General features: G+C 34.6%; 9 protein-coding genes and 2 pseudogenes across 11 annotated transcripts in view; 4 read left to right on the top strand and 7 right to left on the bottom strand.

Annotated features, from left to right (window-relative positions):
• Positions 1-54: 54 nt before the first annotated feature.
• On the bottom strand, positions 55-2,127 carry LOC7495241 (probable pectinesterase/pectinesterase inhibitor 7). The gene is made up of 2 exons (XM_002320296.4): positions 1,071-2,127; positions 55-946 (listed from the first exon to the last, which is right to left on the bottom strand). Exons 1-2 carry the CDS (start codon positions 2,059-2,061, stop codon positions 255-257), a joined length of 1,683 nt encoding a protein of 560 aa, XP_002320332.3. The 5' UTR covers positions 2,062-2,127; the 3' UTR covers positions 55-254.
• Positions 2,128-13,500: 11,373 nt separating this feature from the next.
• Positions 13,501-16,321, top strand: LOC7491288 (endoglucanase 17). The gene is made up of 8 exons (XM_002320962.3): positions 13,501-13,948; positions 14,047-14,253; positions 14,392-14,592; positions 14,689-14,781; positions 14,886-15,047; positions 15,141-15,252; positions 15,352-15,515; positions 15,594-16,321. The coding sequence occupies exons 1-8, from the start codon at positions 13,688-13,690 to the stop codon at positions 15,924-15,926; spliced, it is 1,533 nt and encodes a 510-aa protein (XP_002320998.2). The 5' UTR covers positions 13,501-13,687; the 3' UTR covers positions 15,927-16,321.
• A 2,805-nt stretch (positions 16,322-19,126) lies between these two features.
• LOC18105284 (sucrose synthase 2-like) lies at positions 19,127-20,932 on the bottom strand (annotated as a pseudogene).
• Positions 20,933-26,165: 5,233 nt separating this feature from the next.
• On the top strand, positions 26,166-34,247 carry LOC7491287 (putative GTP diphosphokinase RSH1, chloroplastic). Its single transcript, XM_024585440.2, has 24 exons — positions 26,166-26,567; positions 26,766-26,962; positions 27,804-27,983; positions 28,087-28,152; positions 28,243-28,335; positions 28,413-28,544; positions 28,656-28,757; positions 28,847-28,924; positions 28,998-29,069; positions 29,679-29,786; positions 29,881-29,978; positions 30,514-30,574; positions 30,679-30,741; positions 30,837-30,893; positions 30,985-31,086; positions 31,381-31,539; positions 31,668-31,799; positions 31,908-31,994; positions 32,106-32,177; positions 32,540-32,626; positions 32,715-33,156; positions 33,433-33,494; positions 33,592-33,660; positions 33,794-34,247. Exons 1-24 carry the CDS (start codon positions 26,543-26,545, stop codon positions 33,893-33,895), a joined length of 2,646 nt encoding a protein of 881 aa, XP_024441208.2. The 5' UTR covers positions 26,166-26,542; the 3' UTR covers positions 33,896-34,247.
• A 6,555-nt stretch (positions 34,248-40,802) lies between these two features.
• LOC7491286 (uncharacterized) lies at positions 40,803-42,100 on the bottom strand. Of its 2 annotated transcripts, none has more exons than XM_024585441.2 (3): positions 41,850-42,100; positions 41,687-41,771; positions 40,803-41,519 (listed from the first exon to the last, which is right to left on the bottom strand). In XM_024585441.2, exons 1-3 carry the CDS (start codon positions 42,098-42,100, stop codon positions 40,803-40,805), a joined length of 1,053 nt encoding a protein of 350 aa, XP_024441209.2. The 2 variants fall into 2 exon arrangements, with proteins under 2 accessions (XP_024441209.2, XP_052302776.1); XM_052446816.1 differs by having other exon boundaries at positions 41,711-41,771.
• A 2,183-nt stretch (positions 42,101-44,283) lies between these two features.
• On the bottom strand, positions 44,284-45,713 carry LOC7491285 (proline-rich protein 3). Of its 2 annotated transcripts, XM_052446783.1 has the most exons (3): positions 45,272-45,713; positions 44,911-45,172; positions 44,284-44,769 (listed from the first exon to the last, which is right to left on the bottom strand). In XM_052446783.1, the coding sequence occupies exons 1-3, from the start codon at positions 45,689-45,691 to the stop codon at positions 44,450-44,452; spliced, it is 1,002 nt and encodes a 333-aa protein (XP_052302743.1). In that variant the 5' UTR covers positions 45,692-45,713; the 3' UTR covers positions 44,284-44,449. The 2 variants fall into 2 exon arrangements, with proteins under 2 accessions (XP_052302743.1, XP_002320330.4); XM_002320294.4 differs by having other exon boundaries at positions 44,911-45,713.
• Positions 45,714-51,941: 6,228 nt separating this feature from the next.
• LOC127904282 (extensin-like) lies at positions 51,942-52,800 on the bottom strand. The gene is made up of 2 exons (XM_052447026.1): positions 52,035-52,800; positions 51,942-51,958 (listed from the first exon to the last, which is right to left on the bottom strand). The coding sequence occupies exons 1-2, from the start codon at positions 52,798-52,800 to the stop codon at positions 51,942-51,944; spliced, it is 783 nt and encodes a 260-aa protein (XP_052302986.1).
• Positions 52,801-54,284: 1,484 nt separating this feature from the next.
• On the top strand, positions 54,285-54,725 carry LOC112324126 (60S ribosomal protein L23-like; annotated as a pseudogene).
• Positions 54,726-57,024: 2,299 nt separating this feature from the next.
• On the bottom strand, positions 57,025-58,645 carry LOC18105282 (proline-rich protein 3). Its single transcript, XM_052446782.1, has 3 exons — positions 58,070-58,645; positions 57,769-58,030; positions 57,025-57,626 (listed from the first exon to the last, which is right to left on the bottom strand). The coding sequence occupies exons 1-3, from the start codon at positions 58,610-58,612 to the stop codon at positions 57,307-57,309; spliced, it is 1,125 nt and encodes a 374-aa protein (XP_052302742.1). The 5' UTR covers positions 58,613-58,645; the 3' UTR covers positions 57,025-57,306.
• A 3,751-nt stretch (positions 58,646-62,396) lies between these two features.
• On the bottom strand, positions 62,397-63,952 carry LOC18105281 (extensin). Its single transcript, XM_006375386.3, has 2 exons — positions 63,121-63,952; positions 62,397-62,978 (listed from the first exon to the last, which is right to left on the bottom strand). The coding sequence occupies exons 1-2, from the start codon at positions 63,917-63,919 to the stop codon at positions 62,659-62,661; spliced, it is 1,119 nt and encodes a 372-aa protein (XP_006375448.1). The 5' UTR covers positions 63,920-63,952; the 3' UTR covers positions 62,397-62,658.
• Positions 63,953-69,555: 5,603 nt separating this feature from the next.
• LOC7495238 (ethylene-responsive transcription factor ERF071) overlaps positions 69,556-69,795 on the top strand; it is a 1,409-nt gene continuing 1,169 nt past the window's right edge. Inside the window, exon 1 of the mRNA XM_002320960.4 lies at positions 69,556-69,795. This exon is cut by the window's right edge and continues 158 nt beyond it. Coding sequence (XP_002320996.2) covers positions 69,779-69,795 — 17 coding nt within the window. The 5' untranslated portion in view covers positions 69,556-69,778.

Genomic DNA, 69,795 nt, shown 5'->3' with positions numbered 1-69,795 from the left:
AGATACCTCCTTAATTACAAACTTAATCAAACAAGTTGCCAGCTGACAGCTCTCTTAATCTCTCAATTAGAACAATATTTTAACTAAAAAGAATTTGCTACATTATTTTTAATGAATCCATAAAACAATTACATTGACAGCTGCCAATACCATTCTTTCGCTTTCCAGGATATTGTCTTGCCTTATTACAGACTGAATAAACAGTTGCGAAACAAAAAAATGAAAGAACAAGCACCAATTTATATGGAAGTTGCTCATATCAGGCCACTAGAGAAGGGAACGGCTGTTTGAGGTAGCCAATCATTCCCCAGCAAGAAGCTAGACACGGTGAAATTAACAGCATCAGTAGCGTTAATAACGTGGAAACCAGGCCATGTTACCCTGTTTGTAGTGGCAGAACCCGGTCCGGTGTTGTTGTATTCTGCATAATATGATGTGTTTAGTGCGAAATCTCCACTCCATATTTGCCAACCAGCAGGATTTATCAGTCCATCCATGAAACTTTGCATATAAACAGTTCTTGAATACTGCTTCCATGGCCTCCCAAGATATGTTTGTACCGTTGCATTGCTTGAAGCCAAATCGTCAGCAGCTTTAATATTACAATTATGTATAGATGTGCCAGTATTTTGGTTCGGATCTGTTCTACCTTGGGCAGTGATGGCATTGAATTGACCACTCATAGGCAGCCGTGGATACAAGTTACAGTTTTGTAAAACAACAGCAGCATTGCCAAATATAAAATCAACAGTACCATAGATATCACACTCCCTGTAGAATTGTCTCAGAGAATGGGTGTATAAGGTATCCTGGTACCCTTCAAAACTGCAACCATAAAATGCAGACAAATCAGCTCCACTTCGAACAGCTACAGCCTGATGCTTGACTGCCCCAGCTGTGTTACGGAATGTGATGTTCACTGCAACAAAGTTGGGTGCCACCACAGCTGCAACAAGGATCACGAATTTGATTAATTAGCTAGATTAAGCCCATATAATTATTTGGTCATGAAATATTATAAAATTAGCTAGGATGTAGTCTAATACCACGTTGAAGGTTCAAGTTCTTACCAAATGTAGCAGAATTGAAAGTAGTCCACCCATCAACAACACTACGATTCCCAGTAATCACCGTTTGATTTATACCATCTCCAACCATCATCAAATATTTCTTGTTCTTTGCAATAGACACATACTCTTCATAAATGCCTGCAGTGACATAAATCATGAAGTAGCCATTACTGCCGTCGGTATTATTTGGAGCTGCAGCGACAGCATCATTGATGGTTGTGAAATTTCCTTGTCCGTCCTGACTCACCGTCACTATATCACTGACCTCTATATCGTTATTCACTGTCTGGAGAAGTTTTCTTGTGCTCACTGACTCGTAAATTGCACGGGTCCTGGCAGACATTTTCATTGGCAATCGTCCATGTCTGAATGCAAACTGCTTGCTTTTAGGCTGCCATGTGCTCCCTCTCTTCTTTTTAGGAACCCAACCTTCGGTGAAAAAAGCTAGAGAAACACTATAAAGTTTTGTGTCATTAGACAAAGGGACTGAGAGATCGTTACTTACACTCGAAGCAGAAGATGTGGCCTGTAGGCCATCTAAACAGGTTTGCTGGTTCGTTAAAATGGCACTTAGCAAAGTTTGCACATTATCAGCTTGCAAAGAAGGCAAGGTTTTACTAGTAGCATTGACAGTTTGAAAGGAGCTCAACAAAAACTCCATGTTTAGATTAGCTAGAAACTGACAATCCTCAAGAGCCCGAATTGCAGCGACGGACAAAGTGGAGCGGCGTGAGAGATATCCATTAACTAGGTTCAAAAATTTACGGGATTGTGATAGGGACTTTCGGACGCAAAGTCGGGCAGAGTCATAGACATTGGTAGATTGGACAGGGAGAACAGATTTGCAAAAGGAAGGGTCTGGGGTGTCCTTGCAAAGGGTTCCAGGGCTGACAGGATCACTACTTGGTACATCTGCTAAAGATGGAGAGGCAAGGAAGGGAAGAAAAACAACAGCCAACGCTACCAGAGAGATGAGCTTAGAAGGCATCATTTTTTGGACCAAGGAGAGTTACAACTAGCTAGCTAAGTTTGAGGAATTTGTGTAAATAGGAAAGCTTTATTTATAGAGGATTGCAAATTAAGTGGCTTATGATTCAAATATTATAACATGATGATTGTTAGCAGTAATATTTATGAAATCAACTTGCACGACTTTCTGAAAAAACGCGTTGGTCTCCTGTCACGTCTCAGGCATGTAAACAGAAAATCCAAGTTGTTATCTATGCAGGTTAGTATACGAGTATATATATATATATATATATTCTGATTGAACGTAGTCTATTCATAATTCTCCTTGCAATTCGGTGCTTGTCATTCTTCAACGGATGTCAACTAGTCGGCTACCTGCCGCTGGTAAGTCTATCTCACTTTCTTCGTTTAATCAATTTGATATAATTTTTCTTAGCTGGTGGGAGACATTAAACTCTAACTATAATCTTGTTTAAAGTAAGTAACAAGTTACCAGTAGAATGGGCGCCCAAGACATACTGGCAAGAACTCAAAAGTCTAAGCAATATCATTCCAGGGAGGGTAGCAACTACAAAAGAAAAAAAAAAAAAGAGGTGGTAAAATGTCAAAGAATTGATCTCTCATGAAGTCAAAATCATTGGTTTGGTTCGTTTCATGGTTGTGAGAATAAAGCTGCCTGCCTTGCATAGGGTAAGCGACTAGATGCAGCAGCAGTTTGATTTGAGAAAAAATGAAGTCCCATAAAGTCTATAATAATCTTGAGTAATAAAAGTGAAATAGAAGTCACATCTAGACGAAACAGATGTGGGCATTAGCCAATTACGAGACTAGCTAGTAACAAGCTGTTTATTTTTGTGGTAGAATACATATTTATAAAATTTTGAAAATTTTCAGATTGTTTTGACCAGATGTTGTTGAAAATAAATTTTAAAAAATAAAAAATATTATTTTTATATATTTTTAAGTAAAAAACACTTTAAAAAAAACTATATTTTTAATACCAAACACAACCATAATAAAAGTTAAAAATAAAATAAAAGGTGAGCGATGACTTTCAAGTTAAATAGAAACAACTTTAAATATGAGAAAACATATCGTTTCTTTTCGTCAAAATTCACACAAACCTAATACACATATCCAATTTATTCTAACTTGTCCAGTCAACGGTGGAGCCAGACAGGGTTGGTTAAAAGCATAGATTTAAGACTCGATTTGCCAGATTCATCACGGCCATTGGACGTAACGAAACCTGACAATTCCTTTGAACCCCACATCCGTAAATAAATACGAGGATGATGAGGATTGGTTAGTTGTTTGACGAATGGAGAGTATAGAGATGTCTGTTTATTTTTTTGTTTTTAAAGTATTTTAAAAAAATTATTTTTTTTCATTTAAATTAATTAATTTTTATATTTTTAGATTACGGATATTAAAAATAAATTTTTAGAAATAAAAAATATTATTTTATATATTTTTAAATAAAAATATTTTAAAAAATAATTAGTTAACAAAAACAGTAAAGGATCGGAACTTGTCTTTAACTGTTTCATTACATCAGCATGTATGTCAGCCGTGGGTGAATATCAAAGAAGAATTCTCATCTTAGGACAAACGAAGAACTTCTAAAGGAATCAGACAACATCTTTTTTTAGCTTTAATTAGTAGGTGTCTTGGAAAAAAACCTCAAATAATCTTTTTTTTTTTTTTTATGGAAGATGATTACCCTGGTTCCATGAGCGTTGATCGGAAATGTCTCTGGTATTTGAAGAATATCCATTACTTGATATTTTATGGACTTAAATTGATAATCACTTTAAAATTAATTGGTATGTTTCGTGTGATTTAAAAAAATAAAAACAATATATACTTGGAACTCTTCATGGTATAAGTCATTAATTGTGTTGATTGAGCCGTGTGATAGAGGTTGATGAGCCTGAATTCAAGCTCTTAATTATACTAATATTATTATTAAAGACATACATATCACTTCCCTAATATTATTAATTTTTATAATTAAACTATATATTTATTATATTGGATGCATGTATGATTGGTAACTATCATACGTATAAAAATGAATAGAAAAATATATATGTTTATGAGATAGATCCATGATCCAATAGTCTAGGCTTTTGGATTGGAAATAGTGTTCATCCTTGTGCATAAAGCCCTCGTACGCGCAGACTCAAAGTAAAAGCAAAGACTCATGCGCATGCATCTCCTCAAACACGAACAATCCTCTCACAAATTGATTTCAGAGCTGAATATTATGGTTAGGCTCCTGTTTCCCATGACTGATCAGCAAATAAGCTAAGCTCTAAACCTTGGATGAATACGATAATAAGCATGAAAAAACATCCACATCAAATAGCTATTTCTGAAGTACCGCTTGCTGTGTATAAGATAAACTCATGATCACTTCATAAACAAGTTAGGTTTTTTTAAATTAGAGGAATTAGTGCTCATAAATATATATAAATTTCTGTACACAAACATGGATTAGATCCATGCAATCTCATTTAATGCAGCTACACAAATTGGGTATTTCCTAAGGCTAATCTGGATTATTTTCCTTAAAAAAAAAAAAGTATTTGACTGACGGGAAAACCGTGCAAACGCGTGAAGGTTTCTTCATTTAACTACTCTTGTGTGCGCAAGTACTGTGTGTGTGTATATATATATATCGGCTATGGCTAAACCTTACTCAACAAATTCCCGCAGAAATCTAGACTGTCATATATATATATATATATATATATAACAAGTTGGTTTGATGTAAAACCTTGGGAATTGAATCACCAACATGTGCTCCAAAAGAAATGAAGCTTCGCTAAACAATTTGTCAACTCTCAAACGCCTCAACTTGTCGTTAAACTACATGGCTGGTGGGGAACATTTATTCATAATAATGCTTCCAGCGATCGAGCAAGAACATTTCCATATCAGGAACGGTGATCGAAGAAGAGAAAGATTTGATGATAATGAGATTTTTATTAAATGAATTTCAAGAATGGTTAGGAATATCTTCGTTATTCTATATTGAAACTAGAAAAAGAAGAATAGAGTTTCTAAGTGTTAGAGAATAATATAAGTCATATCCTGTGATCTCATCTAACAGCTTAAGCTATTGGGTTGAGATGATTCTTCAACATGGTATCAGAGTCTTGATGACCAAGCGGTCACGAGTTCGAATCTTACCATCTATATTTATTTGATAAAAATTAAGCACAAAGTAATGTAGACTTTTGCAAGTTTCAAACTTAAAAGGTTTTCACTTGAGCATGTGTATTAAAGAATAATATAAATCCTGAAACCTGAAACCTCATCTAACAATTTAAACTATTGAGTTGAGATAATTCTTTAACACTCAATTACTTATATCGATCATGCTAGGACATACTTTATAAAAAAAACAGTTAAATCCAAACACTTGAATGATTGGTTGAGAACACGGTAATATGGCGTGATATTATTGACTTGGAAAAGTAGCTTTTGAAATATATATGCTGCCTAATCAAATTAGGAATGTCAAAGATCGAGTTGTAGGTGACTCCTCGATCGACGCTTGAATTCAAATATAATGTTTGGCCATTACATTTACTTAGTTGATATGGATGCATGGAGTTTTGAAATAGAGCCCGACAGGCTGGCGATGTTCCACTACATGGTTCCAAGTCATTTCCCCGTTAGTTTAAGCTTATAAAACCACCGACTTCGATGACTTGTGGAAAACATAATTTTTCTTTTTCCAGATATAAAAGTTGCAAGATGAAACAAGGCACAAGAGCCCATAGCCGCCCGATGCTGGAGTGAGTTCGGAAAATACGACTATATGTAGCAGTTAGGTCCTTTTCATGATTCTAATACCTGTGGCCAAAAATCCCCAAGAATTATCTTGAGGTTGAGCAGAATCAAAACAGTAATTCAGGAATTTGAGATTATTTTCATGGAGATTACGTATATCCGATGCCATCCTTTCTGAAAAAAATTATGAATAAAAAGAAAACCAGAAAGCTAGCTAATTGCTTCATCAGGGTACCTGTTTAAACGATTAAACCATATTGTAATTACATTAAACGCTTAAAGATTCAATTAAAACTTATCTAATAATTGTAGTACGTACAATGCTTATTTACTAGTAGGTGCTTATAACTTTTGAAAGTGTAGTTGCGATTGTTTTTTTAAGTGTTTTTCACTCAGAAATATATAAAAATAATAATTTTTTATTTTTAAAAAATTATTTTTGATATCAGCGTATCAAAATGATCTAAAAACACAAAAAACATATTAATTTGAAGTAAAGAAAAAAATTAAAAAATTTTAAATGTTTTCTAAAGCGCTTTTGAAACACAAAAATAAACAGGGCCTAAAGTGTAACTTGAGATTTTCTACTCCTAGTAAACCGTTCATCAGGCGATCTAGCATATAAATCTACCTAATTTTATCATAAAAACTCTATTTTGCATATAAATTATAATTTGTATTACATTAAAAAATATTAGTGTTTAATAAAAGTACTGAAGGAGATGGAAATTTAATGATGATGTCCCAAAAAATCAAAGTAACTTAAGAACAAGACTTACATGTTGAATAATTAGTTAATCTCTTCATTCTAGCAATCTGATTTATTCTCTCTAGTCAAAGTAGCTGGTGCTTGGTAAGTTAAGGCAACCAGTACCTGTAAAAGGTTTTTTTTTTTTGTCGATTTAGGACTCTCCAATACTTAAGTAAGTATTTTTTTTATATATAGAAAAGACAATGATATTTTAGAAATAGACTCTGAAAATAAATATGTAACAAAGAATGAAGATTGTGAATCAGGAGTTTGAAGGATTCATGGTTTATTTATAACTCATAAGTTTATATATATATATATATATATATATATATATATATATATATATATATATATATATAGAGAGAGAGAGAGAGAGAGAGAGAGGAGAAAGAGGAGAAACTAAAGTGTAATTTTGCCCTAATAGTTTTATTAAGGCAAAATATCCTTAACATATATTAATGAGATAGAAATATGGTAAGTCATTGGAAGATTTTTATATATTATCTCTTACATAACATTAATGTTGATGAAAATATAGTGGGTCCTTATAGAACTTTTATATACTATTCTTTACATAATGTTAATGTCAATTAAAGTATGGTAGACTCTTAAAGAATTTTTATATACCTAAAGATACAGGGAGAATATGATCTAAAATGTAGCGAAACCCATGAGAGTTGAGCTCTTCTTTTAAGTTGAGCCCATGAACTATTCTCCTGTACCAGAACTTATGGTATTGAGTTATTCCCTAAGGTTTGGTCATAAGAATTGGTATCATGAAGATTGGGCTCTTTTCAAGATTAGATCCATTGAAGTTGAGCTTAAATTTGAAGTTTTTGGGTTTTTAAGGAGTTTTTTAAGCTTGTTAAAGCTTTGTTAGTCATTAGCAAACTATCATATACTAATTCTAATCAATATCACATTTATTTACATTTTTTTTTCTTATTCCAAACTCGAAAAATAGAGAAATATATTATTAATAAGAGTAAATTTAATTTTCCCTCCTAAAGTTTCATATCCTAGCTTCGCCACCGGATGCACTTGCCCTTTGAAAGGCTTTCCCAAGTTTAAGCTTCCTGAGGTTCGTGTGTGTGTGAATGCAAGTATTCAATATATACACGGTTAAGGCCCCTTGACCTCTTTTGGCAAAGAGCAACACAACAATAATCGCTCGGAAGCAATGAATACATAGCTCCGTTCAAATATTCTATGGTGGTTTCGATTAGCTTATGTGGTCCATGCAGGCATCAATCTCGGCTCCCTTCCCACCCAGCACCTCATAAGAGGAATTTAAAACTCCTTGAACAACTTTAGCCTTAATGTTCATGTATCACGCGTTGCTTCTGTACGTAAATTGAAAATGGTTGGATTGTTAGAATTATAAGTAACAAATAGCTAAATATTTAGCTCAATTCCGATATGATATTTAGCTCAAATCGAGCCAAGGGAAAGGGATATCTGTGTTTTGCCCGAGTGTTACGAAAATGTGGAGATTTGTCAAGCTACAAGAGATGCAAATCAGGCTGCAGATTGGCTAGCTAGACTCTCCATTTGCCCAATTAACCCCCCAGAGCGCTTAATCGTATTGTTGTCTGGGATCACCCAGTTCAATGACGATGGGTGAAGCATTCAAAATACTGCTACGAAGAGCTACTATTGATGTCAAATACCCTTCGTTTCCCAGGTCCTGGAAGGTTTCAGTTCGTTTCATTTTGCCCTTTGCTCTCTTTGAATACCGCTTCGCAGCAGGGTTTCCTCGATGAAAACAATTGATCATAGAATAAAAGAAAGACAATTAGTTTCGGCTCTTGGCTTTGACTCCCTGTCAGATCAAAATCAGGGCTCCTCTTTTCTTTTGCTCCAGCACTTCCAGGCCCAAACGCAATAAACTCCCTTTTCAAGCTGTCCATGTTAAGCCCAGAAACAGAGAGGACCCTTTACTCCACCCCCTTAAAACACTCTCCTCTAACCCTTTTCCCTTCCAATCTGAGATTAACGTTCTTTCTTTCAACATTTGACAACTCGTATCCTTCCAGAGGAAGAATAAAACCTTTGCTCATTGTCTTACCTATTTCAATCCTTGTCTTAATTCTGCTCTCCTCAAAAACACCTGCTGCATTTCCCCCAATATGGTTGTCATCCAAATATCGAGAGCTCTTGCAGGCTTCTGTCAATACTGTTAGATATTAAATTAATGTGATTTATTAAGAGTTTTGTCTTTTTAAAATATAACAATTTTATTTTCAATTTTTTTAAAAAATGAACGGTAATAAACTATATATATATATATATATATATATATATATATATATATATATATATATAGACAATTTCAAATGTATTAAAAAGAGAGAAAGACTCTTGGCCTTATAAAAAGCTCTTTCATTATTTTTCTCTTGTCAAAAACATGTAAATTATTGCTTCCTCGTCTTGCTCTCTTATCTATTTCTTAGAGAACATTGTTTACAAACTCTAATTCTAATTCGTTGTTTTACTTTTGTCAGTGTTCTCCAATGGAAGTAATTGAATAGATTTGAGAAATTATATTGTAATTCAACTACAAGCAATAAAAGATATATAATAAATCATTTTAAAAACAAATAATTCATCCTTATTTTAATCTATATTTTCAAGTTCATTTATTGTAACTAAACTTGCAAGTTGAATTACACACACACACACGTAACATAAGGTAAGATAAGGTGTTAACAGAATTTTCATGATAAATACAACCAAATTTGATTTAATTAACAAACACTTAAAAAATATAAAAAAAACAATGTTTCCACAAATATAAATTGTTGTTTCAATTCATAATGTTTTTTTTTTTTATCATTTTTTATTGGGTCACCATTTTTTGTCTTTTAGTTTTATATTTTAATTTTATGTTGATTGAAATTTGAGGTTAATGATTTGTTTTAAATTTTTTTATGTGGTTATCAATTTGTTTTTATAAAAAATCTAGTATCAAGTTGGTGTTTAATTTCATAAAAAATATTTAATTTTTTATTTACAAGAGATTGAAAACGAGAGGATGGAAATTGAAAAAAAAAGAAGTAATTCTTTTGGTTTTTTTTTAAGTGTGGTTTAGTGGTTAATTAAAAATTAACATTACTTTGATATTATTTTTTCTTGACGAAACATTTAAGATTTAAAATTTTACGTAAGGTTTTAGATTCTGCGATTTAAGGTCAATCATTCATTAAACTTTTTTTTTTTAAAAAAAAAATAGTTATTTGTAATACTAAGGTGTTCAGATTTGAATCCCATAACGGAATGTTGGTGACAGCTCATTCTACATGTTTTTTTTATATATATACATAAAAGAAAAAAACACGTATCATGGAAGCATCCAACTGTCCAAATCATTTCCTCCTTCACAAGTATAGAAAATTGAAAGGTATGATAAATAATTGATTGTACTGGAATTTCATTTCAGCTATTGTCGAACTTATGATCACCGTAGTCAATAAGATTCCAATCATCCACGGAGATGCGAGGAAGTAAGTCCATTGTGTCGAAAATATTATCATATTTTTAGATATATTGATATAAAAATAAAATTAAAAAAATAAATAAATATTACTTTAAAATTAAAAATTAAAAATGAAGGCTATTATGATCCACCTGTTGCAGGATTGGACCACCATGTTCCCAGTTCTAACCCTATTTTCAGGTTCTCAGCCAATAAGAAAAATGGTGTCAGCTTTTTGAAAGCCCAATCTTCTCTTTTTTACAGAGAAACACTGCATGCTTTTGCATGTGAGAAGATGGCAGAGAAGCACATGAGGGCATGATAAGTTAATCCAAATGTCGAGCCATATTAGTCAAATCTGGGCCATCGCCTTGTCAGTTGAAGTTCCCATCCCTGACGTGCAGATTTTCATTTTCTTCAATCTCCTCTGTCCAAACAAGCATCGATTTTAATGTTCTTGAATAATCTATATTAAAAATAAATTTTAATCCATTTCCAAATAAAAATTACTTAAAAAATAATAAAGTATCTATTTCAATAATTCATAGCACCACGTGTCTCCCTGGCCATCTTTTTCTCGGTTTGTTTTTTCATTAATTCTCTTGAAGCTTTGTATGCATCCTTCACAAATCTCTTCCTTTTTATCCAACATGTCTTGGGCCCTTTACATGTTCACTCGACATCAAGAAAGGGTTGTGGAGCACACAGCCTCAACAATGGTGCTGGACCGCATATGCAACACACATCATCCAATCATTGAAAAGAATCGCTGGAAAAGAAGATGTCATCACAATTAAGCTTAGCACTCCTGGTACTGTAGCTGTACTAATTTAACTAACTCCCATGTTTTCTTGTCTACTTTTGTGCTCATTAGTGTGATTAAATGAAGGAGACACGACTGAACTAACTTAATGTAAGTGTCCGTTCTTGGGAGCATAAACTAACAATTCTCAACAACAGTTTAATTATTGGATTATCAAAAACGGTTGATCAAAACAAATTGTATTAAGAACAAAATTAATGGAAGTAGTTTTCTTGTTGTTGCAGATGAACTGTTTGAATTTGGAATTTTTTAACAGAAGGAAAAATACTAATTTCAGCTATCAGTTAGGTTATAATTTATTAAAAGCAATATAGATAATTCGCTAACAATCTTAGGATATCATATATATTCAGTTCTACTGAACACATGAAAATAAGATTTGCAAAATGAAATGCAGTAAACAGAGAGTTCCTTCTTTTTATTTACACCAGACAATATATACCAATCCATGGTACCAAATTCAAGGAATTTAAAACATTAAAAAAAAACAGTGATAAAAAAATTCAGAATAGGCAACTGAGATGGTACTGAAACTATATTCAGCTTCTTCCTTTTTTTTTTTTTTGCATTATAAAAAATAAATTTTAAATCCAAATCCTAAGGTCTAAGGACAATGTGATGATTTATTGATTGGTGGGTGAGGCTTGTATCTATACTTAATATTTCCAAGCTTAACAGAATATCAGGGTCAAATGACATGGATCTAACTCGTTTCCAAGATCAATGCCTTTGACTGGGCTACGAGCCGAACCCATGTGGGCATAGATCTAACGAGCTGCTAGATCCAGCATCTTTGAGCTTAGATGCGTGCTGAGCTCAACAAGGTGCGGGTCTGGAGAGCTTCCAGGGCCAACATCATTGAGCTTGGCACTGTGCTAAGCTCAAGTGCTAGACTCAATGTTCTTAGGCTTAGCTGCGAGCTGAGCCTAATTGGACATAGGTTTAATGAGTTACCAGACCCGTTATCCTCAAGCTTGGTCGTATTAAGCCCTATTTGGTATGAGTCTAATGACCTTCCCGACCCATTGAACCAGGGCTTAACTACGTGCCAAGCACAATTGAAAATGAGACTAGTGTGCTACCAGACCCTACGTCTCTGGGCTCGATTACATACCAAGCCCAAGTAGACAATGGTTTGGTTCGTTGTCATGCCCATTGACCGTGGGCTTGGCATTGTGCCAAACACAAAGAGCTAAAGGTCTGGGGATACTTGTTTTTCTACACCTATATGTGTATAAAAAATCTTCTAATGACCTATCATGTTTTTATCTCATTAATGTTATGTAAGATATATTTATCCCTTATTAATTCTATTAGGAGAAAATGACTCTTCAACTCTTCCACTCCAACAAAACAATGAAGTTCAGGAGCTATAAATACCCCATGAACCACCTAGATAAAAAGTTTGTAACTTTTATTTTATATATACTAATACTTTTCAATCCCAGAATATTTATCATACTAAAATAAGAATAAATACTCTTATTTTGGAATTTATTATTCATTCTCTTATTATTACAATCCAAAAAGCTACTGACTTTGTCATCTAAGAGTCCCTATACTCTACTGAAAAGGACTGTTTTGCAGGTATTAGGTTTTCTACCATCACTCATCATACTCATCATGAACATATGATTATCTATTGTCAAAAAAATAAATAAAATAAAATAAAACTCCATTTCTAAATATACTGGATTTTGAATCCTCATCACCTGAATGCATTATTACATCATTATGCTTGTAAACAGATATATGCACAACAAATCAGGATGGGTTGTCCCATATCACTTAAAAGCAACTGCATTGGCTGTTGTAAGTACATTATATATGCCTTCTTATGGTTCGACATCTTAGCAAACACTTGTTACCTCTAAATACTTTTCTTATGCCAAAATAATGCAGATTGTTGAAAATTTGAAATGGAGTAGTAATTATTTTTCACCTCAAGCATCGAATAAATCTCCAATTACGAGATGAAAGCATGGCCGCTCAAGATAAGTCCATTTCACGAATTTAACTGATAGCCCAGTAGGTAGGCATCGTGTTCAAGGCATAGCCCGCGTGATCCCCTATCGCATCCCTCTCAAAGGACCAAAGAAGTAACTCTGAACTAGTTCCCAGCCTAAGATTTTCACGTGACTGTCATTGTTTTGCGATTAATGGCCGTAGATGTCCATATCTTTAGGGTAAGGGGAACCTTGAATTGACATCACATAGCTTCAAGCTAGGGGAAGCTTGGTACAAGGATCGTAAGATTCACATTGTCATGGAAGGTTACGCAATATTATTATATTTGATTTGAAATGGATTCTCTAATTCTAAGAAATATGAGAGGTTTTGTGGTAGTTGTATACTTGAGAATTTTACGGTATGTAAGATTTATAAAAATCCAGTTTCATCCCTCAAAGGAATATTATTTTTTCCTTGCAAAAGGGGAATTGCATTCCCACCGGTGTGCCATGTTCTTGGAGAGACTACATTCCCTAGTATATATAAAAAAAAAATTCCCATTATCAAACGGCTCCTAATGTCAAACTGAAAAATGCACGAAGCACGAACATCCCAATTTCCATTATTAAACAAGTTTTTTTAAAAAAGAAGGATCAACCGAGGCCTCGAAGTTGTTGAAGGACATGGGCTTAATTATTATGGTAACCACTTACCAAGCAGGAGGGTAAATGGTAATACAAAGGAGCAGCTTTTTCTTTATAAGTATAGAGAAAGGAAGGCCTCTGCTCTTCACTGCGGCTTGCTGGTTGGTTAGCTGGCTGGTATAGGTTGGGCTGACCAAAATGGCTTTCTCTGTTTCCTCTTTCACACTTCTAGTCCTCTTCTCTTGTTTCGCTACTTTTCTTGTATGCCATGGCTTTCCTGTCCATCACAACAACCCATTTCACCACCGCCGCCACCCTCGCTTTGCCAGTCACAACTACAGAGATGCCCTGACGAAATCAATCCTCTTCTTTGAAGGCCAAAGGTCAGGCAAGCTCCCTTCTAGCCAGAGGATCACATGGAGGAGAGACTCTGGCCTAACAGATGGCTCAGCCATGCATGTATGTGTACCAAGATGACTCCTTTTCTCCTCAGCTTTCATTTTTTCTTCAAATTTCTTCGAGTCTCGCTCATTTTTGTTGTCGAAATGACAATGCAGGTGGATTTGGTGGGAGGGTACTATGATGCAGGAGACAATGTGAAGTTTGGGTTCCCTATGGCTTTCACTACTACCATGCTTTCATGGAGTGTATTAGAGTTTGGTGGGTTGATGAAAGGTGAGCTGCAGAACGCTAGAGAAGCCATTCGTTGGGCAACTGATTACCTCCTCAAAGCTACAGCCCATCCAGACACCATCTATGTTCAGGTTTGCAGTCTTGAATTTCTCTGCATTCTTCAGTTCTATGCACATTGTTGGGAGATACCATGAATAGGCATGTGCACACTTGATTAGTGAAAAATAGCAGCAGAAATCAAAATGAGATGTTTGCGGTTTGATTTTCAGGTTGGTGATGCTAATAAGGACCATGCTTGTTGGGAGAGACCAGAAGATATGGATACTCCAAGGAGTGTTTACAAGGTAGACAAGAATTCCCCTGGTTCTGAAGTTGCTGCTGAAACTGCGGCTGCTCTTGCAGCTGCTTCTTTGGTGTTTAGAAGGTGTGACCCCACTTATGCCAAGCTTTTGGTCAGAAGAGCTATCAGGGTAAATATCTCCAATTAGAGCTAAATTGTTAAAATCTCAGTAAAAAAAAAAGTTGATTGTTCACGAAATTTGGATATAACTTGTTGTCTTGTCTAGGTGTTCCAATTTGCAGATAAGTACCGAGGAGCCTACAGCAATGGGTTGAAGAAATATGTTTGCCCTTTCTATTGCTCCTACTCTGGATATGAGGTGAAGTTCGTGCTTTTGAGTCCTTCATTACAACTTACAAGTCCTATTCTTTTAAAGAGGGGTTCATAAAACTTATTCTCCTCCTGGGTATCCAAAAATGGCAGGATGAGCTGTTGTGGGGTGCTGCTTGGCTGCATAAGGCGACCAAGAACCCAACTTATCTCAATTACATTCAAGTTAATGGGCAGACTCTTGGAGCTGCACAATTTGACAATACCTTTGGTTGGGATAACAAGCATGTTGGAGCAAGGATTCTTCTTTCCAAGGTTCCTATTCTTGCTTCCAGTTCTTTGTTTGTCAAATATTGTATTTATGATCATCAATCAATTAAAATGATCGACATTGTCCTTGAATCTCAGGCATTTCTTGTTCAAAAAGTGCAATCCCTCCATGACTACAAAGATCATGCAGATAATTTTATCTGCTCTCTCATACAAGGGGCCCCTTTCTCTTCAGCCCAATATACTCCAGGTCAAGTCCCCACTGTCCTGTCTCTAATTCCCATCTCCCCAATCGCGGTGCCATTTTCCTAAACGGCTAGTTTTGGTTTTTTCCTTGCTTCATAAATAGGTGGTCTGCTGTTCAAAATGAATGACAGCAACATGCAGTATGTGACTTCCACTTCATTCTTGCTCTTATCGTATGCCAAGTACTTAACCTATGCTCGCAAGATTGTAAACTGTGGTGTGACCGCTGTCACTCCGAAGAGGCTAAGAAATATTGCAAAGAAACAGGTACATGAAATAAAATCATCCTCAAAGGTATCTTGATCTCTTATTAAGGTGCTTATTTATCTATAAAATTGTCATTAGGTGGACTATCTGCTAGGAGACAACCCATTGAAAATGTCCTACATGGTGGGGTATGGTCCAAGGTATCCACAGAGGATTCACCACAGGGGCTCATCTCTACCGTCGATGGCTGCACACCCAGCAAAGATCCAATGCTCCTCGGGTTTCAGTGTAATGAATTCTCAATCCCCCAACCCGAACATTCTTGTGGGTGCAATAGTCGGAGGGCCAGACGAACACGATAGGTTCCCAGATGAAAGATCAGACTATGAGCAATCCGAGCCTGCTACTTACATGAACGCGCCCCTAGTAGGGGCACTGGCTTATCTTGCTCACTCATTTGGCCAGCTCTAAGCCCTAGCAGCATCTCCAACTTGATAGGCTAGGTGACTCTGTTTCTCGTTTTTAGCGGGTTGTTTTTATGCGTCCTAAAATACATCTCTAGATGTGCAAGTGGTTAAAGGGGTCAAGAGACCCAAGGCTCGAGCCCCAAACCTTGAAGCACATTGGTCAACAAGCATGGATTACCTTGTATTGTTTAGTTTATTAATACTTGTCACTATAGCAGCTTCAACCTATGGTGCGAGTGCCATTGCCGTGCCCACAGCGGCGTTTGTGTATGTAAAGGCCGAATATGATGGCCCTAATAGGATAGCCGTTGGGCTTCTTTTTTTTTAGTTATGCGAGTCCGTTTTGGAACTTGCATTGTGTCCACTAGTGTTTAACTTGCGAGAACCTTACTACTATAACTCTCCCTGTCTCCTAGTCTCCTGAGCTTCTTTTTTTTTTGTCCATGGCTCAAGACTTTAGCCAAAGAATAAACTGGATTAAAGTGGGGGAAAAAATGAGATGACGAAGGGGTTGTAGTTGGACCACTAACAAACAGTATTAAAAATGTTATCGGATGGGATGTCTTGTCCTTGAAACTAACAATAACACGCAAAAAAGCTTGAGAGGAAAACCAAAGAAATTACGATTTTTTTCTTTTGAAAAATTAAGTTGAAATAAATATTTAGAGAATAATATAGTTTGAATATAAACGTATTTTAGAATATTATTTTTATACATAATTCTTATTTGAAATAGCAATTACATCTTATAATATGTTTTTCTACACACCACCATGTTTTGATGTTTCAAAACATCTTTTGTTTTCAAATTAATTAATATAAATAAAAATCAACTATAATTTTTACCAAGATTCAATGGTTAAAAAAAAAAAATACATAAATATATTATATTTTCAACATGCTTGATATCATTATAAAGATCTCGATAAGATGATTTTAAGATGTAATTAAAATCGTCTCATTGAGATCTTTTCAATAGTACAAGGTATGTTAAAAATATAACTATGATGTGTTCTTATTGATTCATTTTTTTTAATTATTAAATTTTAAATCTTATTTAGTGACCCTTAAATCTTTATAAAATTTATTTTTTTATAAATATTAATTAAATAAAAAAACGTGATTTATGTAAAAGCTGTTATTACTAATAGCGGTAATGTTCGACTTCTATTTATTTATCGGCGGTTGCACTGAGACGATGCTATTTTTTTAACATGCGTCTGTGGATGATGTTCCAATGAATAACCTTTGCAGTCGATGTGACCCTTGAGAGGAAAAGAGAGCAAGCAAGAAAGTTTGCAGGGGCACGTGGTAGTGTTCGGGGGCAGGGCTTCTTGTGGTCAAAAACACTTTGTAAGTGTTGCAGACTTGTCAGATGGGTGTCAGGAGTATCTATGCCATGCCATAAGAGACTTGTTAACGTTTATTTCTCCTTATAGGCCTATGGCCATGGGGCAGTCCTTGATCTGGTTACGATGTAGTCGGACCACCACATCCTCATCGCCTGTGCGGGAGAAGGAATTTAAGGGACCAGAACACATTCTTCCGCTCTTCAAGGACGTTCAAGATTACTGCTGTTCTTAGCTTCTTTGAGGCGACTAAATAAGCCGTGATTTCTCGATGCCAGATTCTTGTAAATTCACCACAAGACCATAGAGTTGGCCATGTAAAGTAGGGCGCCAACCAGAAGAGTAAACAGCCCACCTCATCTACTCTTTCCAGCTGAGCCAAATCATCTCAGTGGTAATCTTGGAGACCCTAACGGCTTGCAAGCACGAGGGCAGTCAAAATGTTTTAGAAGCTACCTTAGATCCACAAGGCAGACCTATTAGAACATGAATCCATCAACATACTATACATTACATTGTATTAGCCGTTTGACACGTGATCTGTCGGGTATTTTTTTTTAATTTTTTTTTAAAATTATATAAGCATGCTTTTTCAACATGTTTTTTATATAAAATAATTTAAAAAGTAAATTAAAAAGCTTATACATATGTGATTAAATAAATAGAGAATCATGTGCATTAATAAATAAAAAAATCATAAATAATAAATAAAAATCGAGAAACAAATATAGATCAAGATATTTGACCTTACAACGTAGGTCTTTAATCTGATTATTTTAATGATTTTGTTTACTAAAATAAATTTTTTATTTAATCAAACAATAAAAAAATTAAACATGCATGAAATGAAATTGATCGAATAAAATAAAATAAAAAATAATATTATGTAATATTACAAATATTATCTAATTTTTTACTTAATGTTTCTTTTACATTTTAAAAAAATCAGTTTAACCCACGGCATAGCACGTGGCAATGTACTGGTCTACTAACCAAAAGTAATCGATACATTTGTTGTTTCAGACAAGACATAACACTTGTATCTCCCAAGTGGGGTTAGTGAATCCTTATCCAAAGATAAGTTAACATGTCAATCCTATTCGTTGTCCATTTAACAACAGATAAAACTGCAAAAATTGGGCCTTCATACCGAATAGTTGCTGGCAAATGGTACATTGGGCTTATTACATTTTAATTCGAGAGACCCAGGTGATCTAGCAGTGCCTCCTTCAAGGAAGTTCGAGCGATGTAGAGGAATTGCTGGAAAGCATACCTCCTAGCACTGGCCAGAGTGCAAGGAACTCTCCGAGAATCAATTTGTTCACAACAGCTTGGATAGACTAGTTTTCTTGAGGCATTAACTAACATAAGATAGCTGCATATATCTTTGTACGCGATAGAACTTTGTAGATGCCATCCACACGGACCGTTATTAACGGGTAACAGTGCTACGTCTGGTTCATGGGCTTCGCAGGTCTTCGAGAAACAATAGCTGAATGTTGGTCCTCGATCGACAGATGTACAGTTTCACCTGAGACGGAAAGGGAGCGTGGACATGATATTCTAAATGTTTGAGATGGCACTTGAATAGAACATAGAACTAACCATTCCAGAATTCCATACATAGCGATCAAACCTAACAGAATGTTGTCAATAACATCTGGTCGTCACTTTGAAAACAAGTAGATATCAATGTCGGATTAATATGAATTTTGGGAACTTTAAACTATCCAAGATTGCATTTGGAGAGCCAGAGCCACAGCTATGTGACCATGTTTCTTCTGAAATGATCACAGTAAACTAGCCAGATTGCCAATTACGCTATCTTGATAATTATTTAAAAATGGTCAAGCACTCACCGAATCACGAATTTGAGAATTTAGAACATCTCGAGATATCTTCAAGTCTGAGCCTCTCAAGTTTGGAAACATGCTTCCAAGAACTATATGCCCCAGCCTAAGTCATTAGCCTTTCAGAGTAAATCTTCCATGTATATCTACAGTATCAGGAGATCTAAGTGAGCCTCAGAAAGCGCAATATAAATGGTTTCATGACATTTACAGATTGAGATACCAGCCTTTCATAAATCCGTTGAAGCCCAGCATCAGATATTTTTTTTTCCAGTAGCTTGGATCCTCCTTGCACTTTTCAAAGAACAATGCCATAAGTGCAACAGCCTGGTCAGGATAATATGGAATCCTGATAGACCATGCCCAATAATCTCTGCAGGACCACCGTGGCAACCGCAAATGTTAGCCTCCACTACAGTGAGTCCAAAGGCTTCATAAAAAGCAGGCTAAAATAGAGACAGCAGGGGAAGGGGGTTGTGAAGTTAATTATGGTTCTGTGAAAATCTTTAACATGGTGAGAAACCAAAGGAGCACCTTATACCTGCACAAAGGCTCCCTTGGTGTCTGCTATGTAGCGATAGAGCTCACCATTGCGTGCTCCATTCGTTTGGGCTGTTATCCAGTGAAATTGTCCATCCAAGTTGTATTTCTTCATAAGTGCATGCATCCTCTCAATCTCCTGAATTTGTTCCCTGTCTTTGGACTTCTTAACATCAATATAATCAGCTACTATGTCAAGGTTTACCTGCTCCCTCAGTTTAGTATTCTTACCACAGCACTCTACCGACCCTGTCATAGTGTCATGTTCTTGCCTCGGTCCAGCCTTGCCATGGAAAAAATTACGGGCTTTGACCAATCGGTCAGTGTACCACTGCAGTAATATAAATGAACAATCAGTTTCATAAACATGCGACCCTAATCTTGATCTCCATATTCTAAATTTCCAGTTATATCCTTGAATATTGATCTCGTTGGGAAACACAGGAAAATACTCATATCCACTTATCAGTCTGCTCAGGATCATGTAACATCTTTTCTATCGAACCGTGTACGGTTGCGAGTCTTTCCTGCTTGTCAGGGCATGGGAGGTATATGGCCATATCAGCCCCCAGGAGAGACAATATTGAACTTTGGATAAAATACATCAATGACATGAACAACCCGATATAGCCCTGGAAGGGTGAAAGCAGCGTGGCTCATATTAACCAACAATCGTCTTCCTGAAGGAACAAGAATACAAGTGAAGTGGTTGTTGAACAATGAATGTTGGATAGATCCCTCATTTGAAATTCACCAACAACACATGTACATATCTTATCCCAGATTCTTAGTTCTTCCCTCCAACTATCATTGGGTTTTCCGTGGCTAAATAATGGAAGCATTGGTCTAAATGATCCTCCTAGGCTCCTATACTGGATTCTGCACAAAGTATATTCTAAAAATGCACGGTCTTCCACATGAACTGTTCAGTTCAGATAAAGAACAGATGGGCTTTTCCCTCTAGGAAGCCTTCAAACACTCACCGACAGAAGTACCCCCCTATAGAATAAAGATAGATACGGATATATATTTGCAGTATCACATAGAGTGGCAACCGAAAGCAAAGCGGATCAATGCATATCTCTTATATTTTCCAGCTTGAGCGAGCATTGCAATTTATATCATCTAGGGAAGGGACCTCCGACCAAGGAAACCTCAGACAGAAATGCATTTCAGCCTAATTTTTAGTCAATGCCACCAATACCTGATGTTTCTACCATGCCAAACCAAGGGCGCCAGGCTCTTTTCCTAAGTCCTAATTCACAACACATTTTCTATTTGTAAGCTTTTCATAAGAACCACCAACTGCTCCAACTATTGACTTTAGAGCTAAGGAAACCTATAAGGTCAAGATAACAGAAGATCTTGATTCTGAAAAGTTATCTGTGATAGAATAATAACTGTGTTATAGAAGGTGTATATTTTTATGACTAAAGGGCGTTGAAATGTGTCCCATGCCTTGTCATAATGCCAAAGAAATTCAAGGGGTTGAATTTTATCAAGTATAGTTGCATATAATATCTGGCACACAATATCTTGTTACGTGCCTATGGGTCTATTGTAGCAAAATGACAGAGGTAATCCATGATGAAAAAATTCTGATTCACTTCTTTTATAATAGCTTAAGCGGTGTATCATTGAGTTGATATATTTGTCTAGGTAATACCAAGATTTGAAGGTGTTTATTGCAGTAAAATAGCAAGAGGTAGTCCATAATAATAAAGTTTTGATTCAACTAATTCAAATAACATGAATAAAAGAAATGCAATGACAATTAATAAATAGAAAAAAATGACAACATAAAAAGGTTAAAAAAATCCGACTCGAGCCTATCTGGGTTAACTTGCTAAATCTACGATCTAGTCATGATACTGAGGTAACCTAATCGAAAGCAAACTGGATAAAATTATAAAGCTCAATTATTAAACACCTTAATGTTGAAGGACAAAACTAAAAAAAAAAACTAATTAAAAAAAAGCAAGAAAAAAATATTTGATTCAACCCGGGTTACCCGTTAACCCCACGATCATAAACACAAGATTGAGATAACCTTATATAAAGGAGATTGAAAAAAAATGAAAAGCAATTCTCGATAAATCAAATATTGATGAAAGGAATTGAAAAAAAAATGATTTTAAAAAAGGACCTAAACAAAAGACCAAAGTTAGCCCGTGTTAACCTTCGAAACTCGAGACCCTGATCATGAGCTCAAGATTAACATCATAGAAGGCAAACCCAAAATATAACTAAGCAAAATTTCAAATCATCAAAATACTAAGTGGTGAAATTGAAAAACAAAAATGCAATAAAAAAAATTCAAAACAAAAGAAATAACAATAAAAGAATGAGGACTAAATTTGATATAAAAATAATTTGAAATCAAATATTGAGGAATGAAATTAAAAACAAGATTCAATTAGGAAAATGATTACAAATAAACAAACAATAATAAAAAGAATAAGGATCAAATTTGATATAAAAATTAAATGAAACGAGATGATGAGTGGCATAATTAAAGAAAAGATAAATAGAAAATGATAAACAAACAAAACAATAAGCAATAAAAAAAACAAGGACAAAATTAAAAACAAAAAATAAATTAAACGACAACTTTATATTTTGGCAAGGGGAGGAGAGAAAAAGGATGAGAGGAAAAGAAAAAAGTCTATCGGAACCCAACCATCATGTTGTCGTCGGCACACACATCACCAATGAAAAAAAAATGGTGATGCACTTCCAATGTTGCCCCAGAAGGCTACGTTTCGTGGTGCCCACACGTTGCATGTGCCAACAATATTTTTTAATAATATTTATATTATTCAAAAGACCAAATTGCCCCTTGTCAACTTGTTAATTAAAAAAAAACTAATATGAAAAGATGAAAAAAACCCATATTTGTAAGTTTAACAATTTTTACATGTAAGAGTAATATAGTTTTTATACCATGCTTTTAAAATGTATAAAAAAACCAAATTGCCCTGTGTAAAATTTTGAAATATTTTGCTTGTGATGACAATATAGTCATTATACTATGCATTTAAGAAGAAAAAAAAACAAATTGTCTCCAATTAATATTGTAATATCAAATGAACTTTTTTGAAAATATCATTCTGTCCCTAACAGCAAGACCATTAAATTTTTCGTTAAATGGGAAAGACTTCATGTTTTATTTTTTCCTGATCTCTTAACTTTTTCTCTCTCTTCAGTTTGATATTTCCACATTTCATTTATTTAGTATTTGACTTGATAGTTTATTTTGGTTGTCTAACTATGAAGTTCCCGTAATGTCGAGGGAAAATTCTCGCTCTCGGTTAATCCTCGACTTGGCAAAACTATGTTAATATAAAAAAATTAAGGCTTTAAGTGGCCAAAATTGAACCTAAAATAAATATGGTGGGCTAGGGTAGATGAGTAGGAAACTTTATGGCGCATGTGATGCATGCAACAACATATGGAAGCAATCCGTCACATTTTAACAACACGTGCGACTTGCTACGATGTCAAAACACCGACTTTCTTGGTGGCATTGGAAGCATTACAGTGGAAGCTATCAGGTGGTGCAACGCGTGTCTAATTTGGTGGCCTGTGGAGACACTTTTTTCTTTTGTTTCTTTCTTCTCCTCTCCATGTTCTTTCTACTCTCCTCGTGATTTGCGTTGATATGCCAAAAAGATAAAGATGTCATGCCATTTTATTTGTGTTTCAAATTTGGTCGTAATTCTCTTGATTGATATTTTTTGCTTTAAGTCATTTTTTTTAAAAAATTAATCTCATCCTTTGATATTAAGTTGGTTTAGAATTGAGTTTCATGATTTTTTAATGAAGTTATCCCGATCTCATTACCTGAAACATATATTTGAAAGGTTAATTTAGATTGCCATTAGTCTCTTTTCTTATATCCTTTTTTAATAATGCTTTTCTTTTTTCAATTCAATTTTTAAACACTGGATTTATTGGACATTGAGCTTCATGATTTTCTTTGCTTTTTTTTTTATGAGGTTATCTCGGTATCATGACCTACGTCGCAGGTTTAATGGGTTAGCCTAGGTTGACCAGGTCTTTTTTGGATTTTTTTATAAAGATTGTATATTTTTCAATTTCTTTAATATTAAGTTAGTTTGATAATTGAACTTCATAATTTTTTCTATTTTACCTTCTATTAGGTTATTCCTTTCACATCATTTGGCTCGCAGGGGTGGGCAGACTTACCTGAGTTTGTTGTTGTTTTTTTTGTTAATTGAATTTTTTTTTGTCACTCTACATTTGGATTGTTGTGAATTGAGCATCATAATATTTTTGAATGTGCTTTCTATGAGATTTTCACAGCCATAGGACCCGAGTCGCGGGTTTGGCATGCTAACTTGAATTGACTCATGTGGGTTTTTTGTTTTGTTTTTTTATTTCACTTTCTTCGTTCAACGTTAGGTTGGTTAGGAATTGATATTTGTAAATTATTTTCAAATTTACTGTTATTACTTTTTTTTTGTTATATAATTAAATGAAATCAACTTATTGAAACTAGTCAATTCTATGACACGAGTAGCGTAGTTTTCCTCATTCTTTAAAACATGCTGACATCGCTTGAATATCTTTTTTGTATGTAAACAAAAATCAGCCATCCCTGCACCGTAATGCTTTCCACTTATCTAGCAAGTGTGTTTGGGAACGCGGTGCAAACCGCGTTCCCTTAAATTTTAAAATTTGTTTTTGGTTAAAATAATTTTTTTTATATTTTTAGATTGTTTTGATATGCTGATGTCAAAAATAATTTTTTAAAAATAAAAAAATTTTATTTTAATGTATTTCTAAGTGAAAAGCACTTTTAACTACTACCGCTGCTACAATCTCAAACATATAAATATACATCAACTATCATTGTTGGAATTCTGCTTGCAAAAACTCATTCTAATATTCGATTAGACTGCTTAATTATTGGACAAACACTTTGTTTGATATGATTTATAAAAATGATAATTCAATCTTAATTTTTTCATATATATAATTTACACTTCCTTGAGTCAATGGGGATGGCAAGAAGTTGATGGCGGTTTGATACACATAGTTCTGATCAAGAACCATTGGCGCAGGATGTAACATGCCAAACGGATAAAAAGCCATTCAGATTTGACTTGCACAAAGAAAATAGATATTCCATTATCAACAGGCACAGAAAATATTAGTAGATGCTCTCTGGAGACAATGGTATATTCTCAGTATAATAGCCAAAAGAAGAGGAAGAGAAGTTGGTTAGCTGCGTAAGAATCTTCTAATTTTATCCTTCGATTCTCCGAATGCAGTCAATTAAGGACTTTATTTTGTTGAATTCGCTAATTGTTCCGTAGAAACATAATCTAAACACACTAGGCACCCACTGAGGCTGCTGATCAGCTAATTATAAACTAATTCACCACCTTTTACTAATCTATTCCTCTTAACTTATCTGAAATCTCTGCACTTTGCAATATCATAAGACAGGAACCTTAGCAGTACTGCTAAAAAGAAAAAAGAATCCTTGACAATAATGACAGAAGATCCATTGCACAGGGCCAAGTGTACTCCCACTTAGAGTTTTTAACCATTTGTCTGCAAATTAATCCAGCTTCTGCAAGAAACCTCTTATAACGTGGTGCTTAACACTGAGTTCACGCTAGCAAGGCACAATAAATCTCCTGATCTTTATTGAATGACTCTGTCTTACCTAATCACTGACGCCATAATTCTCCAAGCACAGCCAGTCCTTCCAAGCTATCTGTAGACGTGTTTATTAGTTAACGAGCTGCTAATGGAGACTGCATTTTGCCCTTGCCGCCCCTCCCTCTCTTTAAGAAAAAGGGTGGCACTTATGAGTAGTGCTCTTGCCATTTTCACTGTGATAATGATGAGCTTGTACAACGTATATTATATATGATTTTTTCCCTGTCTTTAAGAAAGTTTTATTCTTATTTCCCTGCAACAAAACAACGAAAACCAAACAGCGATCGGTCAGGGGAGAGAGAGAGAGAGAGAGAGAGAGAGAGGAGAATGATCTACCCCATCTCCTAACTAACGTGTCTTTCGACTTGAATACAGGAAAAACCAGCTATTTAAACAGAAAGAATAAATCTCAAGACACTTGTCCAAAGCATTGACCAATCTTGTCCTTGTCGATGGAAGTCACAGTGCACTGAATAAATTAAGGCCACTAAAACCCATAAAACATTTAACCCTGGAGAGGAAAATATCAATATGTTATAATTGATGTAAGAAATGAAATTCGATGTCAAAATATATTTTAAAATTCTAAAAAAAAAGAGAGCTGCGGAGATATTTTTTTAGGGGGTTGTGTACGGCATGCTTGACAGGCGTTTACGGCGTGAATCTCCGAATTTTACTCCGCTGCCAGTCCTTTAAAATTAAAATCCAGAAAGGAAGAATTCCACCTAGAAATTACCAAGACAAATTTAATTTACATTTGCATAAGCAAAAGAAAAGTATATATCTTTTATGGAACGGCATTCATTTTGTGTGGCCTTCCTCTGGCTAAACGAGACAACTGTCCCAGTCTCTCTCTCTCCCTCTCTAGATTATCTCTTCACCTCCTTCCTTCAAAATCCATCGCTTATTTTTTCTCTGTCCAAAATTCAAAACTTTCGCATTTACATAAACCACCGCTACGCTTGCCAGATTCTCTTACCTTAACAAGACAGCAGAGATTTAAATCCCTTAAAGACTCCTTGCGCTAACAAATCAAACGCCAGCGCTCCCTCCCTCCCTCCCTCCCTCTCTCTGGTAATCTCGAACCAATCAAGTGCCGATTGAGGCGCGGAGTGTGTTTGTCTGTAAACGCTTAGAACATTTAATCCAATGAGATTGGTGCTTCTCTCCGATGCTTCTCTGTAGAAATGGCCTCTGCTTCTTCGTTGTCAGGTTTTTTCGCTTCTCTTTTTACCACTGAATCTTGATTTCTCTATTGAATTACTACTCAACTTAGCATCTCAATCAATTCAAGTATTTTAATCTTTCTTTTTTCTTCCGGGTAATTGAATTAGGAGAATACTGTCCTCACTTGATTTAGGATTTTCGGGATTTTGTTTTTTAAGAATTGTGTGGTTGTTAATTTTGCAGTCCCAGTGGAATGCTTGAATATATGTAAGTTATTATCGAAGGGGGATGGAAGTGGGAGATATGAGTGTAGTGTGCTTTCTTGCGCGTGGAAAGCTCCTAGAGTTTTGACTGGGTTTCTGGCCAGCACTGCCCATCCTTCTCCGCAGTGTTCGTCATTCTTGTGTGGCCGAAATGGAAGAAGGAAGCAGTTTAAGTCTGTAAGTTCCTTCCTTCACCTGCCTTCTAAAATTATTTCCAATTTATTGCTAGCTTAGCCCATTATCCCCCATACTTCTTCATAGTTTTATTTGGAAGCTATACCTAAAGCCTTGCGATTGTAAAGGAAATGAAAAGAAGATACGCAGTTAATTCTTCGGATTTTGATACCTAGGAGGCAAACGAAATGATCGGGATCTTTCATTTTGATAGCAGTGATAAAATGAAAGCTTAAGTAGTTATATAGTTTACTCTGAATCTGAAACATAAAATATGGTTAGTTTTTTAATCTACTTTTCTTATGAGTCATTCGCCCTTGAAAGTGTGTGAGATCGGTGAGCCCATCCTATCAAGTCAGTAGAAGATTCAAATGCAGCTTCTTTGTTTAGCTGCTGCTAATTTTGGTGAGTTCGAGTTCATTATTGTTCCAATGGCCAATTTTTAGAATAAAATCTTTGATGAAAATATTCCATTTCAGTGTAGCCATATTTTGTCCAGACAAGGTCAGTTGTTAAGCATCCTCCTTTCCATATTCCAGTTAGGCGTTATGAAAAATCGCTTAAGAGCCAATCAGAGCATCTTTATCCAATAATTACTGCAGTGCTAGAAATACCATCATTTTCATATATTAGAGTTCCAAATTCTCCCTATCAAGCTCCAAGTGAACATGTGAAATTCATGTTGTTTATAAAACCAAAGGCAATCCTAATGCAACTGCCCATCAGTCTGTGGTTAGCATATTACAATAGTGCTACAACTCTGTTGTCTTATTACCAAAATTTGCTTTGCAAACAATATTTTCATGATTATAATATCTGTGCCTTTTCTATGCTACATTGCCAGAGATGCAAAGCCTTTGATACCGGAGGTTGTTATTCCAGTGAAGATTCTGACTTTGCACTTCTTGGGAGATTTTTTAAATCCAGATTGCATCATGTAGCTGGTAAAAAATGGCAATTGTCTTCTTCATCGTCCATTTCTGCAGATACCTTCAATGAAGTTTCTCCTGAGAGATTGTGGGAGGTAAAATTGCACTATTGTTTCCTATGGTGTCTCTATAAACTTCTTGAAAGCGAGGTTCTTTCTGGTATGGTTTGGCTTAGCTTACTTTGTGTAATTGCCTCAGGATCTTAAGCCTACTGTTTCATACCTTTCACCAAAAGAATTGGAATTGGTCCATAAAGCTCTTAAGGTACTCTTGCTCTTGTATAATCTTCATGGACATATTCTTGCATATTGACACAGGTGAAGTATTCGTGAACATAATGTTTTGGTGGTACAGCTGGCCTTCGAGGCTCATGACGGTCAGAAAAGACGCAGTGGAGAGCCCTTCATTATTCATCCTGTTGAAGTTGCACGTATTCTAGGAGAACTTGTGAGTTTCCTTTAATTTATAATGTATGCCCATTTCTTGACATTGACTTTTAACTTGCTCACTTGCCTGTTTATTAGGAACTGGATTGGGAGTCAATTGCTGCTGGATTACTGCATGATACTGTCGAGGATACGAATGTTGTTACTTTTGAAAGAATTGAGGAGGAATTTGGTCCTATTGTGCGCCACATTGTAGAAGGAGAAACTAAGGTGCTTTCTTTACATTGGTACATCTATGAACTAAGCAGCTGAAATTGTATCTTATATATTTTGTTTGAACACACAGCACATATTGATTCTAAGTTTCTTCCATTGGCATAGGTATCCAAACTGGGAAAATTAAAGTGTAAGAACGAAAATGAATCGGTGCAAGATGTAAAAGCTGATGACCTGCGGCAGATGTTTTTGGCTATGACAGAGGAGGTGGTTCATTGCTTATAGATTTTTTTTTTTCCGTGCATAATCTTATCCATTGTTTAAGCCATTTTACAATTAAACTGCTGCCTTTTCAGGTCCGTGTTATCATTGTCAAATTAGCTGACAGATTGCATAATATGCGAACTCTTTCGCACATGCCATTGCATAAGCAGGTAGTGTGTTGAGATTTTAGATTTAGTTGGCTATTGACCTCAGTTATATTTAACATCACTAATTTGTCTGCAGTCCAGCATTGCAATGGAAACACTTCAGGTCTTTGCTCCTCTTGCAAAATTGTTGGGAATGTATCAAATCAAGGTATATCTATACACCTCTTTTTTACGTGTAAAATTCCTCTCTATGATTCTGTGTTGCATATAATTAGTTAGTGGTTGTAAACATGTTAACTCATGTTGTGTAACTCGCCTTGATTATATCAGGTGATCAAAATTTGAGATGTTGAGATAGAGAAATTCATGCTTCCAATTTTCATCTATAGTTATTTCTGTTACTTAGTTCCATACTGTGAATAACCAGATTTGAAATTTTAGTAAAATTTGAGGCAACGCATTCCTCTAGCCTAAGAAATTGTTAAAAACGGACCATTTAATTGTTTCATTCCTTGTCAATCTATACCATATTATGCTTATTTTTTGGTGCTGTGATATATTGTTCTCTTTAATTAAACTCATTTGCTCTACTAAGTGTGAATGCAACATGTTTTTCCAAAACTGCTGAATGACGCACACTTTATTTCTCCCATCTGCTTTGGGCTTGTCCACTGTTAATCAACAGTTGCATGATGCCATTGGTGTCCTCTTCTATTTAAAAATATGACAAAGTGCTTAGGATGGTCTCTGCTTGGAGAGCTTGTTATAGTTTTTCCCCCTGTTAATTTTAATTGATTACCTGACATGATCTTTGCAGTCTGAGCTTGAAAATCTATCATTCATGTATACAAATGCTGAAGATTATGCTAAGGTCAAGAGGAGAGTTGCAGATCTGTATAAAGAACATGAGAAAGAACTGGAAGAGGTTTTCCTTTTCTTTTCTTTCATGCATTATGTTTAGTTAGATCTGTAGAAGTATCTACTTTATTATTAATCAAAGGTTTGTGCTTTTGTTTTAGGCAAACAAAATTTTGAAGAAGAAGATAGAGGAAGATCAGTTCCTAGACCTTTTGACAGTGAAAACTGATGTACGTGCTGTCTGCAAGGAGCCTTACAGGTGAAGCCATGAATCTTCTAATAGTTATTTTCTTCATTTATTTATTTGATCTGGTTGTTGATTTTGTTTGAACCAAGGATTTCATTATCTTTGTTTATTATTATTTGTTGCGAGTTGTGGTGTTTTACCTTAGATAGCCATATCATTATGTGATTAAATGGTAATTTTTAAGTTAAATGGGCTTAGACAAATGTGGTACTATGACAAGCAACTTCCTGAGTAGTCCTCATGTCGATCTTGCACCCTTCTTAATTTTTTTTTTTTTAGTGAACTCCCTTGTGGCCTGTTGGTTATGAGTATTGTCTGGCTCTCAAAAGGGTAGGCAGATGACCCTTGTTGATGCAGATGGTTAGCGAGTTTCTTATTTTACATCGAGTCTTCATGTCATCTATTGAAGATTATAGTTGCTTTTAGATTTTACTACCATCTTTTCCCCTCATGACCTGTTGAAAGTGTTGCTTTAAATGTCCTTTTCTCTATGTTTGGTTTTCTTTGTCAATGTTTTTGACTAGGAACTTTTGTTGTGTGCTTTCAGTATTTATAGAGCTGTGCTTAAATCCAAAGGTTCGATCAATGAAGTTAACCAGATTGCTCAGGTTTGTTTTGACATGTGCTTTGAGCCATCCCAAGAAACATCCAAAAGTGAAACTTCACATTTTTTAATTGTGTGCTGACACATTTGTCCTTCTAATTAAATCAGCTTCGAATTATCATCCAGCCAAAGCCATGCATTGGAGCCGGGCCTTTATGCAGTCCACAGCAGGTATATCCCTGTCATGATCTATGGAAATGTGTCTTCTGCTAATTCTGTGACTTGGTGTACGTTATGGGCTTTTCTCATGGTCAGATCTTATGCAGATATGCTATCATGTTCTCGGCTTAGTCCATGGAATCTGGACCCCCATTCCTCGAGCCGTGCGTATTCTCTTATTCTTCGTTCTGAAGCGTTAGTGCTAATATTAGACTGTTCATTGTGTTTTAATACATTGAGCAAATTTCCTAACAGATGAAGGACTATATTGCAACTCCAAAACCTAATGGTTATCAAAGTCTTCATACAACTGTAATTCCATTTCTGTATGAAAGCATGTTTAGACTGGAAGTTCAGGTATTCTTTGATGTTCATGTTTTACCAAGTTCCATTTTCTTCTGGTAGTAGGGAAAAGAGGTTTCATTTTTTGCTTTTGTTTTTTTACCCTCATAGGAGAGCTTTGCTTGTGCAAGGAGAATTGTTGATTTCTTTCAGTCTTCTAAAGAAAATGTTCAATTTATTTTCTCTGTTGTCCTAATTCACTCAAACAGTCACTGATGGTTCTTGTCAATTTTTATTTAATTTTTGTAGTCTTTCTGATTTAGGACTTGGTTGCAACATATTTAGTTATAAATCCATCTATTTTGGCAGATAAGAACTGAAGAGATGGATCTGATAGCTGAGAGAGGCATTGCTGCTCACTATAGCGGGAGAGTATTTGTTACAGGTTTAGTTGGACATGCAATGCCTAACGGTAGAAGTACAAGAGGGAAGGCAGTCTGTCTTAACAATGCAAACATTGCACTCAGGGTAAGTTAATTTTGCTCTTGATAAGTCAGTAATTTGCAAACATCCATAAGAAGCTTGTAGGAGAGCTACTTTTAAGGTTCCGTGACTTTGATGCTAATTTCATGGTTGAAGTCCCTTCTTTCCTCCAGATTGGCTGGCTCAATGCAATTAGAGAATGGCAAGAAGAGTTTGTTGGCAATATGAGCTCTAGGGAATTTGTAGAGACCATTACCAGAGATCTACTCGGTAGCTGTGTCTTTGTATTTACACCAAGGGGAGAGGTAAGATTGCGTATTAATTTGCACTTATGAAATCTTTTTGGTAAGAAATGGTGAATTTACATATTAGATGTGCAGTTCTGGATTTTGATATTTGATGATATGGTACAGATAAAGAATCTGCCAAAAGGAGCAACTGCAATCGACTATGCTTATATGATACACACTGAAATTGGCAATAAGATGGTGGCTGCAAAGGTATTGTTTTTTGGTCAATATCATATTCTTTTATTATTGGAGGGTTACTAAAAATACAAAAGCAAAAACAACAAAATTCTATGTCTGAATTCTGCATTTCCCCTTTTGCAGGTCAATGGTAATCTTGTCTCTCCAATGCATGTACTTGCTAATGCAGAAGTCGTGGAGATAATTACTTATAATGTTAGTATTTATTGATCTTATAATGTTTGTAATGTTTTCCAAAACTTTATGCTGTAGATCATACATATCCGATCCTTTGCATAATAGGAAATAAAAGATAATTTGCTCTTCCAAGTTCCAAGTACTGGAGTTTGAGTAAATATCAAAGCTTAATGTGATTTTTGGAGCAAATGATCTCTTTTTGTAAGGTGATGGTGTATTATAAAGCTATAGTGATTGGCATTATGATACATTATACGATGGTGTAATTATTCATCTGCTTTTTGAGACTTTGCAGGCTTGCATATACATCTGAAACTTAAAAATGCACACCATTATCCCCTTGTTCTGCTGCTCACCTCATAACTTCATTGTTTGTTCAGGCACTCTCTAGCAAATCAGCTTTTCAGAGGCATAAGCAATGGTTACAGCATGCAAAAACACGAAGTGCAAGGCACAAAATTATGAAAGTAGGTTTAGTCCTATGAATTGAAAATACAGTTTTTTGTTTTTGTATTTCCTGCTGCTCTAAGAATAAAATGCTCTTCATCTGTTCAGTTCTTAAGGGAGCAAGCTGCACTATCTGCTGCTGAAATAACAGCAGATTCGGTAAATGACTTTATTGCTGATTCTGAAGGGGAGAGTGAGGTAGAATATATCTCAGATAATAACAAACGGAGCAGACCTCTGTGGGAGAAAATACTTATGAATGTTGTGGAAAAGTCATCCCAAGGGAAATGTTCAAATGATTTTTTGCCCGTGAACTATGGAACTGTGTGGACCCCCAAGGTCAATGGGAAACATAATAAGCATGTGCAGACCAAGGGGGATTTATTATCTCAGGGAAATGGTGTTGCCAAGATGATACAAGCTAGCATTCCAAGGTACAAGGAAGTCTTGCCTGGTTTAGAAAGTTGGCAAGCCAGCAAGGTTGCCTCTTGGCACAGTCTTGAAGGGCACTCCATCCAATGGTTTTGTGTTGTATGCATTGATCGAAGAGGTAATTCTTCTTTCATTCAGTGATGGTTTGTTTTCCGCCTCATGGTTGCATATTTAATGAATTCTCAAGGTTGTGACTGGCCCAATCATGGTATGATAAATTGTTTTTTCTCCAAGCTTGAAACTCGTGGTGAAAATATGATCATTCTGTAGCTGCTGGAATAAAATCTGACAATTCTGTGGGGTGATGGCTTTCATTTCATGTCTAATTCCTGTCTAATATCAATATTTCTGATTGTTTCTTGTTGACCATGTAAATATTGGAATACAATTTCAGGCATGATGGCTGAGATTGCAACAGCTTTGGCAGCTGTAGATATCAATATATGTTCTTGTGTGGTAAGTAAGAACATCATATAGTGAAGTACTGAACATGCTCTATTATTGATCTGGTCAACTGATAGACTAACGTAACATCTTTGATTTCAACCATCAGTCAGAGACTGATAGAGGAAGGGGAATGGCTGTGATGCTGTTTCATATTGAAGGCAACCTTGATAGTTTGGTAGGGCATTGAGAATCCATCTCCGTCATGTCCTATATTTCTACTACTCCCGTGTCATTGCTCTGCCTCTCTCTATTTTTCCCACGGTTGTGAAATTAGTTGGTCATGACATGTCTTCTCCTACCTCTTTCAGGTTAAGGGTTGCTCAAGTGTGGATCTAATTCAGGGTGTTTTAGGATGGTCTACGGGATGCAGCTGGCCAAGCTCAACAGAAAACCATCTTCTTGAATGCTAATTGATTGGTGGCCCCAGCTGTTGCAAGCTTGGGTAAGAAATTTTGCCCCCAGAAAACTGAGGTTCTGGTGCTCTTACATTTTTTGATAATTAGCTTTATAGTTCTCAAGTATTTTGTTGTCATTGGGACAAATAAAATAAACCAGCAGCAGCCAATTGAGCCAAGTCTGCCTGTGGAGATTCAGGGCATTGTATATAGTGAAAGAGTGGTAGTTAAAAAGTATACACATGTAAAGATACTTGTGAAGAGAGGATGGTGAAACATCTAAACAAAAAGGTGTTTTTAAGAGTTCTTGCCGTAAGATGACGCCTTTTTCTTTTTCTTGATATAAGCGACTCCTTTTGCCCGTGAATTGTTGTATTATTTTCATGCAAGAAGCCTGTGTTTTACTGCTTGAGAAACCCAAGTTTTCCATGGAGCAGCATGGCTCCATGTCACGACTGGAACCAAAGAAGATGAGGGCTAGCGCAGAAGAAGAGGGATTTAATTCAAAGCAAGCATAAAACGACAGCGTGGGAAGGAAGCGGTAAAGAATTTAAAACATTAGTTAAACGGTTGCGTTTCATGCAGCCCGGATAGTTTAAATGAAATAATCAAGCCACGTGTAATGGCTAGGGGAAATATAGAATTAAGGGAACAATTTGGTTTATGATAAATACCCAAGGATGTAACAGAAACATTCCAACTTTTGATATAACAGAATTCAGTATCTTTTCCTAAATTCTCTCCCTCTCAATCAGTGTGTAGGGAAAACCCCATGCTGAACGTATGACCTGTTCTTCCTCACTCCTTCAAAACTTCTTCTTCCTTCCCATGGTAGTTTGATCATCCTCTGGAAAATTAACTTGCAGCAAAGTGGTATCAGAGCTTCATCTTTGGATCTCCTCAAAATGCCTCCAGAGACCAGGTCCCAAGATGTGAGAAGGTGTGACGGTTCCTTGGAAGCTGCTAACCAAAGAATCGATGGAATAGAAATCAAACTGAACACACAGTCGGATGATCTTGGCCAACTCAAGGCTATGATGAAAGAAATAGCTACTCAGCAGATTGCGATAAAACACACCCTACAAACTCTCACTGGAGAGACTAGCTCCTCCCAAAGGCCCCATGCTCCTCAACCGCCTACAACAAACTGCAGTCAAGGGTGGGTTGGAGAAGGTTCACAAGGGTCTTACAGGTTTCACAAGCCCAAGAGGAATTTTCCAACATTTAAAGGCGAAGATGTGCATAAGTGGTTGTATAAATGCAATCAATATTTCGACCTTGAAGAGATAGCAGAGCCAGACAAATTGAAACTAGCCTCCTACTACTTGGATGGGTTGGCACTGTATTGGCACCAGAACTTCATCAGAAACTTGGAAGGACAGGACACGACTTGGGCAGATTATGTTGAAGCCCTGTGCTGCCGGTTTGGAGGACAAAAGGACCCCTTGGAGGAGTTAACAGAACACAAACAAGCTGGGAATCTTGAAGACTATATCAAGGAGTTTGACATGCTCTGGAATAGAGCTCAGGTATCGGAAAAGCAAGCCTTAGTATTTTTCTTGGGAGGGTTAGAGACTGAGATTAAGAACTTAGTAAAAATGTTTGAACCCAAATCTCTCAAACAAGCATATAACCTAGCTAGGCTCCATGATAACACACTCATGTATAGAAAAAACACTCCCCATTACACTAAACTTCCAGCTCAAACAAATACTTACCAACACAACCAAAGGCCAGCTTACCCCACTCCCTCCAGCAGTTCAACTTCCAACTCCACCTTCACTACGTTTAAATCTCCCCAGCCTGCCTTACTACCTACCCCTAACAAGCCACCATTCAACAATGCAACTGTCAACTCCAACCCCAGACCCTCCAGACCTATTAGAACCAGGGAGATGGATGAGCGTAGAGCCAAGGGATTATGCTTTTGGTGTGATGAAAAATTTGTACCAGGACATAGATGCAAAAACCGAAAGCTATACTCACTATGCATCATCGAAGACGAAGAAGAAAACTTTGAAGAGGAGGAAACCATTGAAACCATGAATGTAGAAGCCCTTACCCCTCATCTATCATTACATGCATTGCAGGGCACCACGGGGTGCCACACCATCAAGGTATGGGGCAAACTAGACAAATGCCCTATATTCATTTTGATTGACTCAGGCAGCACCCACAACTTCCTTAATGCCAACCTCGTCAGTAAACAAAATTGTCTCCTGACACCCATCAAACCTATGCTAGTAGAAGCCGCAAATGGGGGTACCATGTCTTGTACTAAGCTCTGCAAGAACCTGCAGTGGAAAATGCAAGGCGTCCAGTTCCAGGCGGATGTTTTTGTAATGCCTTTACAAAGCTACGATATGGTCCTAGGCATACAGTGGTTGAAGTTACTGGGAAATGTATTAGCCAATTACGAAGACAAATGGATGAATTTTTGGTGGGAAGGAAATGAAGTGACACTAAAGGGGGACAATCCTATACTCACCCAGTCCATTCGACTGGAAGAGTTAAGTGGACTACTTGCACGTAAAACACTGCTGGCAGAGGTGAATATTTGCAGTCTAAGAGTGCTGGAGGTGGAGGGCACAACACTCAGCTATCAGGAAGGGTACCTTCCTGCCCAGCATGCAGAGGAGTTTCCAATTCAGGCACTATTGGATACTTATTCTCATATTTTCAGAGAACCAGTGGAACTACCTCCTGCCAGAGGACATGATCATAGGATACCTCTGAAAGATGAAAACCTGACAGTCAACCTAAGGCCATACAGATACTCAGGGTTGCAAAAGGATACCTTGGAGAAACTGGTGGCTGAAATGCTAGACGCTGGAATTGTTCAACCAAGCCACAGTCCGTTTGCTTCTCCAGTAGTGCTAGTCAAGAAAAAAGACCATACATGGCGATTTTGTGTGGACTTTCGCGCTCTCAACAAGCTGACTGTAAAAGATAAGTATCCCATCCCTATTATTGATGAATTATTAGAAGAATTGGAAGGAGCAACCATTTTCTCTAAAATTGACTTAAGGGCAGGCTACCATCAGATTCGAATGGACCCTAAAGATGTGTATAAAACTGCATTTCGCACTCACAATGGCCATTTTGAATTCCTTGTCATGCCCTTTAGGCTCTCTAATGCCCCAGCAACCTTCCAGAGTTTAATGAATGACATCTTTAGGCAACATTTGAGGAAGTTCATTTTAGTTTTTTTTGACGATATATTGATCTATAGCAAGAGCCGGACAGACCACTTGCATCACCTTACTGTTGTGTTTGACATATTATGTGCCAACCAGCTGGTTGCGAAGAAGGAGAAGTGTGTATTTGGCAGCAATCAGATGGAGTATTTGGGCCACATTATCACCAAAGAAGGAGTGGCCACCGACCCTAACAAAGTGGTAGCAATGATGAATTGGCCTATTCCTACTAATATCAAACAACTACGGGGATTTTTGGGGTTGACTGGATACTATAGGAAGTTTGTGAAAGGGTATGGGGAACTCTGCAGACCCCTTACTCAGCTGTTGAAGAAAAGCTCCTTCAACTGGACTAGTTCGGCCACTATGGCCTTCAATCAATTAAAGGCCGCCATGGCTAATCCCCCTGTTCTGGCATTGCCAAACTTCGACAAGACTTTTGTCGTAGAGACAGATGCATCAGGAGTGGGTATGGGAGCAGTTTTGATGCAAGCAGGGCATCCACTCGCTTTTATCAGCAAAGCTCTGGGACCTCGACAACTAAATCTATCAGCATATGAACGGGAGCTCTTGGCCATTGTCTATGCTGTCACTAAATGGAAGCATTACCTAAGAGGAAGACGCTTCCTAATCAGAACCGACCACTCAAGTCTCAAATTCCTACTCGATCACAAGGCAACTCATGAGGCACAACAGGTTTGGTTAACTAAACTCTTAGGCTTTGATTATGATATAGAATACAGGAAGGGCAAAGACAACTTGGCAGCAGATGCTCTTTCCAGGATCTCAAGCACAGAATTGAGTGCCTTAACCCTATCCTCAATCTCCACCAATATCATGGAGGAAATCAGACAGACCTGGGCAGCTGATCCAAACTTACAGAGAGTCATTAAGGAAGTGAGAAAAGATGCCAACTCGCATCCTGCCTATGCATGGGTCAATAACACTCTCCTTCGGAAAGGGAAGGTAGTGGTGGGTCGAGACTCACAACTACAAACTAAGCTCACCAGCTTTTACCATGACTCTGCAGCTGGAGGACATTCAGGAGCCACGGTCACTGCAAAGAGATTGGGGCAGGTATTCTACTGGAGAAAGTTACAGAAATTGGTAAGGCAATATGTCCGCGAATGCTCCATTTGCCAACAAAACAAGACCGAGAATGTGAAGCTTCCAGGACTTTTACAACCTCTACCCATTCCTATTGCCCCCTTCATTGACATCAGCATGGACTTCATTGAAGGCCTACCCAAATCTGAAGGGAAGGAAGTCATCCTGGTAGTAGTCGATCGGTTTAGCAAATATGCCCATCTCATGGCTCTCTCCCACCCCTACTCTGCCCCCACTGTAGCTAAGGTCTTCATGGAGCATGTCTACAAACTCCATGGAATGCCAGCCACCATAGTAAGCGACAGGGACAGCATTTTTCTCAGTCAATTTTGGAAGGAATTGTTCAAACACCAGGGCGTCAATCTGCACTACTCCACCGCCTATCATCCCCAATCGGATGGCCAGACAGAGGTGGTTAACAAGTGTATCGAAGGGTACCTCCGATGCATGACAGGGAATGCCCCAACCTTATGGGGAAAATGGTTGAGTGCTTGCGAGTGGTGGTACAACACCAACTACCACACTTCAACAAAGAAGACACCTTATGAGATACTCTATGGCATGGCACCACCAATTCACATTCCCTACACTCATAAGGACTCCCCAGTTGAGGCTGTGGATCACTACCTCACACAACGAGAAGAAATGTTCAAAGAAATCAGAAGTAATCTCCTACAATCTCAACACAGAATGACCCAGCAAGCCAACAAGAAAAGAAGCGAACGAAGTTTTTCGGTGGGGGATTCAGTGTATGTCAAACTACAACCTTACAGACAATACTCCGTTCACAAGAGAGTTTCCCACAAGCTATCAGCCAAATATTATGGTCCCTATACAGTTATTAAGAAAATTGGCACCGTAGCATATGAATTACAGTTACCTGCTACAGCGGCGGTTCACCCCGTCTTCCACGTCTCCCAGCTCAAGAAACACGTGGGCCATCATGTCGTCCACTCCGATCTTCCCAATCCTCAGCATCGATCCCTGTTGCAGCCTCTACAAATCATCAAGAGAAGAATGATTAAACAAAGCAATACAGCGGTTACTCAATTTTTAGTAGTATGGAAGGACATACCTTTGACAGAAGCCACCTGGGAAAATGCTGATGAGTTCTGTTTCCGATTTCCTGAGTTTCACCTTGAGGACAAGGTGGTGGTCATGGAGGGGGCATTGTCACGACTGGAACCAAAGAAGATGAGGGCTAGCGCAGAAGAAGAGGGATTTAATTCAAAGCAAGCATAAAACGACAGCGTGGGAAGGAAGCGGTAAAGAATTTAAAACATTAGTTAAACGGTTGCGTTTCATGCAGCCCGGATAGTTTAAATGAAATAATCAAGCCACGTGTAATGGCTAGGGGAAATATAGAATTAAGGGAACAATTTGGTTTATGATAAATACCCAAGGATGTAACAGAAACATTCCAACTTTTGATATAACAGAATTCAGTATCTTTTCCTAAATTCTCTCCCTCTCAATCAGTGTGTAGGGAAAACCCCATGCTGAACGTATGACCTGTTCTTCCTCACTCCTTCAAAACTTCTTCTTCCCTCCCATGGTAGTTTGATCATCCTCTGGAAAATTAACTTGCAGCACTCCACGTCTAGGAGCCCATAACTTGTGAAGTAGCGTAGCTCCAGAGGATTTTTTTTTTTTTAATTTTTTTATTTTGTGTCTCTCTGCCCTTTATAATTCTAATCCTCGGTAGTTATAGCACTGGCCTCGGAGAGAGCTCACTTGTGCCGAGGCCTGAGGGTGCTATTACATTTTAATATCTTGGATCGGCACCAGCCTTGGTTACCATAAGCATGACAACCAAACAATTTTTCTTAAGAAGAAAATGATAAGGTATTATATTTTAATCATCGTATGTAAAATAATCATCAGTGAACAAGTGCTGCTTCAATGTACAATTTGTGCGAGATTGAGGGGGAAACGAGAAAGATCAGTGAAATTCTTATTGCCCTTCTTAACTTCTCCGAGAATATATGTTTCAGTTTTCCACTCAACTAAACCTCGATAGAATTACCATGAACAACTTGATAAAACAGGGCACTACGATGAGTAATAAAAGTAGCAACAAAAGTGTTGGTAGTAACATCGAACAAACCCAAATCTTCCTCCTTGTTGGCTCTGCAGTTTGATTATTAACTTCAACAAGTTCTGGCATTTCTTTCTTCTTCAAGGACATTGGTTTTTTGCTGGTTTCATGATTATCTGTGTCACCGTTGAGGCTTTTTGCCGTTGTTGGAATCGCCAAAATCTTCAGTTTTGTTGCTTCTATCTTCCTCAAGAATCTTCTCTTTGATTTTGTCGTGAGCAGAAGATTCTTAAAACTCTATTTTTTTTATAGAGTTTAAATTTTATAACCATAGGAGATCATGAAAACTTTTTTTTATCAGAAGTTACTGTTTGAGATTGTCTTGTTTACCTTGATGTATTAGGATTCTTTTATTATTTTCTTAACTAGTAAATAAGCAATCTAAGAGTTTTTATTGAAGATTAGACATTTTATAAAATATCATAGATTTTCTCTAACTTATCATCAGTGTTAGGGCTGTAACTTTAAATTTGAGGCTAGATTCTATTCATGCTATACATCGCGTCAGCTATACATCGTGTCAGTTGATTATTATGAACCTTGCAGGTTTACTGAGGTGCTCTTTACTTCCGGTGGCAATGCCTCTATTGAATAACTCTTCAATTTTGGTACTTCCATCTTCCTCCACAATCTTCTCTTTCGATTCCAAACTTTGCGTGTTTATCATGATGTTCTTGAGCTCCAGTGACAATACCTCCATTGACTCTGCTGGCCAAATTACCTCAGCATTGGTCTCAGCGGAAGTGCTTCCTGTTTCTTCTGAACTCTCGTCACCTTCGTCCATAACATATTCTTCACTGCTATCCTCCTCCTCCTCCTCATCTTCAACCCAAAGCATTGCTACAGTCGTATCAGCAGTCATCTTTTCAGCGCCAACTGCCTCTTCCCCCATAACATATTCTTCGCTGGAGTATCCCTCCTCATCTTCTTCAATCAGATTCACTGATTTAGTTTCTTCTTCCATAATCCTTTCAGTATCTACTTCCTCTTCCAGCCTTTTAATTTCAATTCTTTCCAACCATGATGAGTTATCTTCGGAATCATTCTTGATATTGCCCTCCACTTCATTCATCGGCTCGCTATCAAGTACTAGCAAGGGAAGTTCTTCCATGCCACAACAAACATCAAATGATGTAATAATTATTTCTTGTCTTGTATCATCAGTGAGGAGGAACTCTTGATCATCGCCAGTGAAATTATCATTTTCGTCATTGATCATAGAGGCAGAATTCTCCTCCTGAACCAAATTTAACAAGGTATTAGTAATACATAATTATTCCAAGCTAGTTTTGAACTCCCTTTCAGCATCATGACAAGATCGTGACATCATATAGAAATAGACCCTAATGGATCCTTCATCTATGTGAAAGGATATTTAATGCTGGAAAAATTATCAATGATTACCAAAATCAAATTCTCAGTACAGACCAGTTCAATACAATCAACCTGGATTTCTTCTGCAGCCATCCCTGTAGATCCATCTGTCAAACTGCAAATTAAGAAACCATTCTCTTAATTCTAAGTATTGCTAACACAAACACACATATAACAGTGTCTTAATGCTGACCATGGATTCTGATGGAAAGTGGAGGACGGATTTTCAAGGGTAAAACACAGGCCTCGACTGCCTTTGGCTTCTTTTTTGCACGGTAAGTCCTCCTTATCGGCGTCTTTTCTCCTCCTTCTCTTGACAGCAAAAGCAGCAGCAATCAAACTAGTAACAACGAATACAAAACCCAACACAACCGATCCTCCAATATCTATGGTTATTTGTGCCTTGTTTTTCCTTTGTTTAGAAGGGCATTCAAGCTTCTCCATTGTTATTGTTGGGTTAAGTTCTGTTGCTGGTTATGATCGTGTTGGAAGTTTGGCTTGGGTTTTAACGAATCCAAATGATTCCAAACTTGATATATGAGGAGAGAGATACCGGGGAGAAAATAACTATTTTACCTCTAAAAGTAACCTAAATCGGAGAGAAGAGGGAAATAGCAGGTTTCAACCTAAATCTCTTTTTTCCCTTTGTTTCTTGAATTTAACCTGGTTTCTGAGTTGGTTGGGTGCCCCGAGTTTGAAACTTGGAGAGGAGGGAAATAGCAGGGTTTCAACAATTCGAGTTCACTGACCATTTCTTAATTCTCTGTTATTGGAACGCACCGCTTCATTGAGTCATCTTTTTAATTGTCTTGGAACAGTACTGTAACTTCTTGAAAGTTATTATTTGGTAGTATAGGAGGAACATTACACACACACACACACACACACACACACACCCCTGTAATTACATTTGTCAGGGCATGGAAATATTATGAAATGTTGCAATAGCGAGGTGCCTCAAGTTCACGAACCGTACACTCCTTCTCTTTGCTCTAACGAACTGTTTGTTCTACTTGTGTTTCTCATCTTAGCTAAAATTCCATCGACACTGCTGGAGAATATGCAGTTGTTGCGGATTATCTAACATGAAGGATTCAATTAAAAAGCAAAATATAAAAAATTATGAAGTCTAATTCAAATAAAAAAACATCAAAGGATTCAACTGAAAAAAAAAAAGTAAGAGAAACAATAAAAACCAATCTTAAAAGTTTTCAAATTAAAAAAAAAATCAAGAAAAAAAAAACCAAACACCCAAGCTTGGAGGCTCAATGCCAATGGGCCTTAAACAACACAAGCGCACGTGTCTAGGTCTTATTTTGTTTTTTTTTTAAAGTTGTGTACCCTTTTTTTAAAAAAAAAATAGCATGCGACATTTCTGTTGTTCAAGATTCTAGCTATCACATCTGATTGGAAAGGCGGACAATCACCTCCAAGGTGTAAAAAACATATTTTCATCTTTTTTATTAAAAAAACCCAAATAAACACTTTAAGAACCTCCAAAAAAATCATTTTGGTATTGAATCAACATTTAAAATTAAACTAAATCCAAAAAAAATATATATCAAAGTCAGATTTTCTTTTAGCAAGATAAAGAAAAAAGAAATTTAAATAGAACTCTCATCGCTAAATAGAACTTATTTACACTAAGATCAGTGAGTTTTGTCGTCAAAAAGTGATTGTTTGTCAACTCTCTCTCTTGCTCCCTCTCATTTTCTTTTAACAACTCTCTTTTCTCTCTCAAACTCGATATACTGAAATGTGAGTAAATTAAAGTTTCAAACCAAATTATTTAATTTACAAACTAAAGGGATCAAAAATTTTTTTTTAACAAAATCTCAAAAGCAAAAGGCAATGGTGACACAAAAGTTATTTAAAAGAAAGGCTTCCTTTTTTTTTTCTTGTTTTTTTTTCAATCTTGGTCCACTTCTTTTCAGTGCCTTTCAAACAATAAAAGTGGACTCTTTTTGGTAAAATGACACTATCAACCCAATAAAAAATATATTTTGAAAACAAAATAATCACATAAATCAAAATAAACCATCGACCGAAAACTTCAATTAACAAAAGGCTTGCCATTATTTATTTGTTTTTAGAACATTTATATAAGTTACTGCTGGGGAAGCATATCTTAACGAAAAAGGATATATAAGAGTACTCAGAGACCCTAATAAAAAAACCCAAACATTTTTATCTTTGTATTATTATTATTATTATTGAAAAACATCGTCAACCTTAAAAATAATCTACTTAAATCACTCCTCAACTATATAAATTTATGTGATAATTAATTTATTATAATTATCAAAATTCATATATAATTATTAGAAAATCAAGTAAATTTATATTCAATAAACATTTAATTCATTTGTAAATAATTATAAACAACTTATCAAAAAATAGAAAATAATTACTATAAATTAATTAAATAATAAATTGACTAAGCACATGCCAAGTAACTTAGTATTTATAAACGCACACATTGAAATGGAAACATGATAAAATTAACCGGAGGACAAAATACAAAAAAGACGAGTCTTTAACTTAATTTTTTTTAAGAAAAAAATTCAATGACCTTGTGGTTCATTAATATTTGGTGATACTGATACATCATTAATCTCCCAAAAAGAAAAGAAAAGAAAAATCTTAATTGAAGAATGTTTATCACAAAACTCTCCCGATAATGAAACTGATCATCAAGACAAAAGCCCTTACAACAAGAACGAAATCAAGCCGTTACAACAGCTTTAAACAACGTAAAAAATAGATGAATTGTAGTCATGGAGAGAAGACAATTTAATAACCAGCAGGGGTTGATGTAGGTGTCGTCGAGGTGTAGAAGAAAGTCCTCATGGAGTACAGTTTTATTTTCTTGTCATGGAGAATGTGATAAGCTGAAAGGGGAGCACCGGTAATCCCATAGTTCATATCTGTTGGAACGTTGCAGGTTTTCAATGGAGAGCTTTCAAGGTAAGCCTTGCATTCTGTGAGCTTTAAAGCTGGCAATGTTTTGAAGTAGTAACCCTTTGCATTAGTTGCTTCTGTCAAGCAGGAGAAAGGGACTTTCTTGTAACCATACTGGTCCACAGCAGTACAGGCTATTCTTATCACAGCTCCTACACACAAAAAAAATAGTTTTGTGAGGAAAATATAACAAAAGAATATCATTGATCAGCAGCGTCTGTAAGAATAATAATACAAGCGAAACAAATTATTACAATGAATCCGAGGAAGAATAAAGAGGGTGTAGAAATTACCTTCAATAGGGGTATAGTTAGAGCCTTGTTTGCAGAGGACAAAACCTTCTATGCCGAGTGGGCTATACTCATAGTCCAGTTTGTCATTACTTGGTTTTGGTATGTATAACTTTGGTTCCGGGAGATTTGGTTTTTGGGCATACCCATCATGTGGCGTGATAATCTCTGGCTTTGGTGTAGTTGACTTTGGTTGATCATAAACCTTTTCTTTTGGGTCGACATAACCATGATCGGGTTTCGGTACAGTCATCTTTGGTTTTGGAACATGTTCATAATTTGGTTTGGGAACATCTGGTTTTGGGTTGTAACCATAATTTGGCTTGGCAGTGTCTGGTTTGGGTACGATCAGCTTTGGTTTCGGGTCATTACCATAGTTGGGTTTTGGCATTGTCAATTTCGGTTTGGGAACATCTGGTTTTGGGTTATAACCATAATTTGGCTTGGCAGTGTCTGGTTTGGGGATGGTTGGTTGGCCAAGGTATGGTTTTGAGTCATACCCATTGTCTGGTTTTGGTTCTGTGAATTTTGGTTTGGGAAGGGTTGGCTTCGGATTGGAGTCGTAATATGGTTTGTGGAGGTCTGGTTTGACAACGTCTGGCTGTGGTTTTGGGTCATAACTATACTTGGGTTTGGAAGTGTCTGGCTGTGGTTTTGGGTTGTAAGTATAATTTGGCTTGGTTGTATCTGGCTTTTGGTCATAGCCGTAACCGCCAGCGGAGGCAATCACTGACAATGACAAGAGGAGGAAGAAGGTGGCGGAGGAGGAATGGGTTAGAGCCATTGCAAAGAGGACAGGGATAGAACTTCAGATTGTTGATATGGGACGCTACCATCATCATGGCCTTTTATAGGACTGGTTGCCCGATTGGGTTACTAATCTGAGAAATAAAATATAGAAAGGAAAGGGAGACTAATTGTATGCACAGTAGGAGAGGAGGGGTGAGCAACGTGATGAGCAATACTGCTACACCAAGGACACATTGCAATTCAGCATGATGGCTTGGACTTGGACATTATTATATTCGGCATTTTTATTCAGGACGTGCCTTGATTTGCTATATATCTTGAAATTTATATACTTGTAATTAACAGTTAATTTCTGGATAAAATATAATTCATTGAAAATGACATAAAATAGAGGCATTTATCTCCTTCATGTGGATCTTGCTTCATGTTTATTAATTGATTTTTTCTCAAGATGGACACAGACCCCTTGATGGTCAGATACCGTGGCATATCTTGTTTTGCCTTCTGTGCTAGTTGTCTTACAATACATTTCTGTCCAAACCATGCAATCAACACAGGTCAGTTTTTCCAAAGTTTAGATTTGCTCATGTCTGCATAATCTTAATCAGCTGAAGTGATCGCTCTTTGTTCAAAACATTTTTTTCCTTATACCGTGCTCCATGAGAAGTTATGTCTGGTAGTAAAGCACTGGCTACCCTTTTTGGCCTTTTTAGCGACTGAAAACTTGATAGCACGAAGCATGTTGACGCACAACAGGTGTGGCTTCAAAAGTTAGGGGGTGCAAAAAACTCAATAACGAAGTTCATGGTGATATTGTCAAAGAAGACGAGATGCCGATTCAAAACCCGTCTCTGAATTAAGTTCTGTACAAACTAAGATTAAGAGAGAAGAAAAGTTGACACCAGAAAGGTTGCGTACTTGTGAAAGGTTTTTAATCACCAACCTCTTCTTTCTTACTTTTTTTATCCTGTTTTCTGCATTGAAAAGAGGTATCTTTGGAATATTATAAACAACCAGAATTTCAAGGGGAATTACCGTAGCATACTAGAGAATCTTGCATATTTTTTATAAATTCAATTTCGTCTAGAACTAAGAATTCAAACATAAAAATTGATTTATCCATGTGAATTAAATTTAATTAATAAAATTCAAACTATCTATAAAAAAAAATTAAATGATAATGATAAATGATTATATATCATCGATAATTATTTTCATTAATCTTGAAGAGTGTAGCTCAACTAATTAGGTCTTAAATTTGCTCCTTAGATATCACCAGTTCGAGTCTCACAAACCTCAGGACCACTGGAGACTTACATGGTCGTTAACTTCAGGGCCGTGGAATTACTCGAGTTGGGTGCAAGCTGACCCGAACATCCATGTTAATAAAAAAAATCAAATAAATTATAATAAATAACTGAATATATATAAACAAAAATACAAAGATTTCTTCATTAGATATCATGAATTATAATTGTACATATTTGATGTCACTATTTTATTTCTGCATTATGTTATAGAATATTACTAGATTATTACATTATTGGCATGCACTATGATATAAGTGAGATCAATTTTTTTAACATAAATAAATTTCCAGGCATTGCTAATGTGTATTTTAATAAAAACAAATTATTTATGAACTCAAAATATAATGTATATTTGATGACATCTTTTTTAAATACTGATATAACAACATATTAGATGATATTTTTCTCAAATATTAAAACGGTGACATATTGGATAGGCCTGTGTTAACCTGAATAATTTGTAATTGGATCATAAGATCGAGATAACCTTATAGAAAACAAATCAAAATAAATTATGAAAGTCGGTTCCTAATCAACTAAATGTTGAAAGGATAAAATTAAAAAAAAACATATTAAATTAAAAAAATAACCCACGTCAACTCAGGTTAACTTGTCAACCCACAACTCTGGTCATGAGATCAAGATAACCCCTTAGAAAGCAAATATAAAAAATTATGAAGCCCAATTTTCAACTAACTCAATGTTGAATGATGAAAGAAAAAAAATCACTTAAAAAACAAGACAAAAAAAAATGCAATTCAACATGGGCTAGTTAAACTCGTAACGTAGATCATAAGATTGAGATAACTTCATAAAAGGAAAATAAAAAAACTATGAAGCTATATTTCCAACATATCCAATATTAAATATTAAAATTGAAAAAAAAATATTAAATACATGAACCAAGATAACTCCACAGAAAACAAATTTAAAAAAAATTACAAAACTCAATTTCTAAACAACCTAATATTTAAGGATGAAAATAAAAAACAAAACCTAAATAAAAAAGAAGATTGAGTTATTGGTGGGAGATATTGAAAAAAATATTCAATTAAAAAAGGAACTAAAAAAATAAATCGAATCAACCTAGGTCAACATGTCAAACTTGTGACTCGATTTCTAAGTTTGAGATAACTCCATAGAAAGAAAATTAGAAAAACAATTACAAAGTCCAATTAAAAAAAATATTCAATTAAAAAATGACCTGAAAAAATAAATAGAGTCAACTTACTAAACTTGTGATTCGGGTCATTAGCTACCAAACACCTTACCTAGAGAGACTGAATCATATTGCTAGAACTAAGAGATTAACTGATTATCCAATACATAAATTTTATTCCTAAGCTACTTGGATTTTTTGGGACATCGTCAATAATATAATACCCAAAAGAAAAAAAAATGAAATTTGTATAGGTAATATATGTTGAAGGATTCAATTGAAAAGCAAACCAAATCTTTTTTTTGAAGCCTAATTCAAAATTAAAAAAAAAATTAAAGGATTAATTTGAAAAAAAAAATAGTAAGAAAAACAATAAAAACCGATCTTGAAAGTTGAAATTAAAAAAAAAAATCAAATGAATAAAAAAGGTTAGGCACACAGGCTTGACGACCCTACGTGCATGGGCCTTAAAATAAAAGCAAAAGTGCACGTTTCCAAGCCTTATTTAATTTTTTTTTTCTTTTTTTAAGTTGTCCACCCCTTTTTTTAAAAAAAAAAAACGACACGCAACATGTTTGTTGTTCAAGATTATGGCTACCACATGTGACTAGAAAGGTTGGCAACCAACTCCAAAGAGTAAAAAAACACATTTCAGCCATTTGTTTTAAAGAAAAAACAAAAAAACACCCTAATAACCTAAAAAAACTCATTTTTGGTATTAAATCAACATTTAACTAGTTGAAAAAATAAAAAATTAACATAAATCCAAAAAGAAATCTTAATGTCGGATCTACTTTATTTTGGCAAGATAAAGAAAAAAATAGATCGAAATATAACTCTCATTATTAAATGAAAATTATTGACACCAAGATTAGCAAGTTTCATCACTACAAAGTGATCATTTGTCAACTCTATCTCTCTCTTTCATTGTCTTTCAACGACCATCTTTCTTTTCTCAAACATATGAACTAAAATGTGAGCAATCTAAAGTTTTAAACCAAATTGTTTAATATACAAACTAAATGGACAAAATTTTTTTTTTAACAAAATCTCAAAAGCAAGAGGTGATGGTGACACAAAAGTTATTTAAAAGAAAAACGTACTCTTTTCTTCTTCTTGTTTTTTTTTCAATTTTAGTCCTCTCATTTTCAATTCCTTTCAAACAATAAAAGTGGACTACTTTTGTAAAATGCCACCATCAACCCAATAACAAAATATTTTTTGAAGTCGAAATAATCACATAAGAAGTAGATCGAAACAAACCATCAACGAAAAACTTCAATCAACACAACATTGAAGGATCAAATTGGAAAAAAAAATTATGATCGAAAGAAAAAAAAGAAGAGGATCAAAATTGACACTATATTTTTCTTAAAAAGGGAAGGCCTATCATTATTTATTTGTCTTAATTTTGGTCCCTCGTTTTTAATTTCTTGCAAACAAAAAATTCAAATTTTTTTTTTTTTAAATTGACTACCAATCTGATTCCATAATATTTTTTTATTTTGAAATCACAGTAACCAAATTAAAGGCAAATAAAAAAATTAATTGGAGATCCTAACAAATATAATATTGAAACATGAAATTAAAAAGAAAAAAATAACTGAAGTAAAAAAAAAGAAGAAAAAAAAGAGAAAAATACACCGTGGGAACTGGGAAGGCTGATTTGCCTCACAAGGCAAGGTAATTTATTTAATTTGTAGTATGCATAATTGTAATGACCAAACACAACATCTTAAGACTTTTGCATGGCCATCCCAAAATAAATTGCCTAGCTCCATTACTGCTTTTAGCACATTTATATAAGGCTCCGTTTGTTTGCTGAAAAATAATTTCCTTTTAGAAAGTGAATTCCAGGAAAGTGAATTCCAGAAAAGTAAATTATTTTTCGATGTTTGGAAGAGTAATGAAAAATAAGTTGGAAAACACTTTTCAGTGTTTGGTTATGTCATGGAAAATTAGTTGGAAAATAACTTATTAATATTTTATTTTTTTTCAAGTTTATTAAAATAATGAGAAACAAATCTTACAAATTAAAAAGTTGAATGAGAATGAAATTGAAAAAAAATATAATTTCATAAATTATCTCAAATAAAATAAATAATAATCAAAATAATAGAGATTAAATCTAAAAAATTAAAAAATTAAAAGATGAAGAAATTAAAATAATAATAATTAACATTTCATAAATTATTTCAAATAAAATAGGTAACAATCAAAAGAATGGGGACCAAATTTGATAGATAAAAAATTTCAATAAAAAAATGATAAGGGAAAAGCAAATAACAATTAATTGTAAAAATGAGGACCAAACTTAATATAAAAATTAAATTCTAAGGGATGAAATTGAAAAATAAATATTCAAAACAAAATATATATATATATAGCAATCAAAAGTTTGAGGATCAAATTTGATATAATTAGCAAATAATATGACATTTCTAAATTTTTAACAACTTCCGGAAAGTGTTTTCCGCCTAAAATAAAAGGAAAACACTTTTCTGAAAATCAAGCTAAATTTTCCTTTGACTGGAAAGTGTTTTTCGTTGACCGGAAAGTATTTTCCGTTGACCAACTTTTCTAACGGCAAACAAACACAGGAAAGTTAGGAAAGTTTGGAAAGTGATTTCCCGGAAACTACTTTTCAAGAAACAAACACCCCCTAAGTTATTGCTGGTAAAACATATATTAACGAAAAATATTAGAATACGAATAAACCCTAATAAAGCAACCCAAACAATATTATTATTATTATTATTATTCATTGAAAAACATCTTCAACCTTAAAAATAATCTACTTAATCACTCCTCAACTATCTAATATTATATTAATATTCTATTTTAACTATTAAAAATCTAAAAGACTTAAATTAAGCCGAGAAGAAATATAAAGTCTTAAAATAAAAAAATCCTTAAATTATATCAAAATTTATGTGATAATTAATTTATTATAATTATCAAAATTCATATATAATTATTTGAAAATCAAGTACATTTATATTCAAGAAACATTTAAATTTAATCATTTGTAAATAATTCTAAACAACTTATCAAAAAATAGAAAATAAATAGTATAAATTAATTAAACAATAAATTTACTAAGCACATGCCAAGTAATTTAGTATTTATAAACGCACACATTGAAATGGAAACATGATAAAACCAGAGGACAAAATACAAAAAAGACGAGTCTTTAACTTATCTTTTTAAAAAAAATTCAATGACCTTGTGGTTCATTAATATTTGATGAAACTGATACATCATTAATCTCCCAAAAAGAAAAGAAAGAAATATCTTAATTGAAGAATGTTTATCACAAAACTCTCCCGATAATGAAACTCATCAATACAAAAGCCCATAAACAACGAGAAGGAAATCAAGCCGTTACAACAGCTTTAAACAACGTAAAAAATAGATGAATTGTAGTCATGGAGAGAAGACAAATATTTAATAACCAGCAGGGGTTGATGTAGGTGTCGTCGAGGTGTAGAAGAAAGTCCTCATGGAGTACAGTTTTATTTTCTTGTCATGGAGAATGTGATAAGCTGAAAGGGGAGCACCAGTAATCCCATAGTTCATATCTGTTGGAACGTTGCAGGTTTTCAATGGAGAGCTTTCAAGGTAAGCCTTGCATTCTGTGAGCTTTAAAGCAGGCAATGTTTTGAAGTAGTAACCCTTTGCATTAGTTGCTTCTGTCAAGCAGGAGAAAGGGACTTTCTTGTAACCATACTGGTCCACAGCAGTACAGGCTACTCTTATCACAGCTCCTACACACAAAAAAATAGTTTTTGTGAGGAAAACATAACGAAAGAATATCATTGATCAGCAGCGTCTGTAAGAATAATAATACAAGCGAAACAAATTATTACATTGAATCCGAGGAAGAATAATGAGGGTGTAGAAATTACCTTCAATAGGGGTATAGTTAGAGCCTTGTTTGCAGAGGACAAAACCTTCTATGCCGATTGGGCTATACTCATAGTCCAGTGTGTCCTTACTTGGTTTTGGTATGTATAACTTTGGTTTTTGGGCATACCCATCATGTGGCGTGATAATCTCTGGCTTTGGTGTAGTTGACTTTGGTTGATCATAAACCTTTTCTTTTGGGTCGACATAACCATGATCGGGTTTTGGTACAGTCATCTTTGGTTTTGGAACATATTCATAATTTGGTTTGGGAACATCTGGTTTTGGGTTGTAACCGTAATTTGGCTTGGCAGTGTCTGGTTTGGGTACGATCAACTTTGGTTTCGGGTCATTACCATAGTTGGGTTTTGGCATTGTCAATTTCGGTTTGGGAACTTCTGGTTTTGGGTTATAACCATAATTTGGCTTGGCAGTGTCTGGTTTGGGGATGGTTGGCTGGCCAAGGTATGGTTTTGAGTCATACCCATTGTCTGGTTTTGGTTCTGTGAATTTTGGTTTGGGGAGGGTTGGCTTCGGATTGGAGTCGTAATATGGTTTGTGGAGGTCTGGTTTGACAACGTCTGGCTGTGGCTTTGGGTCATAACTATACTTGGGTTTGGAAGTGTCTGGCTGTGGTTTTGGGTTGTAAGTATAATTTGGCTTGGTTGTATCTGGCTTTTGGTCATAGCCGTAACCGCCAGCAGAGGCAATGACTGACAATGACAAGAGGAGGAGGAAGGTGGCGGAGGAGGAATGGGTTAGAGCCATGGCAAAGAGGACAGGGATAGAACTTTAGATTGTTGATATGGGACGCTACCATCATCATGGCCTTTTATAGGACTGGTTGCCCGACTGGGTTTCTAATCTGAGAAATAAAATATAGAAAGAAAAGGGAGACTAATTGTATGCACAGTAGGAGAGGAGGGGTGAGCAACGTGATGAGCAATACTGCTGCACCAAGACACATTGCAATCCAGCATGATGGCTTGGACTTGGACAGTATTATATTCGGCATTTTTATTCAGGACGTGCCTTAATTTGCTATATATCTTGAAATTTGTATACTTGTAATTAACAGTTAATTTCTGGATAAAATATAATTCATTAATATTTGAATAGACATGATGACAGCTTAGGATATGCTTTTTGCTTATCACAATGATCTTTATATTTATTTCTAATAACTAATATTTTTTCAATTGGTATAAAAATGCCCGATTGAATTCATTTTATAGTTCCAGTCATTAATATTCATGACATAAATTATTCTTTCAATTGGTAGCGGAGCATGGTTCTTGCTATATATATATATTAAGAACATAGAAAAATATGGGTAGTAGAGAAGGGTGAATTGTGAAGTCTATTACGAGTAGCCATAATATCCTAAGTTTTTTTTTTTTTTTATGATCACATTAAAGTTTACTTAAAAAAAGAGTTAGATAATATTGATTAATCCTGCACTGTGAGATTTATTAGTGTAATTGTCGCCAAAGTGACCTAGATTACCAAACCTTATAGATATAATTAAATCAAATAAAAGATTAGTCATAAATTATGATCTTAAAGACAACGATATTATTCTTCAAAGGTCACCACAATTAGGGGAATGGGGCTAGCCTAAAGAGGAGTCATTTTAACTAGTTATGAATTGGATAGAGTGATTAATATTTTTAAGTAGTAATTAAAAATTATATCAAACGGTAAGGTGATTAATATTTTTGCATCTATAGAGTGGACAATGCATGCGCTATATAAGGTTTTTGCCCAGAGGTGAACCAAGGTGACATGAATAGTCTATTAATTTAGAATTATAAAATTCTATATTGTAGACTTCAGCTTCCATTGTCAGAATGTTTTTTAAAGTTTTAGTCTTAATCCCCACTGTGTTGCAATCATATACTTCAAGCATTTTGGTATGGGCAAGTCTGATTAACACTTTGGATTTGGACTTTTCACTTTTGACGAATAAAACCCAAGCTATTACCGATGACAACACTGATGAACAAGTCTTTGAAATGAAAGCCGGAGAGAGGTCAAACATGCTTAGTTTGACGTTAATGAGGATAATTCCGGCGAGCAACATCAAAAACTCTCAATTATAGATGAAAAAAGCCAAGCTATTTATGAATTCAGTGAAGGATCAGTTGACAAGTCACTAGCAAGCAAGGGCGGAGGAGTATAGGAGGCTAAGGTGGGCTGTAGCCCAGGTTAAAAAATAATTATTAAAAAACTCAATACTCTCCCTGCATAACCTTTACATCATATCTATGAAGGGAATTAAGGGTCGCTTGAACCGCTTGCTTTCTGCCTGCGTTGGTGATATGGTAATGGCCACTGTCAAGAAGGGGAAGCCTGATCTCAGGAAGAAGGTTATGCCTGCTGTTATTGTTAGGCAGCGTAAGCCTTGGCGCCGAAAGGATGGTGTTTTTCATGTATTTTGAAGATAATGTTGGTGTCAGTGTGAACCCCAAAGGAGAAATGAAAGGCTCAGCAATTACCGGTCCAATTGGAAAGGAGTGTGCTGATCTTTGGCCTAGGATTGCAAGTGCAGCTAATGCTAACTGTTCCTTTTCTTTGAGAATCATACTGTCGTTAAGTCCTATATGTTTTTGTAGGGTTAATATTAGTTGTGTTTTTTGTTATTTTGACTAAATTTTATTTGGAGCTTTATATGCAGTAATGAAATTTATGAATTTTTTGCAAGGAAAAAAAAAATTTCGGGCTCCGCCCCGAACCCTAGCAGTGAGCACACTGCGCGCCTCCTACAAATATATTTGCTAAAGTAAAAAATAAAGACTTTTCTTTTTGTTTTTTTGTAAAAACCTACTCCTTACAAAGATTTTGTCTTCTATTATTTATTAAAATCTATTCTTTTATCTTTATCAATACTCGAGAAGCATCATGGAATTTTAATTTTTTTCTTCTCAACAACATCGGGTCTTAACTTGGGTTTTGAAGAGGAATTTAAACAGAGTTACAAGAGTGCGAAACCATCACGATCAAGTAAGAATTCCCAAGCTCTAAGTTAGCTCTACAACAAGGATCAATAACAGTTTATAGCCCAAGATAAAAAAAATTCCTAGCTCCGCCTTTGCTAGCAAGCCCTTTTATAGAAGAATTAACTACCATGCATGAAGTATGATGGTACTAGAGGAGTTCAACATCATATTCTCGATAAGGCAGATAAAGTTGCAAAGCTAAATGCTTTAAGAATGCATGTAAATGATAGTTTTCTGTTTCAATTCATTCTGAATTCACTTCCTTCTCAGTTTGATCCATTCAAAATTAATTATAACACCAATAATTAAGGATAAATGAAGCATAAGTAAATTGATAAACATGTGTATTTGAGTGCAAGTATGTTTAAAACATGAAAGAAACATACAACATTGCTGGTAACTCAAAGAGTTAGTAAGAAGGAAGGGAATGGAAAATAAATCCCACCAAAGAAACAAAATGCATCTAGAAAAGTTAATAAAAAATAAAAAGATAATTTTACTATCAAATGCTATTTTTATAATAAGAAAGGACATGTAAAGATGGACTACAACAAACAAACATAAAGCTTGGTTTGAAAAGAAATGTAATAAAATTTCTTTTACTTGTTATGAATCAAATCTTGCTTAAGTTCCTTCTAATACCTGGTTTGTTGATTATAGTGTTATTGCTTACATGAATAACAACACAGTGTAGGGATTCCTTACAAGCCAGAATCCGAAGGAAAGTGAACGACTCGTCTGTACGGGGAATCGTTCAAAGGTGAAAGTGATAAGTGTTGCAACCTATATCATTTACTTATCAAGAATATTGGTCATGAGATAGATATTAAAGACACTTTATATTTACCTTTGATTTCGGTTGTAACCAAATTTTTGAATTTTTTTCCCAAAAAAAGAGAAACAAAAAATTGAGATTTGGCTGGGTGTGGGTCCGGGAGTTATGCTCGGCCAACGCAAATTATTTTGGGTTAAGAGTGTGTTTGACAAAATATATCCTTATGCATTTTTCTTTTATTTCACACCTTTTTGTTTTGATATTTGACTAAATAAATTCTTTTTGGATATCAGAAAATTTCATAAAAATCTGGAGGTTTTCATTGATTTACTTATGGGTCCCTCACACTTTTTTTTTTCCATATGGTTTTGTTGGCTTTGTTGTATATATAATTTATGGACTTTTATTGCGAAATACGTATCTGATATGCAATACCTGTTTTTTTCTAAAGAAAATGAAACTAGAAAATAAAAAATAGTTTCCTTTTTTTCTAATTCAAATTTTGCGAATTTATTCACTGGTGTCAGAGTCACGAAAACTGTACCTTTAGTGTTGCGCAATATTTACCAACACCAGAGTTAGAAATATTCATAAGAAAATATTTATTGACATCAGAGTCAAGAATATTATAGGAAGACTATAAAAATAGAACAAAAATAAACTCTTAGCAATTTAAAACAAAATCAACAATGCAATCTGTTTCAGGTAGAACGCTTAAGGACTCTGATACCAAGTTGAGAAGAAGTAAGAGGCTTAATCTATTAGTTAATTAATTTTTTTTATTTATATGTGTAAGACAATATACAATAGAAAAGGTAGAGATTACAACACTAGAATAGTCATCTAGTTTGTCTTATATATATAATTATCACATAATTTTGATATAATTTAAGGGTTTTTGTATTTTAAGACTTTATATATATATATATAAAGTCTTAAAATACAAAAACCCTTAAATTATATCAAAATTATGTGATAATTAATTTATTATAATTATCAAAATTAATATATAATTATTTGAAAATCAAGTACATTTATATTCAATAAAAATTTAAATTTATTCATTTGTAAATAATTATAAACAACTTATAAAAAAATAGAAATTAATTACTATAAATTAATTAAATAATAAATTTGGTAAGCACATGCCAAGTAACTTAGTATTTATAAACGCACACATTGAAATGGAAACATGATAAAATTAACCGGAGGACAAAATACAAAAAAGACTAGTCTTTAATTAATTTATTTATTTTTAAGTAAAAAAATCAATGACCTTGTGGTTCATTAATATTTGGTGACACTGATACATCATTAATCTCCCAAAAAGAAGAAAAGAAAAATCTTAATTGAAGAATTTTTATCACAAAACTCTCTCGATAATGAAACTGATCATCCAGACAAAAGCCCATAAACAACAAGAAGGAAATCAAGCCGTTACAACAGCTTTAAACAACGTAAAAAATAGATGAATTGTAGTCATGGAGAGAAGACAAATATTTAATAACCAGCAGGGGTTGATGTAGGTGTCGTCGAGGTGTAGAAGAAAGTCCTCATGGAGTACAGTTTTATTTTCTTGTCATGGAGAATGTGATAAGCTGAAAGGGGAGCACCGGTAATCCCATAGTTCATATCTGTTGGAACGTTGCAGGCTTTCAATGGAGAGCTTTCAAGGTAAGCCTTGCATTCTGTGAGCTTTAAAGCTGGCAATGTTTTGAAGTAGTAACCCTTTGCATTAGTTGCTTCTGTCAAGCAGGAGAAAGGGACTTTCTTGTAACCATACTGGTCCACAGCAGTACAGGCTATTCTTATCACAGCTCCTACACACAAAAAAAATAGTTTTTGTGAGGAAAACATAACGAAAGAATATCATTGATCAGCAGCGTCTGTAAGAATAATAATACAAGCGAAACAAATTATTACACTGAATCCGAGGAAGAATAAAAAGGGTGCAGAAATTACCTTCAATAGGGGTATAGTTAGAGCCTTGTTTGCAGAGGACAAAACCTTCTATGCCGATTGGGCTATACTCATAGTCATAGTCCAGTTTGTCATTACCTGGTTTTGGTATGTATAACTTTGGTTCCGGGAGATTTGGTTTGTGGGCATACCCATCATGTGGCGTGATAATCTCTGGCTTTGGTGTAGTTGACTTTGGTTGTTCATAAACCTTCTCTTTCGGGTCATAACCATGATCGGGTTTGGGTACAGTCATCTTTGGTTTCAGAAGGTTTGGTTTTGGAACATATTCATAATTTGGTTTGGGAACTTCTGGTTTTGGGTTGTAACCATAATTTGGCTTGGCAGTGTCTGGTTTGGGTACGATCAACTTTGGTTTTGGGTCATTACCATGGTTGGGTTTTGGCATTGTCAATTTCGGTTTGGGAACTTCTGGTTTTGGGTTGTAACCATAATTTGGCTTGGCAGTGTCTGGTTTGGGGATGGTTGGCTGGCCAAGGTATGGTTTTGAGTCATACCCGTTGTCTGGTTTTGGTTCTGTGAATTTTGGTTCGGGGAGGGTTGGCTTCGGATTGGAGTCGTAATATGGTTTGTGGAGGTCTGGTTTGACAACGTCTGGCTGTGGCTTTGGGTCATAACTATACTTGGGTTTGGAAGTGTCTGGCTGTGGCTTTGGGTCATAACTATACTTGGGTTTGGAAGTGTCTGGCTGTGGTTTTGGGTTGTAAGTATAATTTGGCTTGGGTGTATCTGGCTTTTGGTCATAGCCGTAACCGCCAGCGGAGGCAATCACTGACAATGACAAGAGGAGGAGGAAGGTGGCGGAGGAGGAATGGGTTAGAGCCATTGCAAAGAGGACAGGGATAGAACTTCAGATTGTTGATATGGGACGCTACCCATCATCATGGCCTTTTATAGGACTGGTTGCCCGATTGGGTTACTAACTGAGAAATAAAATATAGAAAGGAAAGGAAAGGGAGACTAATTGAATGCACAGTAGGAGAGGAGGGGTGAGCAACGTGATGAGCAATACTGCTGCACCAAGGACACATTGCAATCCAGCATGATGGTTTGGACTTGGACAGTATTATATTCGGCATTTTTATTCAGGACGTGCCTTAATTTGCTATATATCTTGAAATTTGTATATTCTAATTAACAGTTTCTTTCTGGATAAAATATAATATTTCATTGAAAATGACATAAATAGAGGCATTTATTTCCTTGATGTGGATCTTGCTTCATGTTTATTAATTGATTTTTTCTCAAGATGGACACAGACCCCTTGATGGTCAGATACCGTGGCATATCTTGTTTTGCCTTCTGTGCTAGTTGTCTTACAATGCTTTTCTGTCCAAACCATGCAATCATCTAAAGTGATTGTTCTAGTTCAAAACATTTTTTCCTTTTACTATATGAATTCAACCACAAGAATTTAGTTAACCATATGAATAAATTTAATTCATAAGTTTAAACAGTCTATAAAAGAAATTTAAGGGATCATAATAAATGATTATCCCGTGATTATCTTTTTTACCCATTACTCTCCTTTATAGAAAGGCACCAAATAAATTATAATAAGTAACTGAATATATATAAACTAAGATTTCTTCATTAGATATCATGAATAATAATGGTACGTATTCAATCTCACTATTTTATTTCCACATTATGTTATAGAATATTATTAGATTATTGGTTTGCATTGCGCTATGGGTGAGATCAATTTTTTTAACATAAATAAATTTTCAAGCATTGCTAATATGTCATAAAAAAAATTATTCATTAACTCAAAATACAATGCATATTGAATGATATTTTTTTAAAATATTAATATAATAACATATTGGATGATATTTTTTTCAAATATTAAGGCGGTGACATATTGGATAGGTTTGTGTTAACTTGATAAATCTCCAATTGGATCATGAGACCGAGATAACCCTATAGAAAGCAAATCAAAATAAATTATGAAGGTCAGTTTCTAATCAATCCAATGTTGAAGGATAAAATTGTAAAAGAAAAACATATTAAATTAAAAAATGACCGGCATCAACTGGGGTTAACCTGTCAACCCACAACTCTGGTCATGCGATCAAGATAACCCCGTAGAAAGCAAATAAAAAAGGTTATGAAACTCAATTTTTAACTAACCAAATGTTGACGAATAAGATAAAAAAAAATCACTTAAAAAAACAAAAAAAAATAACTCAAGTCAATGTGGGCTAACTTGTTAAACTCATAACGTAGATTATAAGATTGATATAACTTTATAAAAAACAAATAAAAAAAACTATAAAACTACATTTCCGACAGATCCAATATTAAATGTTCAAATTGAGAAAAAAAGACTAAATACATGAACCAAGAAACTCCACATAAAACAAATTAAAAAAAAATATGAAACACAATTCCTAAATAACCTAATATTTTAGGATGAAAATAAATAAAAAAAAACTAAATAAAAAAGAAGAAGATTGAGTTATTGGTGGGAGATCTTGAAAAAATATTCAATTAAAAAAGAACCTAAAAAATTAATCGAGTTAACCCAAGTCAATATGCCACACCCGTGACCTGATTTATAAAATTAGAATAACCCTATAAAAAGAAAATCAGAAAAAAAAATTACAAAGCTCAATTAAAAAATATTTAATTAAAAAAGAATTCATAAAAATAAATATATTTAATCTACTAAATTTATGGTCCGGATAAAAGTGATGTACATTAATAAAGTCAAGAGACAATTAGATAGAAATGTTAAAATTATTAAATCGGGTAAAAGTGGTGAGTACTATGGTAGATATGATAAGTCAAGATAAAATCTTGGTCCATTTGCTAAGTTCTTAAAAAAGCAAAGCAAACGGGCATAATATACAATGCCAGGGATGCCACAGTAGAATAGAGTTACTGAAAGACATAATTGTGCTCTAATAGATATGGTTAGGAGTACGATGATTTATTCTAAAGTACCTTACATGTGACATCTCATTGAATTGCCTAATAAATGCAAGAAAACCGTTTGTAAATGCGTTTTCAAGGGAAAGCGTGATGCAAAAATTATATTCATAAAGAAACCTTGTAAAGAAACCTATAGCTACCTCGACTTATTAAGAATCAACTATTTTAGCTTATCGGACACCATTTACCTACTATCAGCTACATTACTTTACCAAGCATCAACTACCAGTTATTTAGTTTTCTACATTAAGCTACCAAATATCTTTACTAGAAAAAATGAATCATATTACTAGAACTAGTAGATTAACTGATTATATCTTATTTCTAAGTTACTTAGATTTATTGGGATATCATCAATAATATAATCCCCAAAAAAAATTGTATAGGTAATAGATGTTCAATAATATAATCCCCAAAAAAAATTGTATAGGTAATAGATGTTGAAGGATTTAATTGAAAAGCAAAAAAAAGTTATAAAACCCAATTCAAAATAAAAAAAATATTAAAGGATTCAATTGAAAAAAAAATAAAAAAAAAGTAGCCCTACTAACATGGGCCTAAAAATAAAAACACATGGGCACATGTTTAGACCTAAATAGAACTTTTATTACTAAATTAAACTCATTGACATCAAGATCAGCAAGGTTCATCATAAAAAAATGATCATTTATAAACTCTTTTTCTCTCTTTCAAATATAAGATTGAGAAATTAACATTATATTTTTCTTAAAAATAAAAGGCCTAATATTATTTATTTATTTTGATTTTGATCACCCGTCTTTAATCTCTTGGAAACAACAAATTCAAATTCATTTTTTTATATTGACCACCAATCTCATGCTATAATATTTTTTATTTTAAAATCATAGTAACCAAATTAAAAAAATAATCAATTTTATATCTCAACAAATATATTATTGATTGATAAAATTTAAAAAAAAAATAACCATAGTAAAAACAAAAGATAAAAAGAAAAATATAGTGGGAAGGCACATTGATTTGCCTCACAAGGCAAGGTAATTTATTTAATTTGCAGGATGCATAATATTGTAATGACCAAACACAACATCTTAAGACTTTTGCTCGACCATCCTGAAATAAATTGTCTAGCTCCGTTACTATTTTTAGCACAATTATATAAGTTACTGCTGGTAAAGCATATCTTAACGACAAAGATAAAGAATACACAGAGATCCTAATAAATAAAAAACCCAAACATTTTTACCTTTGTATTATTATTATTATTATTATTATTATTCATTGAAAAACATCGTCAACCTTAAAAATAATCTACTTAAATCCCTCCTCAACTATATAATATTATATTAATATTGTATTTTAACTATTAAAAATCTAAAAGACTTAAAATAAGCCGAGAAGAAATTTAAAGTCTTAAAATACAAAAACCCTTAAATTATATCAAAATTATGTGATAATTAATTTATTATAATATTATCAAAATTTATATATAATTATTTGAAAATCAAGTACATTTAAATTTATTCATTTGTAAATAATTATAAACAACTTATCAAAAAATAGAAAATAAATACTGTAAATTAATTTAAACAATAAATTTACTAAGCACATGCCAAGTAACTTAGTATTTATAAACGCACACATTGAAATGGAAACATGATAAAACCAGAGGACAAAATGCAAAAAAGACGAGTCTTTAACTTCTTTTTTTTAAAAAAAAATCAATGACCTTGTGGTTCATTAATTAATATTTGGTGATACTGATACATCATTAATCTCCCAAAAAGAAAAGAAAGAAATATCTTAACTGAAGAATGTTTATCACAAAACTCTCCCGATAATGAAACTGATCATCAAGACAAAAGCCCATACAACAAGAAGGAAATCAAGCCGTTACAACAGCTTTAAACATTAACGTAAAAAATAGATGAATTGTAGTCATGGAGAGAAGACAATTTAATAACCAGCAGGGGTTGATGTAGGTGTCGTCGAGGTGTAGAAGAAAGTCCTCATGGAGTACAGTTTTATTTTCTTGTCATGGAGAATGTGATAAGCTGAAAGGGGAGCACCGGTAATCCCATAGTTCATATCTGTTGGAACGTTGCAGGTTTTCAATGGAGAGCTTTCAAGGTAAGCCTTGCATTCTGTGAGCTTTAAAGCTGGCAATGTTTTGAAGTAGTAACCCTTTGCATTAGTTGCTTCTGTCAAGCAGGAGAAAGGGACTTTCTTGTAACCATACTGGTCCACAGCAGTACAGGCTATTCTTATCACAGCTCCTACACACAAAAAAAATAGTTTTTGTGAGGAAAACATAACGAAAGAATATCATTGATCAGCAGCGTCTGTAAGAATAATAATACAAGCGAAACAAATTATTACACTGAATCCGAGGAAGAATAAAGAGGGTGCAGAAATTACCTTCAATAGGGGTATAGTTAGAGCCTTGTTTGCAGAGGACAAAACCTTCTATGCCGATTGGGCTATACTCATAGTCATAGTCCAGTTTGTCATTACCTGGTTTTGGTATGTATAACTTTGGTTCCGGGAGATTTGGTTTCTGGGCATACCCATCATGTGGCGTGATAATCTCTGGCTTTGGTGTAGTTGACTTTGGTTGTTCATAAACCTTCTCTTTCGGGTCATAACCATGATCGGGTTTGGGTACAGTCATCTTTGGTTTCAGAAGGTTTGGTTTTGGAACATATTCATAATTTGGTTTGGGAACTTCTGGTTTTGGGTTGTAACCATAATTTGGCTTGGCAGTGTCTGGTTTGGGTACGATCAGCTTTGGTTTTGGGTCATTACCATGGTTGGGTTTTGGCATTGTCAATTTCGGTTTGGGAACTTCTGGTTTTGGGTTGTAACCATAATTTGGCTTGGCAGTGTCTTGTTTGGGGATGGTTGGCTGGCCAAGGTATGGTTTTGAGTCATACCCGTTGTCTGGTTTTGGTTCTGTGAATTTTGGTTTGGGGAGGGTTGGCTTCGGATTGGAGTCGTAATATGGTTTGTGGAGGTCTGGTTTGACAACGTCTGGCTGTGGCTTTGGGTCATAACTATACTTGGGTTTGGAAGTGTCTGGCTGTGGTTTTGGGTTGTAAGTATAATTTGGCTTGGGTGTATCTGGCTTTTGGTCATAGCCGTAACCGCCAGCGGAGGCAATCACTGACAATGACAAGAGGAGGAGGAAGGTGGCGGAGGAGGAATGGGTTAGAGCCATTGCAAAGAGGACAGGGATAGAACTTCAGATTGTTGATATGGGACGCTACCCATCATCATGGCCTTTTATAGGACTGGTTGCCCGATTGGGTTACTAACTGAGAAATAAAATATAGAAAGGAAAGGGAGCTAGACTAATTGAATGCACAGTAGGAGAGGAGGGGTGAGCAACGTGATGAGCAATACTGCTGCACCAAGGACACATTGCAATCCAGCATGATGGCTTGGACTTGGACAGTATTATATTCGGCATTTTTATTCAGGACGTGCCTTCATTTGCTATATATCTTGAAATTTGTATACTTGTAATTAACTGTTTCTGGATAAAATACAATTCAATATTTGAATAGATATGACAGCTTATTATATGCTTTTTGCTTTATATGGGAAAATAACAAATATAATCTTGCTTTAGATAGGCTAATAAAAGAGATCATTAAATGAATATGCAAATGGACCTAAACAAAGACTAAAGTAATTCTTACAGAGAATGAATATTTGGAAATAACTTCAATCCTTCTGTATGCATGAAGTGTTGTTATTCATAGGTTAATCTTGTGCACATATATTCTATACATGGTATACATTTTGAATTCTGAAATACAGTAACATTGCATGAGCGAGGTACAGCTATGGAAACTATTTTCAGCTTTGAATGGTATCTTCTCGAGATATGATTGAGTTTTCATTTGCATGATTCTTGGATGAAATAAATGTCGATTGAGTGGATTCTTCTTGCTGAATTTGTGCGTGATCTTTGACAGCATCACTTGCTATGTTTGTTGCAACATACTAGTCGGTGCAGTGACTATTGGAATGGTTCCTACTAACAGATAATCCAGGGACGTTGAGCTAAGCATTGACAATGGAAGAATATTGAATGTAGATTAGAGTACAGAAGACGAAGAAGAAGAGGAGGAGAAATCAAGTGAGAGAGAAAACATCTGGTGCCTCATTCATTCATACTGTTTTTGCACAATCCAAATTCTATTACAAAACCAGCCTTTTAAGAAGAGCTACAATATTCTAGGCTCTTTCTCCTACAACACGTGTAATTAAAACGACTGTAAATAACTAAAATCAAAACGTTGCGTTGGACAATAAGTAACACGCTGCTTTTTGTAGAGTCACAGTAAACTATCTTTGATTCAAGAGACCATGCAGCTGATTTCCCTCCTATCAATTTCAATTCATAACATTTTTCCCCTTCATTTTCAGCCTATTCCTCGAGGTCAATTATGGAAACCCGAGATTAAAGTCCTCAGCAAACTCCCAAGTGGCATCAGCTGGAGATTGACTCTTCCAATGATTGAAGATCTGAGTTGCAGCTCGATTTCCTCTCTTTACCAATCTTCGTTCCAAAATCGCCCAAGTGTTCTATAGACAAACCAAATATTGTTGGTAGGTCTGCTGGAATAAAATGTTCCTTCAACAATGATGGTAATAAAGTTATATTGATTATTTGAGAAAAAGGTTTAGATTTTGAAGATGATGATGGTGCTAGTTTGGCTTCTGGACATGGTGCAACTACAATTATGGATATTGGTAAGGATGACATAAATTATGGTACTAATTTTTTTTTATTATTATTAACGTGGGTGTTTGGGTCAGCTTGTGCGCACTTCGACTAATCTCATATGCCTTGAAGTTAACGACTATGTAAGTCTCCAATGGTCTTGAGGTTTGTGAGACTTGAACTGATAACTTTTAGGGGAGCAAACCTAGAACCTAACCAGTTGAGCTATACTCATCATGGTTATTGGTTATTATGGTACTAATTCTTAAAGTGGGTGTTGGTAGTTATAATGAAGTTGCAAGTAGTTCAAATTATAATACAGGAAGTGAAGAATATAAGAAAGATTACTAGGATTTGGATTCTAGTAAAGATGACAAAGATTATATTCTTTCAAATGAGAAGGATTTGAATTCTTGAATACAAATGAAGATGAATGGATTGATAGTTTATAAAAAGATACTTGTTCTGGTCAAGTATTAGATGGTGCAATAGACTCAAAAAGTTAATGAAAGTTAAGCAATGATGAAAATGATGTTGAAGGTGGTGAAACTTCTAGTAGTAGTTATGAATGCAATGAGAATAAAAATGGAAGGAATGAAAAGAAAAGGAAAAGGATGATTGTTGATCCTACAATATCTATAAGATATTTAATATAGATGTTGATGGATCAATTAAGTTTGTTAAACATAAGGATTTCAATAATAATTTTCACTTTAGAGATGTTCTTATAGAATATAAATTGAAACATGGATATCATCTAAAAAGATACAATAATTAGAAGTAAAATATTGAAGCTACATGTATGGGTAACAATTATATGTGGCAGATATATGCTTTTTTTGCTTCCTAGTAGCAAATCTTTCATGATTAAGTCTCTGTCAGACTAGCATAGTTGTATTAGGCCTAGAATTATAAAAACAGTTAATTCTATTTGGATAGTAAAGAAGTTGCTTCCGATGAAACACTTGATACAATATTGGATGATAAGTTTAAGATTAAGTCACACCTAATGCAGCTTTGAAGAGCTAGGAATGAGGATAAAAATTTCATGGAAGAAAGTCATGAAGAGTTTTATAAAAAACTGCAGATATATCTGCAGAATAAGGTACACTAATTTCGAGTTTTGTCGCGTCGCTAAATTCAGATTAAATGCTTTCACTGGCATTATTATTAGAGTTGAGCTTAAACGATATGGTGATCTTGTGGAAAAAAAGGACTTACTGTGTAAATGATGTTGGATGGTGAAGGCTACCCTATAACCATCATGCCTCTTCATGTTGGTTTCTTATGAGGACTAACAATGAGGTTTACAAATGGTGCTTTTAGACGATAACTGATACCTTTTATAGATGGACTAGACGATCAGCTTGCACTAATATGAAAAACTCTTCCACGTTGTTATTAAACTTGGTCAAAAGATTTTATTTTGTAATCTTTTAACCTTCTTGTCTAGTTTAGGTTTTAAATTAAACTACGTGGAATTTATTTTGACGTACCTCAATTAATTTGGTAAATCCAAAAACAACCCAGATAACAGATAAAAAAATAGCTTGATTTAAAAAAAATTCAAGATAATATTTTTTATAATATTAAAACGATGACATATTTGATCGATATTCAGGTTTTGCGGTTTTACTTGTCAAACCCGCAACCTAGGTTACAGATTCCACTGGGTTTAAGAATTTTTTTTTAAAAGATATTTTTATTTAATTATATGATAAAAAATCACAAAATTGAGTACCAACCAATATCGAGATATATATTTGAAACTGCAACAACCCCATAAAAATAAGACTAAAATAAATTATAAAGTTCAATTTCCTATCAATTCAAGTTAACTCATCAAATTCATGATCCAGGTCATGAAATCTATGAGGTTTAATAACTTTTTTAAAAATATATATTTTTTATTTAATATAGTACAAAATATAGATGCTCATAAAATTAAGCACTGGTCAAATACTAAGACATTTGTTTGAGATCATGATAACCCTATTAAAATAAATCAAAATAAATCATAAATATCAATTTAAAATCAATTAAATATTAAAAAATAAAATAAAAAAATAAAATAAAAAAATAAAAAATCAATAAAAATCAAATTAAAAAAAATATTTAGATGCGCAAGTCTGAGTTAGCTAGCATGCTTAGGCATTTACAACAAAACTAAGGTATGCACATGAGGTATGCACATGTGTTGTTCACACCTTTTTTTTTTTTTTTTGGTGAAAAAAAGAGACATAAACAAATTAAGCTACCATGGTGTTGTTTGAAAAATCTAGGTGGGGACTAGTTTTTGGCTCGAAAATTTATTTTTTAATTTATTTTATTTTAAAAACACCAAATAAATATCATCGGAACATAAAAAAAAAAAAAAACTATTTTATTAACCCTAAAACACACAAAATCAAATAGGTAAAACATTTTTCTCTCAACCCAAACAACTTTTTTAAGTAAGATGATGGTTCAAAAATACCTCAATGAGACTCCTTTGTATAAAAGAACTCCTTTGTTGAAAGGAACTTATTGTCATAAAAATTGCCCTCTTTTATCATCAAAATATGATTAGTAAATGGCTTTAATATGAAAACTTTCTCTCTTACATTCAGAAATTAAAAAATAAATAAATAAACTTTTACACCAATAATTAAAATTTCAAAAACTATAGGGGCTAAAAAAGAAAAGAAAAGAAAATAAATTGACTAAAAAGTACTTCTGCATGAATTTGAGTTTGGACATGAGACTTCTCTTCATTTTACACTTTGGTCCTCTTGTTTTGGAATGTTTTTTTCCTCAACAAATATTTTGAAATCAATTATTAATTTGGACATAAAAAACAACAATTAAAAAAAATATGTTAAAAGCCTAATTCTTTAAGTATATATTAAAATTGTAATTGTAATGAAATGTAATAGATAAGAATTATCTTCAAAACGAATAATTTTTCTTTAACACAATCAAATAATATTTTATTCTCCCTTCCATGACTATTAAGCTTCTCTCTTTCTTTTTTTATTTTTTTTTATTCCAGGAACAATTTCTAGTCTTTAATTTGTTGATGAGTTAATTTTATTTTATGGTTTTTATCCATTTCTATCTAAATATTTGTTCTCAATCAATCATATCCCTGACATTTTAATAATTTATCAATTAGATCCTTTCATCTATCTTCATTAGCTTGAAATAATGTTTTTTTGTCGTGGAAACATCAATTTTTTCAAAAAGATAAAAAATATAGAAAAGGGATTTTTTATAAATAGTGAAATAGCATTTTTTTCCCCTGAAAGATTGTATATAATTTTAAAGTAATCGAATTTCAAATATGAAATACACTCCGTTATCTAATAAAAGCTTCGCATTCTATAGTGTTTTTAAAAATCTAAAACTATCTTTCTCGATTTACAAAAATATAAAATTTCAGTCAACAGATGGTTAGGTATTTGATTTAGAGGGTGTTTAAAAGTGTAGTTATAATTATTTTTTAAAGTATTTTTTACTTGGAAATGCATCAAAATAATAATTTTTTATTTTTTAAAAATTAATTTTAATATCAACGCATCAAAATGATTTAGAAACACCAAAAAAATATTAAATTTAAATTAAAAAAATAAAAATTAAGGGAACATGGTTTGCACCGCGTTCCCAAACGCTTCCTTAGATATTCTTGTTCTTGTTTTTTTTTTTAGATTCCAACTCAAAAAATAAATCATACCTCATTGTATAATTATTTCTAACATTTTTGTATTTCAAAAATATTTAAAAAAATTAAAAAGAATATATTTTTTTATTTTAAATGTTTTTATATCATTTTAACGTATTAATATTAAAAAAATAAAAAATATTATATTAATATAAATAAAAACCAATTTAAAAAACAAACGAGATACTAAAATAACAAAACCGAAATCCTAGAAAAGAACAAAAGTCGCGAAGCTTAATTAATTAATTAATTAAATGCAATGACTCCTTTCTCCCCCCTCCGTCTCTGAAGGAATCACCTTCGTCCTTGGCTTTTTTAGATATTTCTTATTTCCTTTATTACCTTTCAGGACCTTGAAACATAAGCCTCGAATTTAACTAGAATTGACGTCCACGAAAGACCCAAGCAAAATAGGAAGGCGATGCTGGTGGAAAGAAAGTTCCAAAGCCTCTCCACTTGTTCGTACTGCTGTCACCCACCTACCTCATTTCCTCACGCTACATATAATCCTTCCATTTTAGAACCCTTCTCTTAAAATCCTATTCGAAGTCGTCTTCATTACTCCCTCTTCCATTGTCTACTTTCCTTTACTATCAACAGATTTCTCTTATTATTTATTTATTTTTTTATCTAATTGAAGAAAGATGTGTGGCGGTGCTAT

This window comes from Populus trichocarpa, chromosome 14 (genome assembly GCF_000002775.5).
Source record: "Populus trichocarpa isolate Nisqually-1 chromosome 14, P.trichocarpa_v4.1, whole genome shotgun sequence".
In the NCBI taxonomy this organism is placed as follows: domain Eukaryota; kingdom Viridiplantae; phylum Streptophyta; class Magnoliopsida; order Malpighiales; family Salicaceae; genus Populus; species Populus trichocarpa.
Note: the sequence above shows the minus strand (reverse complement) of the source record. Positions and strands in the feature narration are given on the sequence as shown.

Excerpts from the sequence above, each read along its gene's own strand:
- LOC7491288 (XM_002320962.3), top strand. The coding sequence starts at position 13,688 with ATGGCTTTCTCTGTTTCCTCTTTCACACTTCTAGTCCTCTTCTCTTGT. Across the intron at positions 14,254-14,391 it reads CAGACACCATCTATGTTCAG|GTTGGTGATGCTAATAAGGA; the intron begins GTTTGCAGTCTT and ends TTTGATTTTCAG. Across the intron at positions 14,593-14,688 it reads TGGTCAGAAGAGCTATCAGG|GTGTTCCAATTTGCAGATAA; the intron begins GTAAATATCTCC and ends TGTCTTGTCTAG.
- LOC18105281 (XM_006375386.3), bottom strand. The coding sequence starts at position 63,919 with ATGGCTCTAACCCATTCCTCCTCCGCCACCTTCCTCCTCCTCTTGTCA. Across the intron at positions 62,979-63,120 it reads TAACTATACCCCTATTGAAG|GAGCTGTGATAAGAATAGCC; the intron begins GTAATTTCTGCA and ends TTTTGTGTGTAG.
- LOC7495241 (XM_002320296.4), bottom strand. The coding sequence starts at position 2,061 with ATGATGCCTTCTAAGCTCATCTCTCTGGTAGCGTTGGCTGTTGTTTTT. Across the intron at positions 947-1,070 it reads TTTCAATTCTGCTACATTTG|CTGTGGTGGCACCCAACTTT; the intron begins GTAAGAACTTGA and ends TCCTTGTTGCAG.
- LOC7491287 (XM_024585440.2), top strand. The coding sequence starts at position 26,543 with ATGGCCTCTGCTTCTTCGTTGTCAG. Across the intron at positions 29,070-29,678 it reads TGGGAATGTATCAAATCAAG|TCTGAGCTTGAAAATCTATC; the intron begins GTATATCTATAC and ends TGATCTTTGCAG. Across the intron at positions 31,995-32,105 it reads ATAAGATGGTGGCTGCAAAG|GTCAATGGTAATCTTGTCTC; the intron begins GTATTGTTTTTT and ends CCCCTTTTGCAG.
- LOC127904282 (XM_052447026.1), bottom strand. The coding sequence starts at position 52,800 with ATGGCTCTAACCCATTCCTCCTCCGCCACCTTCCTCCTCCTCTTGTCA.
- LOC7491285 (XM_002320294.4), bottom strand. The coding sequence starts at position 45,691 with ATGGCTCTAACCCATTCCTCCTCCGCCACCTTCTTCCTCCTCTTGTCA. Across the intron at positions 44,770-44,910 it reads TAACTATACCCCTATTGAAG|GAGCTGTGATAAGAATAGCC; the intron begins GTAATTTCTACA and ends TTTTGTGTGTAG.
- LOC7491286 (XM_024585441.2), bottom strand. The coding sequence starts at position 42,100 with ATGGAGAAGCTTGAATGCCCTTCTAAACAAAGGAAAAACAAGGCACAA. Across the intron at positions 41,772-41,849 it reads ACTTTCCATCAGAATCCATG|TTTGACAGATGGATCTACAG; the intron begins GTCAGCATTAAG and ends CTTAATTTGCAG. Across the intron at positions 41,520-41,686 it reads GTACTGAGAATTTGATTTTG|GAGGAGAATTCTGCCTCTAT; the intron begins GTAATCATTGAT and ends AATTTGGTTCAG.
- LOC18105282 (XM_052446782.1), bottom strand. The coding sequence starts at position 58,612 with ATGGCTCTAACCCATTCCTCCTCCGCCACCTTCCTCCTCCTCTTGTCA. Across the intron at positions 58,031-58,069 it reads ACCCAAAACCAGAAGTTCCC|AAACCAAAGATGACTGTACC; the intron begins AAACCAAATTAT and ends CCAAACCTTCTG. Across the intron at positions 57,627-57,768 it reads TAACTATACCCCTATTGAAG|GAGCTGTGATAAGAATAGCC; the intron begins GTAATTTCTGCA and ends TTTTGTGTGTAG.